The sequence below is a fragment of the Heptranchias perlo genome, chromosome 1, assembly GCF_035084215.1.
Source record: "Heptranchias perlo isolate sHepPer1 chromosome 1, sHepPer1.hap1, whole genome shotgun sequence".
In the NCBI taxonomy this organism is placed as follows: Eukaryota; Metazoa; Chordata; class Chondrichthyes; order Hexanchiformes; family Hexanchidae; genus Heptranchias; species Heptranchias perlo.
In genome coordinates, this window is record NC_090325.1 from 186779942 (window position 1) to 186852030 (window position 72089).

The 72089-nt window shown below is 46.8% G+C and overlaps 1 protein-coding gene across 2 annotated transcripts; it reads right to left on the reverse strand.

The window, feature by feature from the left end:
* Positions 1–315: 315 nt before the first annotated feature.
* On the reverse strand, positions 316–24895 carry rpl34 (ribosomal protein L34). 2 transcript variants are annotated; one of them, XM_067994431.1, is made up of 5 exons: positions 24886–24895; positions 4976–5052; positions 4323–4422; positions 1630–1733; positions 316–445 (listed from the first exon to the last, which is right to left on the reverse strand). In XM_067994431.1, the coding sequence occupies exons 2-5, from the start codon at positions 5038–5040 to the stop codon at positions 361–363; spliced, it is 354 nt and encodes a 117-aa protein (XP_067850532.1). In that variant the 5' UTR covers positions 5041–5052; positions 24886–24895; the 3' UTR covers positions 316–360. The 2 variants fall into 2 exon arrangements, with proteins under 2 accessions (XP_067850532.1, XP_067850531.1); XM_067994430.1 differs by lacking the exon at positions 24886–24895 and adding an exon at positions 7652–7684 and having other exon boundaries at positions 4976–5049.
* Positions 24896–72089: the final 47194 nt, after the last annotated feature.

Here is a 72089-nt window from a genome sequence, read left to right on the forward strand (position 1 = left end):
ACCACCTCACACTTATCTGTATGGCAATTCATTTGCCATTTACACGCCTATTCTGCAAGCTTGACTCTAGTTATCGGATCTCGGTGCAGGCGTTTAAGCACAGCTTAAGTTTGCACTCAGAATCCTGTAATACACCAACCTTCAAACTGGCACGGCATTTAACATATCAAACGTACAGCTTACAGGTGATATGGATTCTTTAATCACTCAACGGTGGTGTCGATTTGGCAAACTCTTTTCTATACAAGCAGCCCATTCTGCTCGTGACCCCAACTACCTACATTTTGTAGAAGAAAATATTCTCAAACAAACACGTTCCAATTAGTATTTTACTTCCATGTGTGTACAAAATTAGATGATTCACTTCGACTTCTGGCTTTGTGCTTGTGCCTTCAGCACCTTCACGACTATCTTCTGTTCCTCAATAAGGAAAGCACGCTTAATTCTGAAAAGGAAAAGGTTTACAACAGTGAGGGCAGCTCAACAGCTGGGCGCCAGCGGGGAGAAAACTCTCAATTAGTTACAAAGTCACATATCCCACAAACCTACGTGTGAACTCCAGTATCACAGAAGACAAATCCTCGGCTGTGCTGATGCACTCCTGGAGTTATGGCACGAGTGTAGCAGAAAGACCGCACTCTAGGCTGGGTGCCAATTGTTTGGCCAAAATCTTTCAACTTATGGCAATTGACTATTCTCCCCTCCCGAAAGCATTCACTTATTACGGAGGCACTGGACACCTCCCAGAATCTCACCCAGCTGACCCTTCATAGAGAAAGAACTTGTATTCATATGGCCCTTTTCACCACCTCAGGATGTCCCAAAGTGCTTTACAGCCAATGGAATACTTTTGAAGTGTAGACACTGATGTAATATAGGAAATGTGGCAGCCATCTTGCAACTAGCAAGCTCCCACAAACAGCAATGAGATAATGACTAGATAGGGTGTTGGTTGAAGGATAAAATATTGGCTAGGACACAAGGGAGAATTCCTCGTTCTTCTTTGAATAGTGCCGTGGGATCTTTTATGTCCACCTGAGAGGACAGACAGGACCTTGGTTTAACGTCTCATCCAAAAGTGCAGCCCTCAGTACTGCACCTAACCGTCAGCCTAGATTTTGTGCTCAAGTCTCTGGAGTGGGACTTGAACCCACGACCTTCTGACTCAGAGGCGAGAGTGCTACCAACGGAGGCAAAGCTGACACTTAATATGCAAGCCTCGATAGCGAAAGCCAGCGGGCTCTTCATCCACAGGGGGTACCAAGGCAGAGACCGACCCAGTCCTCACCCAGACCCGATCGGTAGATGTAACTCCAGTTAATTTTACCCTCCCTACCCCAGGACGCTGAAGCCAACTGCAGCAACCCGACCACCAACCAGCAGATATCCAGTCAACACCGACCAGGGATCGATGTTGGAACTTTCCTCGTCTGTAAGGGTTAGCCAACCAACGGATAAACCCCCTGGAGCTTCAATAGGCTACTTGAAGGTCTCTGTGAATCCCACTCTCAGTCCCGAACATACTCGGGCACCAGACACTCCACAATTGGGTTGTCTTGTGGCAGGCAGGAATGTTCAATAAATTGGCTAATCAAAGAATTAATAGGAACAAGTTATTTTGAAGGTTACCTGTCACGTACACACTTGGCGCACATGGACCCACCATAAGCTCTACTGACGTGCTTCTTGGTCTTTGACAATCTCATTAGGACCTTGGGTCTAACAGCCCGAATCTACACAAGTTCAAGAGGAATCGGTTAATATCTATTTTTGGTCAACAGTTCAAACACAAATTCAGCACCAAAATGAACACTTCCCTATTAGATCAACTTGTAAAAAGTTAAAAATCAACCTGGCCTACTTAAGACATTTGGCCAAATTTCAGAGTAGACTCTCCTAAATACATCCAGCGGGTCAAACAGTGCCTTTCATCTATGTTCAAAACAATGCAGGTCTCCTGCGCCTGCAGGCATCCCATGTGAAATATCCAGCTCCTCGTCAGCATGGGTCTAAAGCAAAACAAGTACCCTTAATTTAAAATTTCAGCCGGCCGAATTACGGATGTTGTAGGAAATGAAAAAGTTGACACATTGGCGCAGTTTGAGGTTGAGACAGAGTGAAGGGAGCTTCGATTGGCCTCAAGCCCTGCTGTACTTGACCTGGGAGTACGCAGCGTCAAGACAGGGTGCCTGAAATGGACAGCATTCCATTGCCCAGCATTGATCTCACTCACTTTGGGCACAAGAAAAAAAATCTGAACTAATGTAATGAGATAAAAAAACTTCAATGCCAAAACTCAATACCCCTCTTTTTATTTGTTCTTGAGATATGGACATTATTGGCAAGGTAACATTTACTGCCCACTGCAGTTGCCCTGAGGGCACCAAGAGTCAACCACATAGTGTGAGATGGAGTTACATGTTAGCCAGACCAGGTAAGAATGGCAGGTTCCCTTCTTCTGAGGACATTAGTGAACCAGTTGGGTTTTTACAACAATCCCGCAACTTTCGTGGTCATTTTTTTAAAAAACAAAAAGTGGAACGACGTCAACAAATGAAATTCTACAATGTAAAATTTTAGTGCAATTAAAAGATGCAACCAAATTAGTTCTCAGTGCCGATCTCAGCATTGCTGAATGATCTTAACCAAAGCATAGGATCTACTAGAACAGCATCCAAAAGTAGCCAAAACTTTTGGATTTTTCATCTTAAAATTTTAGTTGTTTTTTCTTGTGTTCAACGTAACACAGGACATTCTGCATTTTATTTTACTTGTTAGGCCAAGTATTGGAGCCAGTGGCACATTAGGGGATTCCACGTCAGATACAGCATGGGTTAGTTGCAGAGTAAAGGTCCTTTTATTCTGCTACCGTTTTCTATAATGAGATGAGGCTCAATACCAAATCTGTGCTTCCATCAGACTCTGTTCCTCTGTTAAGTGCATGACCTCAAACTACAAGCTGACCAGGAGGGAAGGAATGAAAGTCTTAGAGGCTAAGATTTAATTTGCGATGGATCTTTAATGAGATAGGTGCCTGTACAAACGCAAGCTATTTAAGTGGCAAATTCGAACATCTGGATTACCTGTAAAAGACATACTTGTACGTACTATTCACGTCTAAATGATCATTAATTCAAGTCACCAAAAACAAGTAGTTTTATTCACAGCTTGACATGTAATAAAGAAATGGAGACTAGTCAGAAGTTGATAGAATGTTCACACAATTCATCCCAAACAAAATTTAACAAGCTCACCACCATATACTGCTCTTGCAATAAGTGCTGGAGCTTTCTCACTTTCCAAATCACCCCAGACGAATCCGATAAGAGTTGAGGTTAGAAATGTCCAATTCACTCAAATAAAAAGCCAGGACCTTGGTTGCACTATTTCAACTCTTGCATAGAGAGGCATCCTTCGTTTGAACTTCAGCTTCAGTCTCAATTCTATTCACTTTGGCACTGATCTAATTTTCTCAGCCCACTTCTCCAATGCCAAATGTAGAGGCATTCAGGATTTAAAAGCCACCCTTCCAAATAACTTAAGTCCTGTTATACCACTGTCAGACATTAAATGCAAATAGCAGGAAACGCTATGGGGGTGCTACTGTAAAGATTGATACTCTTTAATGCAGTCAAAAGAAACAGGATTGGCTTACAGCTTCTAAACCCGCAACACAGAGCGAAGGAGTGCTTTCTCCTTTCAGTACATAGACCCGTAGAACTTAATGGCCTATCTGCCCTATAATGTCTGTGCTAGTTCTTTGCTGGAGCAGTCCAGAACTATTCCACTCTCTTCCCATAGCCTCTTTTGCTTCAGATATTTATCCAATTTTCACTCGAGGTGCACTTGTGTCTGCCTCAACCATGTGGCAAAGCATTCCATGCTCCAAGAAATTTTTCTGAACCTCTTATCCCCAAGAGCGAGAATTTAAAATTGATGGGCCTCATCATCGGCTCCCCAACCAGAGGAAAAACAATCTTTCCCTATTCACTATCAAAACTCTTCACAATTAAAAAAAATATTAAATCTCCTCTTGCCCTTTGCTGCTCCTGTAGGAATAGTCCCAGCATCTCAAGTCTCTCGTCGTAATTATAGTCAGGAAACCCATCAGATCAGAACATTGCGGGAACAAATTCATGCTCTGCTACAGTTTTAAAGTCAAGGCAGGACAATAAAACAGCTGCCACCCCAGACCACAGGTGCAGAGCAGACACACTGCCGCATCTCAATGTCCTACAAGGGTTCTACTAATATTAGAAATCAGAAGCTGTTCTAAACCCAAAAAAAAAACCAACCCCGCACGCATTAAAGTGACTACTTACACCGCGGAGTCTTCCGGGACAGATACCACATGCGGACTTGGGTGCTTTGCCGACCTTCTTGGTGTACAGGAACACAATGCGGTTACCGGGTGTGCGAGACCTTCACAAGTAAGGAATAGGTTAGCGTTTTTTCAGAAAATTAAGCAGCAAAACCATCTTTGGGAACAAGACCAACAACGGCTAAAAGGGTTAAATTACAAGGACAGGCTGCATAAACTAGGCTTGTATTCCCTTGAGCAGAGAAGATTGAGAGGTGATCCAATTGAGGTGTTTAAAGGAGTTGATAGGGTAGAGAGAAACGATTTCCTCTGGTGGGGGAGTCCAGAACAAGGGGGCATAACCTTAAAATTAGAACTAGGCCATTCAGGGGTGATGTCAGGAAGCACTTCAACACACAAAGGGTAGTAGAAATCTGGAACTCTCTTCCCCCCAAAAAGCTGTTAAGGCTGGGGGTCAATTGAAAATATCAAAACTGAGATTGATAGTTTATTGTTAGGCAAGGATATTAAGGGTTACGGAGCCAAGGCGGGTAGATGGAGTTACGGTAGAGATCAGCCATGATCTAACTGAATGGGGGGGGGGGGGGGGGGGGGGGGGAGAGGCAGGCACGAGGGGCTGAATGGCTTACTCCTGTTCCTATATCCAGTACTTACAATCTCTTCTTGTTGGAGGTTGTGTTGTAGGACAACCTACGACGGTACGTGAGGCGTTGAACCATCTTTTAAAGCTGAAATAAAAGTAGAGGAAACAGTCAATCAAAAATACCATTCCACCAGTTTTATGATAAAGCCTTACAGTTCACAAATTCCATCAACAGATGTAACCCACTGTTTAGCTCTGTGGACATGTCGGATTTCATTGCCTGGGTTTTAACAAGTAACCCTGGTTTAGAAATCCTGGCGAAGAATAAAGGCAAATATCAGATTCACATCAACATGACTCCTCTAACCAATAGTGCACGCATGACAGCAATGTTAAAAACACAACAGAAACTCTGATCCTACACTGCCCAAACTGTATCATCACTGGAGGCAGTGCAGAGAAGGGCAAGGAGGCTGATCCCGAGTGTGAAAGGATTGGAGAAACCTGGGCTTCTCAGCCTTGAAAGGAGGCATTTGAGCAGTGATCTTACAGAAATATACAAGATGGTTAACAGTATGGGAAAGATAAATCCAGAATATTTTGGGTACTTTAAATTATGTTGCAACATTAGGACAAGGAGACGGGGGCAAACTAGTAAAAGATAGAGACAGGCATTAGGAAGTTTTTAGTCACACAAAGTGAAGACTTGGAATGGACGCCCAGATAGAGCAGTGGAGGCAAAACCCCCAGAATCAGATTCTGCCGTAGAGGACTTTAGGCTCTTTCTGGTTGGATAAATTAAGATGGGCTAAACGGCCTCCCCATCCTGTGATTATCTGGTGACCTCAGCCCTTATTCCATTTTTCCCCAACCTCCCAAAAAAGCTTCAAGTATCACCACGATCTGCTGCTCCTTTCCTCTGCCAGTTCACCACACACCACACCCTATCAGATCTGTGGGTACAGTAGCATAGTGGTTATGTTACTAGATTAGTAATCCAGAGGCCAGGACTAATAATCCGGAGACATGAGTTCAAATCCCGCCACAGCAGCTGGGGATTAAATCTAGTTAATTAAAATAAAAAAATCTGTAATAAAAAGCTAGTAACGGTGACCATGAAACTACCGGATTGTCATAACAAACCCATCTGGTTCACTAATGTCCTTTAGGAAAGGAAACCAGCCATCCTTACCCGCTCTGGCCTATATGTGACTCCAGACGACAGCAATGTGGTTGATCCTTAACTGCCCTCTGAAATAGCCTAGCAAGCCACACAGTTGTCAAGGCGGCGGCTCACCACCACCATCTCAAGTGCAATTAGGGATGGGTAATAAATGCTGGCCTTGCCAGCGACGCCCACATCTCATGAATTTAAAAAAAAAATCAGAAACCAGTGAATCACAGTGTGATTCCAAAATTGAAAACAATATGAGATCCAATTCCCAACAAAGAACGATACACCAACAAACTAACGTTCCAAATTACTTTAAGCATTTCAGTTCCCATTCTTGCGAGCTATCTTCGTGACCCATGTAAAATTCCAACATGCAGTCAAAACTCGGCTCAAAAAGTGCTGTGGCCTATTAACTTAAATAAAGAACTTGCATCTCCACAGCACCTTTCCCACCCTCAGGACTCCCCAAAGCGTTTACAGCCGATTTGTGCACAGCAAGATCTTACAAGCCACAATGTGATAACGATCAGGTAATTTTTAAAAAAAGTGCTGTTGGTTGATGTATAAATATTGGCCAGGACACCATGGCTATCTCCCCTGCTCTCCTTCAAAATGGGATCTTTTAACATCTCAGCCAAAAGACGGCACCTTCGGCAGTGCAGCACTCCCTTAGTGCTGCAGCGAAGTGTCAGCCTAGATTACGGGCTCAAGTCTCTGGAGTAGGGCTCGAACCAACGACCTTCCAACTCAGAGGAGTGTGCACTACCACGGAGACACCCTCAGTACTGCACTGACACATCACTGAGGGAGTGCTACACTGTCGGAGGTGCCGTCTTTCAGATGAGACGTTAAACCGAGGCCCTGTCTGCCCCCTCAGGTCGACGTAAAAGATCCCATGGCACTATTTTGAAGAAGAGCAGGAGATCTCTCCCCGGTGTCCTGGCCGATATTTATCCCTCGACCGCACTAAAGAAAAACAGATTATCTGGTCATTATCACATAGCTGTGTGTGGGACTTTGATGTGTGCAATTGGCTGCCATATTTCCTACATTACAAGTGACTACACTTTAAAAGTACATAATTGGCTGTCAAGCACTTTGAGACATAGTGAGGATGTGGAAGACGCTATTTAAATGCAAGTCTTTCTTTTAAAAGACCTGAACCGATTTCCCCTCCACCCAATCTCAGGGAGAATTCCCAGGACGCCGGGCATTAGTCCCAGCCGCTCGGTAATCATTCAGCCCCGGGCCGGAGGATATTAGTGGTCTCCCTCTAACAGGCGGGACCGAGGCCAGAGGGTGTTGACTCTCTTCCCCCCCTCCCCTCGCCCCACACCAGCGGCCTCGGAGATTCAGGCCTCCCTCAGACCGGGAGCGATCACTCGCAGGCCCGCCTCATCCTCCTCTCCCCCCGGCCCCGCTCACAAACATCCCGCAATATCCGCACCAGAGAGGCCCTCGGACCCAGGGAGATGACAACCGGCGGGGCACCGGCGGATCTCATGCGCACAGGCCGCGGATGGCACCCGATTGTCTGTAAAACCCCAAACCATCAGCAGCCTCATCGCCATACCTGCACCCGGCGTCACCGGAAAAGGAAGGAGGAAGTGGAGGAGGGGCAAAGTTCAAGTAGTGCCAATAACGGACGTGTGGAATGACGTGACGTAGTCAAGCGCTATGGGCGCCGCCATGTTGTTGTACGGCCAGTGGCCTGGGCTGGGTGTACGGTAATACACAGAGCAATGGCAGCCTTTGTCGTCTTAAATTACAATTTATTTTTATGGGTTAAACATAAACAGCTCATTCCTAAATCAAACTCTTCTTCAAACAAAAACAAAATGAAGGAAGAGAGAAAGTCTCTGTTGCCACAGTCGGAGGTTCCATCTTTCAGATGAGACGTTAAACCAAGGCCCCGTTTGCCCTCTCAGGTGGACGTAAAAGATCCTATGGCACTATTCCAAAGAAGAGCAGGGGAGTTCTCCTTGGTGTCCTGGCCAATATTTATCCCTCAAACCAACATCAATAAAGCAGATAATCTGGTCACATTTCTATTGTTGGGACACTGCTGTGTGCAAATTGGCTGCCGTGTTTCCTACATTACAACAGTAACTACACTTCAAAAAAAGAACTTCATTCCATCTGAAGCGCTTTGGGATGTCCTGAGGTCATGAAAGATGCTTTATAAATGCAAGTCTGCAAAGCCCATTGCTGCTGATAATGGATTTAAATGTTCTTGCAACAAGAAACATTAAATACAGTTTTAAGATCTGCAATTGGTTATTCCGGTCTCAGGTGTGTTACACAGCAGTCATCCAACATGCTAAATGGTCACTTTACAGATTAATTTCAAAGAGAATTGGCACAATCTGGTTTAATGTTATGAATGAAAATAGCTTTCTAAAATCAGTAATCTATAGCAGAATTGTAGTTCACATTTTTTGGGGGTGGGGGGATGGGAAATTATTTCCTTGTCTTCATTTTCAATCTGCTCATAAAACCAGTTGTGACCTGGCGCCAGAAACCACAAATCAACTTAAACTTGCCTAGTGCGATTCTCGGCCCTAAAACTCTACCGTCTGTTGTACTCAGCCTCAAGAAGATGGGCTTTAAACGTCATTTATGGTCTTGTTGAAAAACGGATCGGAGACCACCTTGGTGGATTCTGCACCACATCTCACTAACGATGGTTGCCGACAATCAGCACCACCAAATAATAAATAAAACCTATGCCCCAAAGCACATGATTGAACATCAATCCCCAGGTTCGGTATTCAGGAGTGTGAGCCTCTTCTCAGAATGATGGTCAATAAGTGGGACCTTTTCAGTGTCGCTCGCATCATGTGAGCAAATAATAGAGGGTAACAGCTTCAGATCACAAAGAGAAGGAATATGCCAGTCTTGGATGTTGTTATTCTGCTTTGTGAATCAATCTTTTAAATCATGATGGACCTGGCTCTGCTACATTGAGGGGGAATTTTAACTGAGAGCAGGTTTCAGGCTGGCAGGGGCAGAGCGAGCGTCAATCTCTCACCTCCCCCGATGGCATCAATTTGAGGTCCAGGCTATTTTAACTCCCGGGCCTCAATTACATCCCTGCCAGCCTGAAATGGGTAGAAAGAGGCAGCTGGCCAGCTACCGGCAGTGGAAGATCAGACAGCCTGGCGACCGCCCGCCAGCTCTCAGTAAGTCGCGGGGTGGGGGCAGATTTGGCGGATGGGAATGGGGGAGAGCCCAGGGCAGCAGAGATCCAGACATTCCTTGTAGGGTCCAGAGAAGCACTCCTGCTCCTCCTGGCCCCACAAAGGAAAGTTTAACACTTACTTTACAGGGTCTGTTCTTCCTGCAGAGCAGGGTGGCCTTGTCTAAAGTGCCATTGGGGTCCTAATGACACCATTGGACCGCGAGTTTCATGAGTCAGGTGGGTGCCTCGGCCGCCTTATAAAAAAGGGCCCAGTTAAGATGGCAGCAGGAGGGAATCAAGGGGGAACAGGGCGGTAAGTCATTGTGCAGCTTTTTTTTAACTGCACGCCCATCCTGTTCCCGCCAGGCGGGGTGGGTTAAAATGCATCACAACATCAACACAGGTAGATTGTGTCTACACCAAACGACTTAGGCAGTGAGAAGGCAACGAGCCCAAGAAAAGAAAGGACAGTCCATCAGGCCCATCAACACTCGCCCAGTCCATTAGAGACTGTAATCTCATGTACCACCCTCCCCAACTGCTGGTAGAGCTAACTCCTGTCTGGGGGGGCGGGGGGAAGAGGAAGGTGTTAAAAATAAAACAAGAAAAATTTCACAGGAACCATTTTGGAAAATTCCTCCCCGACTCCTGGACCTGAAGTTTCCTCCTTATGTGCAACCCGAAAGTTAGCCCCGAAAGTACATCCAATATCGAGCCCATTTTGCTAATGTTAAGTTACACCCAAGCATCCTCCCAATCTCTTTAGAATATGTCCAAACTTAAAATGGGCATACATTAGCAGAAATCAGCGTAAACAATATATTGTATATATTATTTCGCCGTTCTTTCATCGTCGCTGGGTCAAAATCCTGGAACTCCCTACCTAACAGCACTGTGGGAGAACCTTCACCACACGGACTGCAGCGGTTCAAGAAGGCGGCTCACCACCACCTTCTCAAGGGCAATTAGGGATGGGCAATAAATGCTGGCCTCGCCAGCGACGCCCACATCCCATGAACGAATAAAAAGAAATCAGAGCCCAAGGACACGCTGAATGCACCCCACTATATTTCTTCTTTAAGTCTTAAAATTTAAGTTATTGAACTCATTCAGGCACAGTGAGGGTTATATTGGATGACCCCCGAAACCGGGCGCAAATGCCGTGGTGCGTGATTAACCCACGCCTGGTTGTTGAGATGCAGGCAGCATGTAACATCCATGCTGTCTGGTGATTTCTATGATTGCTGTGTGCTACCAGGCCTACCTGTGCTGTTGAGTGGCTGCTCACCAGCAGTGGTCCCCAATATCGCAAGTGGCTAGCACCACTTAAAGGCAGCCTGTGCCTTTTGTTTGCAAAATATAAGATATGGGTCCGCAGGGAGTCTGAACGTAGATCAGACATCGCACACGTAAAATACAGATGCAGGTCCCGTCTCTATGTTTACAAACTGTTGAGTTATGTTAAAACATTGAATAAAGGTTGCGCACTACTAAATCCCACATCCTCCAATCTGCACGCCAGACCTCACCAATCTGCCTATCTGAGTTTGTACCAGGCCTGCGAGAGAGCGTGCAACAAGGTTCTCTGATAACATAAGAACATAAGAACATAAGAAATAGGAGCAGGAGTAGGCCATACGACCCCTCGAGCCTGCTCCGCCTTTCAATAAGATCATGGATGATCTTCGACCTCAACTCCACTTTCCAATCACCATATCCCGAGATTCCCTTAGAATTCAAATATCTATCCATCTCAGTCTTGAATATACTCAACGACTGAGCATCCACAGCCCTCTGGGGTACAGAATTCCAAAGATTCACAACCCTCTGAGTGAAGAAATTTCTCCTCATCTCAGTCCTAAATGGCTGACCCCATATCCTGAAACTATGCCCCCTAGTTCTAGACTCTCCAGGCAGGGGAAACAGCCTCTCAGCATCTACCCTGTCAAGCCCTCTCAGAATCTTATATGTTTCAATGAGATCACCTCTCATTCTTCTAAACTCCAGACAGTACAGGCCCATTCTACTCAATCTCTCCTCTTCGGACAACCCTCTCATCCCAGAATCAATCTAGTGAACCTTCATTGCACTGCCTCTAAGGCAAGTATATCCTTCCTTAGGTAAGGAGACCAAAACTGTACACAGTACTCCAGGTATGATCTCACCAAAGCCCTGTACAATTACAGCAAGACTTCCTTACTCTTGTACTCTAACTCCCTTGCAATAAAGGCCAACATATCGTTTGCCTTCATAATTGCTTGCTGTACCTGCATGTTAACTTCCTGTGTTTTGTGTACAAGGACACCCAAATCCCTCTGAACACCGACATTTAATAGTTTCTCACCATTTAAAAAATATTCTGTTTTTCTATTCTTCCTACCAAAGTGAATAACCTCACATTTCCCCACATTATACACCATCTGCCTCCTTGCCCACTCACTTAACCTGTCTTTATCCCTTTGCAGACTCTTTGTGTCCTCCTCACAGCTTACTTTCCCACCTAGCTTTGTATCATCAGCAAACATGGATACATTACACTCGGTCCCTTCATCTACGTCATTAATATAGATTGTAAATAGCTGAGGCCCAAGCACCGATCCTTGCGGCACTCCACTAGTTACAGCCTGCCAGCCTGAAAATGACCCGTTTATTCCTACTCTGTTTTCTGTCCATTAACCAATCCTCAATCCATGCTAATATATTACCCCCAACCCTTATCTTGTGTAACAACTTTTTGTGTGGCACCTTATCGAATGCTTTTTGAAAATCCAAATATACTACATCCACTGATTCCCTTTATCTACTCTGCTAGTTACATCCTTAAATAACTGTAATAGATTTAGAGTCATAGAGTCATACAGCACGGATAGAGGCCCTTCGGCCCATCGTGTCCGTGCCGGCCATCAGCCCTGTCTACTCTAATCCCATATTCCAGCATTTGGTCCGTAGCCTTGTATGCTATGGCATTTCAAGTGCTCATCCAAATGCTTCTTGAATGTTGTGAGGGTTCCTGCCTCCACAACCCTTTCAGGCAGTGAGTTCCAGACTCCAACCACCCTCTGGGTGAAAAAGTTCTTTCTCAAATCCCCTCTAAACCTCCCGCCTTTTACCTTGAATCTATGTCCCCTTGTTATAGAACCCTCAACGAAGGGAAAAAGCTCCTTAGTATCCATCCTATCTGTGCCCCTCATAATTTTGTACACCTCAATCATGTCCCCCCTCAGCCTCCTCTGCTCCAAGGAAAACAAACCCAATCTTCCCAGTCTCTCTTCATAGCTGAAGCGCTCCAGCCCTGGTAACATCCTGGTGAATCTCCTCTGCACCCTCTCCAAAGCGATCACATCCTTCCTGTAGTGTGGCGACCAGAACTGCACACAGTACTCCAGCTGTGGTCTAACCAGTGTTTTATACAGCTCCATCATAACCTCCTTGCTCTTATATTCTATGCCTCGGCTAAAAAAGGCAAGTATCCCATATGCCTTCTTTACCACCTTATCTACCTGTTCCGCCGCCTTCAGGGATCTGTGAACTTGCACACCAAGATCCCTCTGACCCTCTGTCTTGCCTAGGGTCCTCCCATTCATTGTGTATTCCCTTGCCTTGTTAGTCCCTCCAAAGTGCATCACCTCGCACTTTTCCGGGTTAAATTCCATTTGCCACTGTTCCGCCCATCTGACCAACCCATCTATTTCCCTTTCATAAAACCATGTTGACTCTGCCTAATCATATTATGATTTTCTAAATGCCCTGTTACCACATCCTTAAAAATGGATTCCAGCATTTTCCCGATGACTGATGTCAGGCTAATTGACCTGTAGTTCGCTGTTTTCCCTCTCCCTCCATTCTTGAATATCGGTGTTACATTTGCTGATGATGCACTGGAGGCCTTGGTGCAAGAGGTGGACAGAAGGAGGGGCATCCTGTATCTGCATTGGGGAGCAAGAGGCCCTCCAGACATATGCTCCCGAGGTAGTGGGAGGCAGTAGGGGCCGAAGTCAATGCTAGGCGCATAGCACCAAGAGCATGAATGCAGTGCAGGAAGAAGTTCAATGCTTTGACACGAGTGGTTAAGGTGAGTGAGGTCAACTGTCAAGTGGTATCTCCTACCAACTGCACCACTAGCTGCATCCACTGCTCCACGCACTGCACCCCCCATCACCCACATACCAACAAACTCTTTCAATCAGTACTCAACTCTTCCAAACAGATGCTTCCTCTCACCCTCACACATTACCACTGTTGCAAACTGCACACCCACGACTCACAGGTCACACACACTGGCGGCTATTCAACCACGACAGGCACATCACCCAAATATCTTGCAGGACACTCACCGACACACGTCCCGTTTTCTTGCAGGAGAAGGTGGCGCATAACAGGAAGCAGCAAGTGGCAGAGGCTCCATGGAACATGAACCTGCTGTCCTCTCTCAGGATGACAGCATTCCTCTCCCACCCCTGCCACTCTGCCAGTACCCTTGCTGTTGCCTGTCAGCTAGCCAGCCCACTCCCTGTAGAGTAATTGAAACTTTATTATAGGAACATAGGAAGATAGGAACAGGAGTAGGCCATTTAGCCCCTCGAGCAAATCTATCAATCTCAGATTTAAAATTAACAATTGACCTAGCATCAAATGTCATTTGCAGATCATCGTACCAAACTTCTCCCACCCTTTGTGTATAGAAGCTAACTTCACTCCTGCAAGTCCTGGCTCTAATTTTTAGGCCATGTCCCCTAGCCTTAATATTCAAGTGTAGGAAATCTCCAAAAACAGGTACAAATGCATCAAAAACCTGAAGCAATAATCCAACAACTAACCTGTAAACCCTGCATGATCCCTTTAAACCGCACTGGTGGGAGGGTCTTCCATGCCGCTTACGACTTATTCAGCTGTGAGCGGTTAAGGCAGTGCCTTGGCTGGAGTGTTGAGTTCCAAAATCGCATCTGTCCCTTTAAATCAGCGTTACACACTGATCTACCGCATATTCTCCCTACTTTACACGCTGCCGGCATTCGTTATCTGCGCGTGCGCAAATGCCTTTACCAAGATGGCGTCTGGAACGCGTGGACATATTTCTAGCGTGATGCGCGCGCATCACGCTGGAAGTATGTCCGTGCATTCCGGACGCCATCTTGGGTCCTTAGGAGGCCATGTAGCGCCTACACAACGGGCGCTACGCTGCCCAATTTATAGCCCAGTGTGTTTAAGAACCTGTAATCGGGGAAGCTTTTAAATTTTAAATGTGACTTATACTTATGCCATTCAAAGAAATAGATAATACAGTGCAGGTCTCAGCGAGGATTAACTTTGAATAAACTCTCAAGAAATTGGAATTTAAAGACCAGAAAAATGTCCTTGTTTCCTGCTACGCCTGAAAACCTGGTCGCAATATTGAGAGATTCCCCCAAACAAGCCCAATTGGAGGATGCACGTGTTTGATAGTCGAGGGCGTGGCCAGTTTTGTGGGCGGAGATTTGTTCTGACGGAGGGTTTGATGGACGGACGTAAAAGATCGAAGAAACTTGGGCGTATTGTAGTTACGCCCGAAAACCTCATCATCTTTTGAGACGCGTAATTGGTTTGTGCCCAGATTCTGTTGCATCTGGGCGCAAATGCAGAGGAAACTCCAGGCCCAGAGGCCAATCGAGCGACATCAGGAGACCATTGTTACCAATGATGCATCACGAGGGTGACCTTAACTGACCCTTCCCCACTCCCACCCCCCAACGGCTGACAATGTCTTTCTCCTTCTGGAAGTTGTCAAGTCTCTTTTTAAATAAACTGTAGCGTAGCTGCACTTACCATGAGTATGTTAAAAAAAAAATAGCCCCACGCGGGGTCAAGTAAACAAGGGGTTCTTTTCAACTTAAAAAAAAGAGGGAGCGTAGTAAAGGTTTCTATTCCTCATCTTAAAAAGCAACGGTATTAAAATATTAAAATATTAACCCAACACTTCACACACGACGTACAGGCTGCACCAGAGCATAACCCAAAGTTAACCATTTTTTAATGTTTGGGCATCTATTCTTCCTTTGAGAATTCAATTTTCCAACCTTCATAAAAAGAGTAAACCACAATATAGAAGAATCTTCAAAGCATTTTCATTCTTAATTTAAGCATTGCGGAATAATAAATTAATTGGCCCTCTCATTGCCTCCGGCTGACAGAAATGATTTTCTTACATGCATGTCAAAATTAAATCATGCTTTTCTTTACATAACCACTTATATATGATACTAGTCAGTCCCTTCTGGCATCGCATATGGGTTGTCAAGAACAACTGTTGTCTTCAGATGAAGCAGGGGTTAGAGGGCAAGAGAGGTTTGTGGCGAGGAATTTAAAAACCCTTTGTGCAAAGGAATTTCTTCCCTCCCCTCGCCCCTTTAATTCTTTATGGTTTTAGGTTTGTGCCCTCTCTAACTAGTGAAAACAATCTATCATTATTTACTCGGTCGTAACCATTTAAAATCTTGAAGACCTCGATTGAGGTTTATGGTGACTTTGATCGAGGTTTATAAAATAATGAAGGGACTACATTGTGTCTATGTGGACCAATTATTTTGACGGAATAGTCATGATGTGGAGATGCCGGTGATGGACTGGGGTTGACAATTGTAAACAATTTTACAACACCAAGTTATAGTCCAGCAATTTTATTTTAAATTCACAAGCTTTCGGAGGCTACCTCCTTCCTCAGGTGAACGATGTGGAAAATTGCTGGACTATAACTTGGTGTTGTAAAATTGTTTACAATTGACGGAATAGGTTAGGGAGGACCAGGGGGTCGTGCTTACAAGTTATGTAAGGGCAGAACTTGGTTGGATTTTAGGCAGTTTTTCTTTCCCCAGAGAATAGTGGACCCGTGGAACATATTGCTGGCTCGTGTGGTGAACAAACGAGCGGGGTGTACAATAGGCGGGGCGTTTGAGGGACGGGGCATATAACAGGTGGGTGTATAACGGGAGGGTATTTAACGGGTGGGGTGTATAATGGGCAAGGTGTATAATGGGCTGGTGTATAACGGGTGGGTATATAACAGACAGGACGCATAATGGGTGGGCGTATAACCGGTGGGTGTATAATGGGTGCGGTGTATAATGGGCAGGCATATAACGGGTGGGTATATAACGGGTGGGTATATAACGGGTGGGGTGTATAACGGGTGGGCTTATAACGGGTGGGTATATAATGGGCTGGCGTATAATGGGTGGGTATATAATGGGTGGGTATATAATGGGCTGGCGTATAACGGGTGGGTATATAACGGGTGGGTATATAACGGGTGGGTATATAACGGGTGGGGTGTATAACCGGTGGGTGTATAATGGGTGGGGTGTATAATGGGCTGGCGTATAACGGGTGGGTATATAACGGGTGGGTATATAATGGGCTGGCGTATAACGGGTGGGTATATAACGGGTGGGTATATAATGGGCTGGCGTATAACGGGTGGGTATATAACGGGTGGGTATATAATGGGCTGGCATATAACGGGTGGGTATATAACGGGTGGGTATATAATGGGCTGGCGTATAACGGGTGGGTATATAACGGGTGGGTATATAACGGGTGGGTATATAACGGGTGGGGTGTATAACCGGTGGGTGTATAATGGGTGGGGTGTATAATGGGCTGGCGTATAACGGGTGGGTATATAACAGGTGGGTATATAACGGGTGGGGTGTATAACGGGTGGGCTTATAACGGGTGGGTATATAATGGGCTGGCATATAACGGGTGGGTATATAACGGGTGGGGCGTATAACGGGCGGGACATATAATGGGCGGGGTGTATAATGGGCAGGGCGTATAATGGGCAGGCATATGACGGGTGGGTATATAACGGGTGGGGTGGATAATGGGCTGGCATATAACGGGTGGGTATATAACGGGTGGGTATATAACGGGTGGGTATATAACGGGTGGGGTGTATAACCGGTGGGTGTATAATGGGTGGGGTGTATAATGGGCTGGCGTATAACGGGTGGGTATATAACAGGTGGGTATATAACGGGTGGGTATATAACGGGTGGGGTGTATAACGGGTGGGCTTATAACGGGTGGGTATATAATGGGCTGGCGTATAACGGGTGGGTATATAACGGGTGGGGCGTATAACGGGCGGGACATATAATGGGCGGGGTGTATAATGGGCAGGGCGTATAATGGGCAGGCATATGACGGGTGGGTATATAACAGGTGGGGTGGATAATGGGCTGGCATATAACGGGTGGGTATATAACGGGTGGGTATATAACGGATGGGGTGTATAATGGGCGGGTATATAATGGGCTGGCGTATAACGGGTGGGTATATAATGGGTGGGTATATAACGGGTGGGTATATAACGGATGGGGTGTATAATGGGCGGGTATATAATGGGCTGGCGTATAACGGGTGGGTATATAATGGGTGGGTATATAATGGGTGGGGTGTATAATGGGCGGGTGTATAATGGATGGGTATATAATGGGTGGGTATATAACGGGTGGGTATATAACGGATGGGGTGTATAATGGGCGGGTATATAATGGGCTGGCGTATAACGGGTGGGTATATAATGGGTGGGTATATAATGGGTGGGGTGTATAATGGGCAGGGCGTATAATGGGCAGGCATATGACGGGTGGGTATATAACGGGTGGGGTGGATAATGGGCTGGCGTATAACGGGTGGGTATATAACGGGTGGGTATATAACGGGTGGGTATATAACGGGTAGGGTGTATAATGGGCGGGTATATAATGGGCTGGCGTATAACGGGTGGGTATATAATGGGTGGGTATATAATGGGTGGGGTGTATAATGGGCGGGTGTATAATGGATGGGTATATAATGGGCTGGCGTATAACGGGTGGGTATATAACGGGTGGGTATATAACGGGTGGGCTGTATAATGGGCGGGTGTATAATGGGTGGGTATATAATGGGTGGGTGTATAACAGGCGGGATGTATAACGGGTGGGTATATAATGGGCGAGGTGTATAATGGGCAGGGCATGGGGGCGTATAACGGCGGGGCGTATAACAGGCAGGACGTATAACGGGCGGGACATATAATGGGCGGGGTGTATAATGGGCTGGCGTATAATGGGTGGGTATATAACGGGTGGGTATATAACGGTTGGGGTGTATAATGGGCTGGCATATAACGGGTGGGTATATAACGGGTGGGTATATAACGGTTGGGGTGTATAATGGGCTGGTGTATAATGGGTGGGTATATAACGGGTGGGTATATACCAGGTGGGTATATAACAGGTGGGTATATAATGGGCTGGCGTATAACGGGTGGGTATATAACGGGTGGGTATATAACGGTTGGGGTGTATAATGGACGGGTGTATAATGGGTGGGTATATAATGGGTGGGCGTATAACAGGTGGGACGTATAACGGGCGGGACATATAATGGGCGGGGTGTATAATGAGCAGGGCATGGGGGCGTATAATGGCGGGGCGTATAACGGGCGGGACATATAATGGGCGGGGTGTATAATGGGCGAGGCATGGGACGTATAACGGCGGGGCGTATAACGGCGGGGCGTATAATGGGCGGGTGTATAATGGGCGGGACGTGGGGTTTATAATGGGCAGGTGTATTACAGGCGGGGCATGTAATGGGCAGGGTGTAAAATGGGCGAGTTGTCAAATGGGCGGCCGATCTGCTACCGACCATTTTGCACCCCCTTTCAAAGTTGAATTACATCCCCTATGCCTCCAGATACAAAACCAAGGATTCTGTTTTCCATTCTTTCCCCCTATCTACTTGCACTGCGACCTTTAATGACCTGTGTAATCTTCTGACCAGAAGTCCCTCTCCTTCTCTTACCATTTAAGGTGCTTCTCCTTACTTGGATGCAATGATACACTCTGCCGTGCAATGTTGCTGATCCAGAATGGACCATCTGGGGAGGAGGGCTGAGTGAAATGAGGGAGGGGAGGACGGTGAATTGTCGGAGAAGTGAAACCACAAACCTTTAGTCAGGCTCCTAGCTGCTGGTTGAGATGCCCTGAAGAACAGGCTGCAGCTCCAATTGAAATCCGTTATGTGAAGCGGGTGACAAGAACGACAAAGAAATCATTTACCAAATTGATGGAAGAATAAACAGAGAAGGAGCGAGCTGATAAAGAGTGTGTATCAAAGACCAGTCGCTTGATAAGAAGCCTTACAGAGGACTCACATTAATTAGCCTATAAGCAACAAAATTTTTTTTATCTCAGAGTAATCAAGCAGGGGTAGCCAAAAGAAACAAGCAGATGAAAAAAAAATTATGTGCTTTGAAGCTAGGCACTAAGATGGCAACAGAGCTCATTTTGCCTGACTGGATAAAGTAATGAAACAGCTCCCAGTCACAGCCCTAGATTGATGGAGGAATCCAATAACTATGATTGCCAACCCCCTCCTGTTAGAGGTGAAGGAAGAGTTATTTAATTGACCCCTCTATCTCCCATGAGCATTTCACACCCTGTAGGAGCAGGAATGCTGTTGCTAAATTATTGAAGTTGTGTTGGATCTTGTATGTTTGATGAAATGAAGGAGACTTTTTGTAACAGTGCGGGTAAGATTCACTTGAGAAGTACTGAATATCCACCGGAAAAACAAAATAGAAATAACATTCAAACTTGCATAAAATAACATATCAGTGGGTAAGTGGTCTGCACACTGTGGTACTGAGGCCAACGGACCAGTAAAGCTCCAGGTTTGATCACTAATGTGTGCTCAATTATCTGATCTCAGCCAGGATGGAGTTGTTCGGGGGGGGGTGGGGGGTTGCGAGTCAATATTGGCCTCACTGCCTCCCATGCTAAAGATTGGGGGAGGGGGAAGAAATCAGCCAGGGTTTCTGCTGCTGTTTATTATCCAGTCAGCTGGAATGTTCACTTGTGTGGACTTTGGTTGAGGTCAGGCTTGGGCTCGGCTGGGAAGGCCTGAATGGCCTAGTAGCCTGTCAATACTCCCTGAGGAATGGTCTCCTGAGAGAGGTACTGGCTGGAAAATGAATTCCTTCTCTGAGAATCTTCCCCCCCCCAACTCAGTACTTCCATGTATCCTGGGCAGGAAGACAGCTGTTTAACTTTCTCCAAGGCCTCTGTAATTAGCACTGGGCCTCACAATCCTGACCTACCTTGGGGAGAATTGTCTCCTGATATTTCCAACCTCCTTAAGGGGAGTTGTCCAGGACAGAAGCCACTTTACTCGAGTTCCAGACACATTCATCAAGTGCGGGACCTTCCGAGACTGTATAGGGGGTGATTTTAACCCACCCTGCCCGTGCAGAAACAGGGCCGCCACCCAGTTAAAATCGCCTCTGAAAATTAACCGCCCTACTCCCTCTCCATTCTCCTGCCCACTGCCACCTTAACCGGGCCCTTTTTTTATGCGGCTGAGGCGCCTGCCTGACTCAAACAGGACCCTCATTAATACAGGCAAATTGGGGTCCTAGGATGTCATTAGGAAGGGGGGATGGGGAGGAGGGAAGGGGGAAGGGGGATGGTGAGGAGGGAAGGGGGAAGGGGGGTGGGCTGGGGAGGAGGAAGGGGGAAGGGGGAAGGGGGAGGGCTGGAGAGGAGGAAGGGGAAGGGGAGGGGGAGGGCTGAGGAGGAGGGGAGGGGAGTGGAGGGGGAGGAAGGGGGAAGGGGAAGGAGGAAGGGGAGGGGAGGAGGTAAGGGAAGGGGGGGGGTGGATGACTGAAACCCGCTCCCAGTTAAAAATTTAAAGTTAAAATCCCCTCCCAGCGGTTCAGATCTGCACTTACCAACTGAGCTACTGGGAGAACGTGAATTTTAAAAGCATATTTTAGACAGTAATTTGAAATGATAAATCATCTTTAAGCATTCGAGAAGGAAATGCATTTGGTGCTTGATGGAATTGCAGAGTCTGTCCTCTAGAGGGCGATGCTTTGCAGCTACAGAAGCTGAGTTAATAATCGGAGGCGAATAATCAGTCGGAAAAAACAATTTCTCTGAAACTCTTGAAGTCCGTTGAGGGTACCTTGATGATGTTAGAATCGGTTGAAATAGTCCACTGTTTGGTGCTAATGTAAACAGCTTGGTGTTTGTTCAACTGCAATGTCCAACTTTTCCTCTAATGGAACTGAGAGTCTCTTCCCGCAAATTACATCGAATGTACAGCACAGAAACAGGCCATTCGGCCCAACTGGTCTTTGCCGGTGTTTACGCTCCACCCGAGCCTCCTCCGACCCTACTTCATCTCACTCTATCAGCATAACCTTCTATTCCTTTCTCACTCATGTATTCATCCAGCTTCCCCTTAAATGCATCTATGCCATTCGCCTCAACTATTCCTTGTGGTACCGAGTTCCACATTCTCACCGCTCTCTGAGTGAAGAAGTTTCTCCTGAATTCCAAATTGGATTTGGTGACTGTCTGGCTTGTCTGTTGTTACAAGAAGCACAACGTATTTGCCCCGTCGATTCATGGATACAGATTTCTTGTGAAAGGTCTCTGTGGGGCACTTGTTCTCTCAAGAATTTTCTGCAGTTGTAATGTGTTGTAAATGAGTGGGATACAGTTGTAGCATGCAAAGCATATCTGCTTCTCCATGTTACACATTAACAGGCCCACCCTGGTGCTCTACAGGTATGATTTATTTATTCTTAAGAATTGTTTTCAATTCTGTGAGATATTGCATAGAATTGCAAAAACAGGCCATTCGGCCCAACTAGTCTATGCTGGCGTTTATGCTCCCGACGAACCTCCTCCCACTCTTCTTCATCTAACCCTATCAGCATATCTTTCTATTCCTTTCTCCCTCATGTGCTTATCTGACTTCCCCTTAAATGCATCTAGGCTATTCGCCTCAGCTACTCCTTGTGGTAACGAGTTCCACATTCTTACCACTCTTTGGATAAAGAAGTTTCTCCTGAATTCCCTATTGAATTTATTGATGACTATCTTATATTTATGGCCCCTAGTTCTGGTCTCTCCCGCAAGTGGAAACATCTTTTCTACGTCAAATCTATCAAACCCCTTCATTATTTTAACTACCTTTATCAGGTCACCTCTCAGCCTTCTCTTTTCTAAGAGAAAAGAGCCCCAGCCTGTTCAGCCTTTCCTGATAAGTACATCCTCTAAGTTCTGATATCATCCTTGTGAATCTTTTTGCACCTTCTCCAATGCCTCTATATCCCTTTTATAATATGGAGACCAGAACTGTGCACAGTAGTCCAAGTGTGGTCTAACCAAGGTTCGATACAAGTTTAACTTCTCTGGTATTTACTCTAATTTTAAATGGTGGGGGCCTTTAGTCTTATCATATGAGGCACCAAATTTGGACAGACGCACGCATGACATGACAGGATAAGCTAGCAAATAATGAAAGTGCAACGTGTGCGAAGGGAGCTAATACCTGTCCTGCCACAAATTCTAACAATTCTAGATTATAACTTTTCATTTAAATTGTAACTAGGCCTGGGATCTGGGATTGTTTAAAATGAAAACTGTGGCTGATTTTTTGGGGTGAAGTTTTCCTTTGTCCCTTTGGCTTGTCGGCAACGCAAATATACAAATCTGTGTATCTCTTGAGCATCCCCGATTTTCATCGCTCCGCCATTGGCGGCCGAGCCTTCAGCTGTCTAGGCCCTAATCTCTGGAATTCCCTCCGTAAACTTCCCTGCCTCTCTACCTCTCTCTCCACCTTGAAGATGTCCCTACCTCTTTGACCAAGCTTTTAGTCACCTGTCCTAGTATCTCCTTATGTGGCTTGGTGTAAAACTTTGTTTGATAACGCTCCTGTGAAGTGCCTTGGGATGTTTTATAGTACTACGTTAAAGGCGCTATATAAATGCAAGTTGTTGTTGTTGTTGTTGTTGTCGTCGTCGTCGTCGTCGTCTGCAGGCATTACCTACCAGTGGCTCTGAAACTTTGCATGCCCCAGTGTTGTAGGATCCTTTGTAGAACCACAGTGTTCTTATTTAAGAAGGTAAGCTTACAGATATTGTCATTAACCCTAATGATTGGGACATCAAAAACTTTTGTTTTACAATAAGCTGTCTGAGTTCAGATTTCCCAGTTCTTGGATTAGGCTGACTTTTGTTGGGGGGGTGGGGGGGTGGTGATTTTAAAGATGAGCAGGATTTGTGTGGCCTGCGGGGCCGAGGCGGACAAGAACCAATCCAGCCCTCCGAAGTGTGATGCCCGGGAGATTTTAACTCCAGGGTTTCGTCCGCATGATCAGAGACGGTCTCCTGTCTAAGCCCGCAGGACCCGCTATATGGCTGGCGGGCAAGAGCACGATTTTGGACGGCAGGAGGCCAAATTCCTGGAACTAAGGTTAGTGTTTGAGGGTGGCATTTAGAGGGGGTGGGGGGGTGGTGGGGTGGGGGAAAGCCTATGGCAGACGAAGGCCAAGGTTTCCTTGTGGGGCCCAGAGGAGTACGCATGCTCTTACATCTGTATAAATTTACAACTGACTATAAATAGGAATATACGGTTTAGCCTTAATATATGAGGGACGATTTTCCTCGCATGCTTTCGGTCACTTCACCTGTAAGTTTAATTTTTGGTTCGCAGGGGACGCAGGCATTTGTGTGGAAGCTGACTTTCACAGTCATCACAAGCAAAGAGTGTTGGGAGAGGATTACTAACCGGTAGGCTGAGTCACCGTGAATAGGAACCCTCAACATCCATTCAAAGCAGACAATTGAAATTGTTGGCTCCTTGCTGGACGTCACTTACTGTGACTGCAGGGGCTATTTTGATGGGTTAACTCAGCTTTCCTGCTCATTGGCAGGAGTCTGGTTGTTTGGGTGCCAAATTTTCAGCGACGCTAGTTAAAGGTAAACAATTATTGGACTTTAAGCATTTTCTGCAGGCTGTTATATCAACATAAAGAGAGGAAACAGTCCTGTAAAAATCGTAGCTGAATAATCCAGTGCATGTTAGGAGTCTGTAGTCAGGTGAACTTTCATATAATGCATGTCAGCAGATGGCAGTAGAAGAATTGCATAACATAGGCAAAGCCCTCTTGATCTGCGCTGAATGGGTTGTAGACTTGTCTGTATTCAATGTAGTCTGTGTGCAATGCTACCCATCACATCGGGTTGTTCCGATGCTGCAAGCGATTTACTGATGGCCGTCCCCTACCCTCATCATCACATCTTGGATCCCATCGAATTCAGTTGCCACACTTGGTGACAAATGGTTTCATCAGTTCTCAGACACGTGCCCACCTACAGTGACCATATTGACCTGCCTGAGTGTGTGAACGCTGTTCTGTGTTCATCTGTACCAATAAAATTAATTGAAAATTCAACAGTTACAGAAAAAAAAGAAAGAACTTGCATTTATATAGCGCCTTTCATGTCCCAAAGCGCTTTACAGCCAATGACGTACATTTGAAGAGTAGTCACTGTTGTAATGTCAGGAAACGTGGCAGCCAATTTGCACTTCGCTTTATCATTTTCAACACCTCGATTAGATCACTCCTCAACCTTCTAAACTCAAGGGAGATACAAAACAAGTTTATGCAACCTGTCCTCGTGATTTAACCCTTTAAGCCCTGATAGCATTCTGGCAAATCTGCGATTAGCTGCAAAGTCAAGAGCCTAGAAATTGGATGGCACCTCGCTCATTCTGCCTGCTGAATGGTTATCGGAAGTGCTCCACCCGGCTCCAGATTAAAACTGTGGGTCGCAGCCGGCCATTTCATGACCCCCCCCTCCCGATCGCATCCCCCTTCCCCTTTAACGACCTACCCGAGGGCCGTTGTTGGCGAAGCCTCTTCGCTGGCGAACTGCCTGGGGAGGCCCAGCAGGTGTCCGCAGCTTGCCAGGTTTCAATTAAATGAGGCCCGAGGCCCAATTTCGGGTGCACCTCGGGCCTATCCATTTGGTTCGAATTTCTAGGCCCATATATCCTGAGGTTCGGTGCCCAAAACAAAACAATTGAATCCTATTGCTGCAGAAATAAACTTACATGTAAATAAATCTGTGTGTAACCAGATGAAGCACGGTCACCCCATTAAAGGCCTGACACGTAAAAATGAAACAGTTATAAAGATCTCTGTCTGTTGAATGGTTATCAGTCTCTGATAATCGTATCACAGTTAAAGAACATTCTTGATTCCGTGATTCTGGTTGTCAGAACCATGGTACAACATTCACTGCTTGTAATCTTATTTCATAGAACTTTGGAAAGTGCCAGTGTGAGTCTAATCAACAACAGAAACTTGCATTTATATGTAACTATATGCCTTTAATGTAAAAAAAACCCCAAGGTGCTTCACAGAGGTGTAATCAAAAAGGGAGGAGATTTTAGAAGGGTCAAAGAGGTGGGATTTAAGAAGGGTCTTAAAGGAGGAGAGGGAGGTGGAGAGGCGGAGGGATTTAGGGAGGGAATTTCAGAGCGTGGGGCCTAGGCAGCTGAAGGGACAGCTACCAATTGTGGGGTGAAGGTAGGGGGATGCACAAGAGGCCAGAGTGAGCAGAACATAGAGCGGGGTTGGTGGGCTGAAGGAGGTTGCTGAGATAGGGATCGGCGAGGCCATGGATGGATTTAAACACGAGGAACAGAATTTTAAATTGGAGGCTTTGGGGGGACCGAGAGCCAATGTAAATCAGTGAGGACAGGGGTGATGGGTGAGTGGGATTGAGTGCGAGATAGGATACAGGCAGCAGAGTTTTGGGGATCGGGGATGGGAGGCTGGCCAGGAGATCATTGGAAAAGTCGAGTCTGGAGGTAACAAAGACATGGATTAGGGTTTCAGCGGGTGTTTTTTTTCTGATGGAGACGATATGAGGTTGGAAGCTCAGCTCAGGATCAAACGGGACAGCGAGATTGCGAACAGTCTGGTTCAGCCTGAAACAGTGGCCGAGGAATGGGAGGTAGAATTGTTCGAGGGCACGGAGTTTTTGGTGGGAGCCAAAGACGATGGCTTCGGTCATCCCAATGTTTAACTGGAGGCAATGGCGGCTCATTCAACACTGAATGTTGGACAAGTAGTCTGACAACACAGAGGCAGCGGAAGAGTTGAGAAAGGTGGTCGAGAGGTAGAGCTGGGTGTCATTAGCGTATATGTGGAAGGTGACCCTCATGTCTGCAGATAATGTTGCCAAGAGGCAGCATGTAGATGAGGAAGAGGATTAAACCAACTGAGACACTGACAGTCTACTTTTCAGCCTACATGGTAATACATGTGCTGTAATTGGATACAGTATCCCTCCATTAGGGAAGTGGGAAATAATAAATTAATCGGGGTTCCCCAATCACATCTGCCTCAAGTGCATGTGTGCAGATGTTGAGTGAGGACAGAATTGGGTTCATCTGTGAGGCCCACCCCTTTTGCTGACACCTGCACAAATGGTATAAAGGGACACGGAAGCAAAGATGAGAAAACGGAGCTGAGGTACAGATCAACCATGATCTGATTGAATGGCGGAACAGGCTCGAGGGGCTGAATGGTCCACTCCAGTTCCTATGTTCCCGTTAGATTTTTGAACAGTGGCTACTTGGGTGAGGTACCGGAGGCCAGCAATTCTTGTGGAGCCGTACCTGAGCTGGGGCACAAAGCCTTGAGGAGGGGAAAGGGGAAAATTGGTGAGCAAAAAATTGGATAAGCTCCTGGACAGAAGTTTCTCCATAAGTGCAAATAAATAAATGGAATATCAGAAAAAATGTGTTCAATGTCCTTTCCCTAATACCAAAGGCGTTCCATTCCTCGATGCTAACTTAAAACCTCACCAAAGGGAAGGGGGTATCACCCAGAATCAAGCCTTTTCTTTCGTCCTCATATAAACCTAATATTTTGCCTGTAGAGTATGAGTTTTAACCGATTTAAATGACCGGGGAAAGAATGGGACTTTCTTGAAAAATGAAATTGTGGGTGGATCTGAAACTCACACAAATAAAATTTGCATCCAAGTGGTTTGGGGTGTAGATTCGTCAGCCTGAGTAAGGGAAAGAGTAACAGAGAATATATACTTTATATATCAGGCACTGCAGTTATGTGCTCCACTGGAAGTTTATACTGTTCCCACCATTTGTGGCGGACACGTGGGAGAACATATCTGAGTAAGCGCTGCGGGTCTCTGTTATAAGACTTTGAGCTAATCGATTCAAAAGCATTTAAAAGGGCAAATTAAATAATATTGTTAAAACTGGTACCATTATTCATTGTGTTTAATGCAGTCTCTGAAATGTGCTGGAGGAGGACAAACGTTAATAGCATCATCCGGTGGCAACTTGTGTACATTAACACGACAAAGCTTCCACCTCCCATATCTTGTCTCTGGCCACGTACTCCAATGTCACTTCAAAGCTGACCAGCCTTAGATCCGCAGCAGCCAGAAATAGTAGTAGAGATAGCGATAGGGTAAACGATGGTTGGCAGTGCATTGCAATGCATAGGAATGTTTCTGAAGAGATCATAATCAACGAGAAGTCAAAACGATATCTTTTGTTGGCGGCTTCTGCTTAAGTCTAGGGTTGCCAACCCTCCCCGATTGCCCGGGAGTGTTCCGGCATGGCGATGGGACATCACGTGATCAGATGTCACTTGGTCTGATGTCACATGATCAGACATCATTTGGTTAGAACGTCATGTGATAAAACCTCCAAGAATGCCTCCAATCAGAGTTGGTGACCCTAGCTTAGGCTGCAGCGGCCACTTAAGAATCCCAAATTTCTGAAAGGGGACCTAAAGCAGACTCCTCACTTACATCTCAAAAGGACCTAACGCCTGTTTTAGGCGGCTGCCAGGGACACCTGAAAAGTGGCAGGTTGGATATTTTTCTGGCGTCCTTGGGGTGCGGAAAGTTGGCCCCTGAAATTGGGCCTTGTTGGTCTATTTTACGCCTGTAAAACGAGTGCAACGAGGTCCGATTTCTACCCCCCTCAGTTTCTGGTTTACAGTTCAGAAACTCGCAGACAGCTTGTTCAAAAACAAGACTACAGCCCATGTGGCACTGCCATGTCTTCGAATCAGTGCCACCCCTGGGGATGGCCTGGTTTGCATAAGCATGATTCAAGGCACAAGTGCCATCCCGAATATACCGTGTTTCAAGGGGGTGGGGGGTCAGATTACCACTGATTCTTAGTTTGACCTGAACTTTGAAATGTAGCAATAGCCGCAGCAGTAAATTGAAGGTCACTTAGTTGGAACAAGAGTTAGTAAAATATCCAAGCATTACTCATGGCTGCACAAAACCCCAAGGACACTCAATGACATACAATTTCCTGATGACCCAGCAGACCTCCCCTTTAATTATAGTCAGGTAGTAGCAGGACGTGAGTGCTTGCCCTAATGACACATCTTCTCAGACGAGAACATTGATTCTACTTCAGGTGTACTGCCTTTTGTGCACAACTGTTTAGCATACCTTTTGTTGCTTGGATGTGTCAGTCATGGTTCAGATGGTAACACTCTCGCTTCTGAGTCAGAATGTTCACGGGTTCAAGTCTCGCTCCAGAGACATTGAGCACAAAATCCAGGCTGACACTTCAGCGCAGTACTGAGGGAGTGCTACACTGTCAGAGGTGTTGTCTTTCAGGTGGGGTGTTAAACCGAGGCCCCATCTGCCCTCTCAGGTGGACGTAAAAGATCCCATGGCACTATTCGAAGAAGAGCAGGCGAGTTCTCCCCGGGTGTCCTGGCCAATATTTATCCCTCAACCAACATCATTAAACACAGATTAACTGGTTATTATCTCATTGCTGTTTGTGGGACCTTGCTATGTGCAAAATAGCTGCCGCATTTCCTGCATTACAACAGTGACTACACTTCAAAAGTACTTCATTGGACTTAAATGCTTTGGGACATCCTAAGGTGCTGTATAAATGCAAGGTATTTCTTAACGATTCTGTGATCTCCTGCCATCTCAGCATATAAATCATCTCACTCGTAGCTCCAAATATTGTTTTGAAAACATAAAAATGTCAATTATTTGTATTTAAGAGGCACATCACAGCAGTTCACCGTCTCCAACCAGCTATCGTCGCTGCTCTGTCATGTTTAATCACTAGAGGGTGATGTGGGAAAGCTCAGATGCAAACACCAACAGAGGACACTGACTGAACCACGGTTCATCCTAAGTTGCCAGTTAGTGGAAGGTTGTTTAGCCGGTATGACTAATGGTAATGGAATTCCTTTCAAAGGTTCTATGAAGAGTTGCTGGGGCATGCCGGTAAATATCACCGAAGCAAGTTTACAGTCAATCACTTCAACAGATCATCTCCTTTGGAAAGAGAGAACGCACGTTAGACTTTCCTCCGTTTTAGTGCCTGTTTCCAAGTGGATTCTGGGTGGTAAGCTAAGAAAGAAGAACAAACTTGCATTCATATAACATCTCTCACGACCTCAGGACGTCCCAAAGCGCTTTACAACCAATGAAGTACAAATACAGCGGAGCGGCCTCGCATTAAATCTGCTCCAGTCCTGCCATTTTCTTCCTCCCTCTCCCCCATCTTGGAGCCCTTCAACACCTAATGAAATAGGGTTGCCAAACTTCCAGGGTTGTCCTGGAGTCTCCAGGAATTGAAGATTAATCTCCAGGACACTGCTGCGAGAAATCCGGGAGAAAAAGTCATAGTGGGGGGGGGGGGCATTAAAAACAAATTGTGTTTTTTTTTTCATTTTCTTTGAACACTTTCATTTAAGAGTTATAAAAATATCAAGAGGTGGGAAAAAATTTGGCTGTTTGACTGTGCGGAACGGTTGGAGGTGGGAGGTCATGTGACGAAACCTCCAGGAATATGTCCAACCAGAGTTGGCAACACTATACTGAAACCTCCGCCCCTAGCATGGAAATGGGGGTGTAATGACTAAGCAACATGCAATACTCAATTTTCCTCCCCAAATGACTGGGTCTCTCCAAAAAGTTAGACCACTATAAAAGTGACATTGTTAGTGATTCGAGCAATCTGAGACTGCTGAATAGTGGCCGTTTTCTTTGGTTTTTGCCATCAGAGAACTGCTTACTTTCAAAGTTTGTCACCTGCAGCTTTGCGAACCTCACAGTAGGGAAGAGCTGGACTCATGCTCGAAGGTTTGGGACTTTGATTTTTGAAGTTCTTGGAAAGCAGCACTCATTGTTCCGTCCCCAGTAATACCGTTTTTCCCTGTGGCGTTCTCCTCTACCCCTGTTTTGAGGAGAAGGATTAGGACCAAGCATTGAGAGGTGCCAGACTATTAAGGCACCATATGCGCTGGTTGGCACCCTCCCACTCTGGTTGGTTCTGCTGACCCAGAACGTGCCAAGACATCAATGCATCAAGGGGGTGATTTCCACTTTTGGCAGTGGCGGATAAAAGGGCGGTAGTGGATGAGCCGCCATTATACGTAGCTGAGTGGTGCCAGACCTGAATCCTGCATCGAACTGCTAGTGCGAATGAAAGTGACCGAGACACTCAATTTTTTACTCTACAGGTTATTTTCAGGCAACATCGGGAGAATGACTCAATCAGCAGCTCATCGCTGCATAAAGCAGGTTACTGTGCCCTGTAAAAGATAGTTTCCCACTTTATCATTTTCCCAATGGACATGAGCTATCAGTGGCGATGGGCGATACAGTTTTACCGAGTGGCGGGATTTTTCCATGCCCAAGAGGCCGCTGATGGCACACACTTACACACTTTGCCATATGTGTGCCATTGCACAATGCCATCAACTATGTCAACAGAAATGGTTTTGCTCCCTTTAATGCGCAGCTGACATGTGACGCCAAGCACATCACCATGCGTGTCAATGCCCGTTCCCCAGATAAAGCGGGAAGCTACCCTAAACAGGGCATGATTCCTTCGACTTAGGACAACCAACAATCTCAGCACTCTTCACATGTCCAGGTCCAGGACAGAGGTTGCACAACTGCTTGGGGACAAGGGCTACTCTCTACCAGCTCACGACCCTGCAACAGAAACCAAGAGCCCCAGAACTTCACCAATATAATGAGGTGCATTGTGCCCCAAGGATTGCTGTTGAACAGGCCAATGCCATTCAAAAGTCTCACTTGAGATGCCTTGACAGATTAGGAGTTGCTGTCCAGTATCATCCGACCAGGGTCTCCAGGATCACTGTGGCCCATTGCATGCTCCACAATTTCAACATCAGGAAATGGCTGAATGTTACGGACCCAGAGGGAGACAGAAAAGGTGAGGCTGGGCAGCCTGACAAGGCCATGCTCAAGGAAGATCCCACCCATGAGGAAAAGCCTCATATCCAGCTGCAAGATAGATCTGTGACCAACTCGTTAAGGGGCAACTTTGGATATAATGGAATCATGCCCACTGCATCAGGGCCTCGCATGACAACTGCCTCCTCTCAATAAAGTTATCATGTGAAGCTCTCCTACACATCTTCCATGTGCCAAAATTCCAGATAAGCACAGCCAAGCCATCCCACCCAACAAATCATTTCAAACCAGTGGGGGTGAAATTGGTCTTGTGCCAATTTCATTGAAGTCAATGAAAAAGAAAAAACGGGCAGCGGGTAAAACGGGCGGAGTGTAAAATGGGCATCTTGTAAAACGGGCCGAGTGTAAAACGGGCAATGGATAAAACGGGCCAAGTATAAAACGGGCGGAGTGTAAAACGGGCAATGGATAAAACGGGCAATGGATAAAACGGGCAGGGTGTAAAACGGGCGGAGTGTAAAATGGGCAGGGTGTAAAATGGGCAGGGTGTAAAACGGGCCGAGTGTAAAATGGGCGGGGTGTAAAACGGACCGAGTGTAAAATGGGCAGGGTGTAAAACGGGCCGAGTGTAAAATGGGCAGGGTGTAAAACGGGCCGAGTGTAAAATGGGCAGGGTGTAAAACGGGCAACAGGTAAAACGGGTGGAGTGTAAAATGGGTGGGGTGTAAAACGGGCGGGGTGCAAAATGGGCGGGGTGTAAAACGGGCAATGGGTAAAACGGGCGAAGTGTAAAATGGGCGGGGTGTAAAACGGGCAATGGGTAAAACGGGCGAAGTGTAAAATGGGTGGGGTGTAAAACGGGCGGGGTGTAAAATGGGTGGGGTGTAAAACGGGCCGAGTGTAAAATGGGTGGGGTGTAAAACGGGCGGGGTGTAAAATGGGTGGGGTGTAAAACGGGCGGGGTGTAAAATGGGTGGGGTGTAAAACGGGCAACGGGTAAAACGGGCGGGGTGTAAAATGGGCGGGGTGTAAAACGGGCAATGGGTAAAACGGGCGGGGTGTAAAATGGGCGGGGTGTAAAACGGGCAACGGGTAAAACGGGCGGGGTGTAAAATGGGCGGGGTGTAAAACGGGCAATGGGTAAAACGGGCGAAGTGTAAAATGGGCGGGGTGTAAAACGGGCAGAGTGTAAAACGGGCGGAGTGTAAAATGGGCGGAGTGTAAAATGGGCGGAGTGTAAAATAGGCAGAGTGTAAAACGGGTGGGGTGTAAAACGGGTGGAGTGTAAAATGGGCGGAGTGTAAAATGGGCGGAGTGTAAAATGGGCGGAGTGTAAAGCGGGGGGCAGTTTCTTTCTATCATCGTGTCCTCTCTCGGGGCCTATATTTGTGTCAAGGCAAGCTTCATACATCTAGGCTGATACTCCAGTGCAGTACTGATGGAGTACTGCACTGTCGGAGGAGCCGTCTTTCGGATGAGACGTTAAACTGAGGCCCTGTCTGCCCTCTCAGGTGGATGTAAAAGTTCCCACTGCACTATTTCGAAGAAGAGTAGGGGAGCTTTTCCTGATGTCCTGGCCAACATTTATCTCTCAACCAGCATCACTAAAAAAAGATAATTTTGTCGTTATCACATTGATGTTTGTGGGAGCTTGCTGTGTGCAAATTGGCTGCCCAGTTTCCTGCATTACAACAGTGACTACATTTCAAAAGCACTTCATTGGCCGTAAAGCGCTTTGGGACATCCTGAGGTCGTGAAAGACGCTATATAAATGCAATTTTTTTTTCTCCTTGTTGCAGCCTCATTGGTGGGAAGGTCACAGGTTGATGTCTAGTTCCTGTCAGCAGGAGCTTTGAGAGCCTGAGGTGGCCATCGCCTCAGAGCAACTGAGACCCCTAACCTGCTAACGGCTGCAAGGTCACCCACGCCCGTGACATGTGCAGGTATCTGAGAGGGATGACAGGATGAGCAGACGCATCACACTATTCCTGAGGAAGAGCATCTTCGTATCAGCACACACCTGCCAGGCCACTAGTGTTGGGCTGTGGTTCTGTCCAGCCCCCTCATTAGTGAGAAAGTGGACTGAATCAGATCTTGAAAGACCTCAGAGAGACTTGCCTGAAATGCAGCTCCAATCATTAGTCCAGAAGATGTTTCCACTTGTGGTGGAGACCAGAATTAGGGGCCATAAATATAATATAGTCATTAATAAATCCAATAGGGAATTCAGGAGAAACCTCTTTACCCAGAGAGTGGTTCAAATGTGGAACTCGCTACCAGAAGGAGTGATTGAGGCGACTAGCATAGATGCATTTAAGGGGAAGCTAGATAAACACATGAGGGAGAAAGGAATAGATGGATATGCTGATAGAGTTAGGTGAAGTAGGGAGGGAGGAGGCTCACGTGGAGCATGGACCTGTTGGGCCGAATGGCCTGTTTCTGTGCTGTATATTCTATGTAATTCTGAGGGTGGAAGAGATCACCCTCTTGACTCTGGTACCCAAGGCGTCGATGGCAGCAGTTGCACCTGCCAGACCACCAGGTAGGACTGCCTTTAGATCTTCTGTTGGTGGTTGGGGTGGGTAGTGGTGGGGAGGGAGTCCTCTAACCCAGATCTTGCTGGAGCTGTTACCTGAGTCAGTGTCCCAATACAAGGAGGAAAATAACGCTGGGCATCAGCCCACAATCGTGCAAGGGATTGGAGTCAGGAAAATTCAGCAGGGTCACTAGAAGTGCAGGCCCGGTGTACTTTCCATTGTTGAGGAATATCAAACCCGGCGTTTCCTAACACCAAACTGTTCAATGGTAGCCAAAAGAGAGATTGCAAAGCCAACCTTTTTTTGGTGGGAATGGGGCATTGAAATGTTGCCCTCGTTGGATTTCAGTTCCTGCACCATCAACATTGATGCCCAGAGTCTGAGCCAAGCACACACCTATATTGAGTGTAGCATTACCAGTTGTAGAGTAAAACTCCTGCTGCTCTGCAGAAACAGCCTCCTGTGAAAAAGGGGATTTTCTGTATCTTGTAGAATCATAGAATCATACAGCACTGAAGGAGGCCATTTGGCCCATCGTGCCTGTGCCGGTTCTTTGAAAGAGCTATCCAATTAGTCCCAACCCTCCTGCTCCTTCCCTACAGCCCTGCAAATTTTTTTCCTTTTCAAGTATATATCCAATTACCTTTTAAAAGTTATTATTGAATCTACTTCCACCTCCCTTTCAGGCAGTGCATTCCAGTTCATAACAACTCGCAGTGTTAAAAAAAAAAATCTCCTCATCTCCCCTCTGGTTCTTTCGCCAATTATCTTAAATCTGCGCCCTCTGGTGACCAACTCTCCTGCCAGTGGAAACAGTTTCTCCCTATCTACTCTATCAAAACCCCATATAATTTAAACACCAACGACTAAATATCCCCTCAGCCTTCTCTGCTCTAATGAGAGCAATCCCAGCTTCTCCAGTCTCTCCATATAACTGAAGTCCCTTGCCCCTGGTACCATTCTAATAAATCTCCTCTGCACCCTCTCCAAGGCCTTGACATCCTCTCGAAAGTGTGGCTCCCTGAATTGGATAATATTTATAATTACAATTTAATATATAATAATATAACACTATTTCAGACAGTTCTGAAATATCTACAGTTAAAATAGAAGGCTGGAGATGAAAGCCCAAGGTTATTTTAAAGGGGCTAACGTCAATGCTAAAATAACACACTTGAACATATTTATTGCTCCTCAGATAGATGCCTTGGAGATCCTAGAAATATAATCAGCTTCGTTCATTAAGCAAATCAACACCTAGACACCTGGAAAAGTGCAACTAATCCTTAACTACAGAATTATCAAATGTGTTGGTGCCCAGTGATCTAATGCAAACCTCCTTATTACCTCAGTGTGGAACTATATGGTCTCAAAGGTGATAAAATAAAGACTTGACTTGCATTTATATAGCGCCTTTCACAACCTCAGGACGTCCCAAAGTGCTTTACAGCCATTGAAATACTTTTGAAGCGTGGGAACTGTTGTAATGTAAGAAATGAGGCAGCCAATTTGGGCACAATAAGGTCCCACAAACAGCAATGAGATAAATCAACAACTCTACTGTTTTTAGGTGTTGGTTGAGAGATAAATATTGGCTAGGATACCTGGAGAACTCCCCTGCTCTTCTTCGAATAGTGCCACAGGATCTTTTACATCCATCTGAGGAGGCAGACCGGGCCTCGGTGTAACACCTCACCCGAAAGATGGCACCTCTGACAGTGCAGCACTCCCTCAGTACTGCACTGGAGTGTCAGCCTGGATTATATGCTGGAGACTCTGGAATGGGCCCATGGCCTTTCTGACCCAGAGGCGACAGTGCTACCACTGAGCCAAGGCTGACAACCCCAGCGCCACTGTTACAAAGACCAACATCTTGTATTTGGCCTTGTTGGCCGAAGGAGTTGCACTGGGGCATCGATGGCAACGAGCATAACACATGTTATTACTATTATTAACACTAATGGGATCACTCCACATGCGGAAATTGTAACATCAAACCCATGCCATTCCTCTCTGTATTGCCAGTGCCGAAATAAATCGACACTCTGCATTACCGGCCTGTTTATAATTGTTGTTTGTAAGCAAATAATGATCATCTGTGACCACAATAAAAAGAAGCAGTTATTAGGGAGTTTTGAAGTTGTTTTATCAGGTTGGTCCAATTGGTATGCAATTAAAATCCACTGAACATCCTTGCTACACTATAAAAAATTAATATGTGATTTTCTCTTATCCGTAATGTGAGATGAGGAAAATCCCTTTGGACTGAAGCTTTTGATTAGATTTGAGAGGAGAAAAAGTATTCCTGAACCGCGTATGACGAATAAAAGGAAGACACATATAGGGAATCATTAACGATTGCATTAATGGAAGTTATGTGCATAGGAGCGTAGGAACAAGAGTAGGCCATTCAGCCCTTCAAGCCTGTTCTGCCATTGAAACAGATTATGGCTGATCTGTACCTCAGCTCCATTTACCCATCTTTGCTCCATATCCCTTGATACCCTTCACCAACATTTTAAGCACATTGATTAGATCACCCTTCAACTTTCTAAATTCAAGGGAATACAAAACAGGCAATCTGTCCTCATAATTTAACCCTTTAAGTCTCTGTGTAATTCTGGTGAATCTGTGCCGTGCCATGAGGTGTGGTGCCTAGAACCGAACGCAATACTTCAGATGGGGTCTGACCAAGACTGTGCACAACTGAAGCATCACTATCTCACCTCTGTACAGGCGGTCGGTAGACGAAGCCTCCAGCCAACAGCTCGGCTGAGATAATCGGCCCGAAAGACGATCAAACCAGTGATAATTACAATGTGACAAGTTTACACAGGCAGTTTCCATTATAAATGTGGACGTAAGAATTTACAATGGAAAAAGTTGACAGGAAGTGCATGCAGATGTACGATTTTTAATATATAGATATAGATTAAAATATTGTTAAAATTATATTTAACTATATTTAAAGAAAGTCAAAATCCTGCATCACCATTTAAATAAAATTGCTAGAAAAATGTTGCTAACTTCCTTCAAATGAGCTTTTCTGTGGAATGATGTCATGAAGAGGACAGATAAAGCTGGGAATATGGCAGTGACTCTATTAAATTTTTAACAGGGGACTGTTGGCTGTCAGAACTGTAAGAATTTACTGTTAATAATTTAGTTTGAGCATCAACTTGAAGATTGGAGTCCCAGCTATGCTGTCGCCTCTATCGTGTGTAGGGGGAGCTTCACTTCTTCAGCTGCACTTGTAGATAGCCAGTTGCGGAGTTAAAGTGATCTCATGTCCGCTGGCAGTGCTGAGTGAGGGGTCAGGTGGGAGTACATCTCCCTATCATCCCTTGAGATAATCAAGCACTCCCAAGTCATGTACAACATAGGTTAGACGCAGAATAACGCTAGCTGTACAGTCCCTACTGAGCACTCCCAAGTCAGGTATAGCACGGGTTAGCTGCAGAATAAAGCTTCCTCTACAATCCCCACTGAGCACTCCCAGTCAGTTATAGCATGGATTAGACACAGAATAATGCTAGCTCTCCAATCCCCTCTGAGCACTTCCAGGTCAGGTATAGCATGGGCTAGCTGCAGAATAAAGCTCCTTCTACACTGTCCCCTCTCATATTACCATTGGTTTCAATGGCCCTGAATTTCCTCGGACTTTCTGCCATTGGGCCGCTGTAACTTCACCGAAAGTGCGGAGGAAACGCACATAAACTGGGTTTCCACCGCATTTACGACGAAGTTATGATGGCCCAGCGGCAGAAAGTCCGAGGGAGTTCAGGGCCGTTGTGTACTGAAACACAACTGGCCAAGCTCCCAATTGGCATTTTGTCTCTTCGACTGAATTTAAACCATTTTAAAATGTGACTTAAAACACAGATTGAACTTAAAACCTCCACAGAATGTTGTAACAACTTGCATTTATATAGCACCTTTAAAGGTAAACTGAGGCCCTGTCTGCCGACTCAGGTGGATGCAAAGCATCGAAGAGCAAAGCAGTTCTCACAGAACCCTGGCTAACATTTATACTTCAACCAACACCTAAAAAAAACAGGTTATCCGACCATTATTGCTTTCGAGGCAGTACAAAGAAGGTTCACTCGGTTAATCCTGGGGATGAGGGGGCGGACATATGAGGAGAGGTTGAGTAGATTGGGACTCTACTCAATGGAATTCAGAAGAATGAGAGGCGATCTTATTGAAACATATAAGATTGTGAAGGGGCTTGATCGGGTGGATGCGGTAAGGATGTTCCCAAGGATGGGTGAAACTAGAACTAGGGGGCATAATCTTAGAATAAGGGGCTGCTCTTTCAAAACTGAGATGAGGAGAAACTTCTTCACTCAGAGGGTAGTAGGTCTGTGGAATTTGCTGCCCCAGGAAGCTGTGGAAGCTACATCATTAAATAAATTTAAAACAGAAACAGACAGTTTCCTAGAAGTAAAGGGAATTAGGGGTTACGGGGAGCGGGCAGGAAATTGGACATGAATTTAGATTTGAGGTTAGGATCAGATCAGCCATGATCTTATTGAATGGCGGAGCAGGCTCGAGGGGCCGATTGGCCTACTCCTGCTCCTATTTCTTATGTTCTTATGTTCTTATTATTAATTTCCATTTGTGGGAACTTGCTGTGCGCAAATTGGTTGCTGTATTTGTCTACATTACAACAGTGACTATAGTTCAAAATAATTAATTGGATGTGCAGGGCTTTGGGGCATCCTGAGGATGTAAAATGTGCTATATACATGCAAGTTCTTTCCTTTCTATGTATTTAGAGCAATATGAATGGTAAAATGTTACGCAAATGTTAAGTGTTAGATTTATGATCAAAGGGAGCCTAACATATTGGAAATCTGTTTAAAAATTGGAGGTATGTTTCTTTTACAGAGTCAGTTACATCAAATAGGTTCTGCTTTGAAACCAAAATGAGTGAGACTTGACAAATCCGTTGAATGGAAAGTTTTACTCTTGTGGGTGTTGTCAATGTAACTCTGCCATTTTTGCTCGGCACTAAGATCAGATCCCAATTCAGATCAAAAAAAAAAAATTTCTTTTCTACAAACCACTTCTGTTCATTGCATTATAGAGTGTTATGGTCAGGATCAAGTCTATCAGATCTGGTACCACTTTAACATAAGCAATTTCATATGAAGTTCCCCAATAGCTTAACTGGTGAAAGCCCTAAAGTTCTTTGATTCTCGGGAAGGGGGGTAAATGTTCTCAAAGCCTCTCCCATTCCGCCGATGTAACTTTGACAGAAACCCTCGTTTCGGTATGTAAACGTGGTTCCCGTCGAGGTTCTGGCAGCAGAGCAGGAAGAGTTTCAGGCAAAATTCAACCCTCCTTGAGGTCTGCTGAATTGGCTGATCTGAGCCGGGTTAACAGAAAGGATGAGACAGAAGGCCTTGATGCTCCTTAGGCTAAGGATGAAATAATTCAGCCCACATTGCCACTATTGAATGCGATCCAGTGACCCACTGGAAGTTTGATTGATTGAGGCCCCTGCCACTGGGCTCAATATCCAGCACCTGTTTGGAAATTGCAGGCACACAGCCCACGATTATTCGAGATCCTCCATCCATGAAATGCATCCTACGATTTCCTGAGTGCACCAGATTGTGGATTCGCCCTTTAGTTTCTTGCTGTGCTTCTGTGTATAATATCACTTATAAATAAACTTGACTCATAGTTTTAGCCTTGCGAATTGGAACATAGGAACAGGCCCATCGAGCCTAAATTAGACCATGGCTGATCAGTACCTCAACTCCATTGATGTGTCTTTTCTCCATTTCCCTTGATACCTGTGCGGGCTGCGGTCAGTTTTCTCCGGCACATGGCACCCAAACCGACAGCCCTTAAAGGGACCGCTGGAGGCCATCACCCAAAGGGTAAGTTAAATGTTTTTTTTTACTTATCTGAAGGTGGGGCCAGGAGGAGCTGGCGTGCTCCTCCCGGCCCCACGTTAAAACTGCGTACCTCTTGGGACCATGCTCGCGCAAACCCCCCTCCTCCCAATTGCCCTCCCCCACCCTCCTGGACTCACCTTTGGCCCTCGGCCGGCAGCTGAGCTGCCCAATGTCAATGGATATCAATGGAAATGAAAACCGGACAGCTTTGTATAACAGGCGGCCGACCCACGAGACTAGTTTAACACCTGGGCGGCACGTTCAAGATCTACCCCAGTCTGTTGAGAAATAAGAGGAGAAAAAAAATTATTCAAAGGTGGCAAATCAGTTTCCACTTAAAAAAAAAGACCCAATTCAACACAACTTGAACACGTGTATGCAAGTCTCAGGCAATTTATCATCGTGCCACGCCCACATCATTCCGATTATATCAATTATATCCTTTCTAGATTTTTTTTTCCTATCCTGTTTTTGTTTTAAATGTACCGCTCTCTTTTATATAATTTTAACCATAACAGCTAATGGAGGTAGTTAGCCTGAAATAATTGGCATCGGTTGATCCCAGATAGTCTGATCTTAGCCTCTGTCACCGTTCCAAAAGCGATGCATTTATTCAATTTGCCTGAGGTTTACCGAAATGGAAAGTACCCTTTTAGTTAACTCAGATTCGAGTTGTTTCTTGTGGGTTGATTGAATTAAAAGATGCTGTAGGTGTAACTTGTTTGTGATAGCGTCTGCCAAAAAGCATTCAGGCAAGTTGTCACGCGCCAATAAATTAATTCGGGAGCGCACTTGGAGGCCGACTGGCCTCTCCTTTTTCTGAACTGTTATTTAGAGTGTCAAAATCACCAACATGTTTTTTTAAAAATTAATTTGGATTTTTTTTTCTCCCCTTTATGGCAGAGGGGTTGTCCCCTGAGTTATCCTTTAGCGCAGACATTCTGTCTACGAAGCTTCCAGAAGTGGCCTTCAGCTTCCGGAACTTACCGGCTTTTCTGCAGGGTGTAAATAGTGGAGATTCCTTGGTCAATCAATCAGATCTCACCCGGTAACTTTTCATTTCCTTTTGGTCTTGCTGGAACATCCAAGGCGCTACATTTGAAGTGAGTCTAGCCAAGCAAATGATGCCATTTTGTTAACAGCATCCGATCCAATGTAAACTTAATGACAGAAAAAATTAGCGCCCAGGGTAGCCTTTTCTGAAGTGTGCCAGTCCTGATTATAGAAAGTGCCAAAAATCTCATGCAAACAGCACCAAAAAGACACGATTAAAATGAATTCTCTTCATGTGGCCAACATCATGATTAGTAGAGACCTGGGTACAATCTCTAACATTGGGGTTGCCAACCCTCCAGGATTGCTCTAGAGTCTCCAGGAATTAAAGATTAAACTCCAGGACACAGCTGCGAGCAACCTGGGAGAAAAATCATAGGGGGCAATAAAAAAAATGGTGTGCTCTTTTTCATTTTCTTTGAACACTTTCGTTTATTAGTTATAAAAATATTGGAGACCGGGGGGGGGGAAAAGGCTGTTTGACGGGTGGGGCTGTTGGAACTCAGAGGTCATGTGATGAAACCTCCAGGAATACGTCCAACCAGAGTTGGCAACCCTACTGTGACACCAAAGTGCAAGACTGGAGTCATAGTGCATGGCACAACGCAAATTGTAACCATCCAATTTGCAAGTGTACATGGCGCATAATCTGAATATTCTACATATCTGTGCAGTGCCATCATGTTCTGTCTGGTGGGAGCTGGGACATGATCCCTGATCACAATCACAGTGCTGGCAAATCCAAGGCCCAACCCTTAATTTGGTAATGCGGCTAAATTAAAAATGAACATCAGATGTGCCAAACAGCGTGTGAACATTTTGAGACTTGTGTCCATTAAGGGACACCAAGGCTGGGTATTATCAGATAGCGGCCAAAAGATCAGTGTGTCTGGAAGATGTTCTTCTGTCCGCTACTTTAAACGGGATCGTACCTCTGTCAAAACAGAGGAATTCCGTGCGAATGTGTTAAGCGTTATTCTGTTCGCATCAGCAATTCTCAAACGATAGGCCCCAATTTTAACCCCCAGTGGCTGGGTGAGTGACAAGGTGAGCTAGACACTCACCCACTGCTGGAGAAATTGGGCCCGGGCTATTTTAAGTCATGTCGCCAGCCTGCTTCCCGCCTGGAATGAGTGGGAAGTTGAGAGGACGAGGCGGAAAATCGCACGGCCTGGAGACTGCCCGCCGACACAACGTAGGTGGCAGCATCGTGTTACGGGGGGGGGGGGGTAGATATATTTTGCGTTTGGGAAGTGGGGGGGTGGAGTCTGTGGTAAGGGAGGCCTGAGCTTTCCATGTGGGTCCCGAGGAGCACTCCAGCTGCTCCTGGCCTCACAAAGGAAAGAAAAACACTTACCTGTTTCCTGCCTCTTCTGGAGCTGATCCACCTTCTGTCCTGCTCAGGCCTGAGTTAAAATTGCAGTCAGGACAAGATGATGTCATCAGGACCCGACCTGCATATGTGAAGAAGGACTCCATGCCGGCTTTGGGTGGGTGGTCCTTGCCTTTGCTCAGGAGAGTAGGTTAAAATCGTGGACATGGGGTCCTGGCAGCTCCAGGGTGGGTAGGCATTTTAACTGCCCACTCGCCCATTTTCCGTTGAGTGGGTAGAGTTAAAATCGCCCCCACAGTCTTTTTAATCAAGAAAAAAATCATTCCAGTGGAAAAAGCCACCTACAACAGCCTAACCATAAATTCTAAAGATTAAAATTTTTAAAATTCATTCTCAGGATTTGGGAGTCGCTGGCACTTTTATTGCCCATCCCTAGTTGCCCTTGAGAAGGTGGTGATGGGCCTTCTTCCTGAACCGCTGAAGTCCATGTGGTGAAGGTGCTCCCACAGTGCTGTTAGGTAGGGAGTTCCAGGATTTTGACCCAGCGACGATGAAGAAATGGGCGGATATATGTCCAAGTCGGGATGGCGTGTGTCTTAGAGGGGAGCTTGGAGGCGATGGCGTTCCCATGACGTTGCTGCTCTCTTTGATCTCGGTAGTGGAGCTCGCAGGGGAGGGAGGCGCTCTTGAAGACACTCCAGCCACAGCGCGCCAGTGGTGAAGGGGGTGGATATTGAGTCCAGTGACAGGGGGGCACTGATCAAGCGAACTGCTGTGTCCTGGAATGTGTCGAGCTTTGTGAGTATTGTTGCGGCTGCACCCATCCAGGCGAGTGGTGAGTATTCCATCATCTATTGTCCTCAACCCACCCTCCAGCTGGAAACTGACAAAAGTTCATCCAACTGTGTTTGAGAGACAGTCAGTACTGGGGATGAAACACACATTCAGCTGTTTATGAGGCGAGCGTTCAATCGCCTGAGCTCCACAGCTGTTGCTGGTCTGTTGAGCCTGGTTGCTTTGCTGATATGATCGAGGTAGAAATTGCTGTTTCCAATAGATACTGTTCTTATATTTAAAAAGAAAGAAAAAAGCAGCCACTTGCAAAGACAAGTCAAAAGACAATTCTGAGTGTTTAATACCAGTGGGGAACCCGGTCACTGACATCTCCACACTCCTCAAAGCAAAACTTGTTCAACATCAGATAGGGAAGCCTGGGGGTGGGGGGAGGGGGTTAAGAGGGGGTTAAAATTCGACCTCGTCAAGGGTGGTAACGGTTTGGCCGTCCGTGACACACCCCGGCCTGGAATTTCCTGCGTAATTTGCACCCAGAGGCACGCTCAATCTGGCCGCAAATCGAATGCGCGGCCTAAAAGATGGCGGAATTTTGGGCCTAAGTGAGTTGCGCGCCTGAGTACAATAATCTCCTCGGATCGTCTATCGATCCCTCCGCCCGAAAGCATCCCCGTTCATAATAACGGCCCAGGCCCCTCCCCACCATGTTGCGGAGCCTCGGATACGGGTTTCCTGCGATCGCGTTCGGAGGCCCTCTTCAAATTACGACCAGATTTTCAGGCGCGGCTGGAAACAAAGTCATTTTCCTGGTGTTTTATTGCAATTTCTTAAGCGTTTTTTAAAAAAAAATGCATCCTCTTGGAGACCGGCTCTCTATTCTCTGCTTATTTGAATGCATTTTTATGGCATCAGTATAAGTCACATTAAAAATTGAAATGCTTCTCCAATTGCAGCTTTCTAAACTTGCCGTGCCTGCTGCGCATGAATGTTGGTTGAGTGAGTTGAAGCTTAAATTTTCATGCTTAAGAGAAATATATGGTGTAAGGTTTCATCGGGCCCCGATTGTTTGCGCTGATTTAAGCCCATTTTACGTTTGGGCGTAATCTAATGAGATTCGCAGGAAATTTGAGCGTAACCTGATAGGCGCTGGAATGCGGGAACTCCAGGCCCTCGTCCGAATTTCCTTTCCATTGAAGAGGAAAAGGCGACAGGGTGAATAACGGGCAGTTGATACACTACCGCTCATATTGCACCCCCACCGAAGTAAAATTTAGCCCCCAAGTTCTTGACCGTGATTCATTTGGTTGGTGGTGAGTGCACAGGTCAGGAAAGTACCAGGTTCAATCCTTGTTTTGCCAAGTCATCTGATTACCTGTGGGTCAGTGGCAGAAACACTGTAGTTAGTCTCAGTGGCCCCCGGGGTGGGGTGGGGGAAATCAGTCAGGGTTTTGGCTCTTGATCCCTGTTTATTGATCCCTGACGGAACAGCAGGAGTGAAAACATCTGGCAAGGAAAGGAATGGGCTGAGGTGCCAGAGGGCGTTAGTACCTATATACCCCAGCATGAGACAGTTAGTGCTTTAAGGAGAAAAGATAAAGAATGGGGATAAATGGATATGTGAACAGGAATGCAGGAACAGGAGTAGGCCATTCAGCCCCTCGAGCCTGTTCCACCATTCAATCACATCATGGCTGATCTGTACCTCATCACCATTTACCCACCTTTGCTCCATATCCTTTGATACCCTTAATCAAAAAAAACTATCGATCTCAGTCTTGAAAATTTCAATTGACCCCAGCATCCACAGCCTTTTGGAGGAGAGAGTTCCAGATTTCTACTACCCTTTGTGTGAAAAAAGTACTTCCTGATTTCACTCCTGGATGGCCTGGCTCTAATTTTAAGATTGCGCCTCCTTGTTCGGAATTCCCCCCACCAGAGGAAATAGTTTCTCCGTGTCCACCCTATCGAATCCCTTTATCATTTTAAACAAACACCCTCTCAACCTTCTACACTCAAGGGAACATAAGCCAAGTTTATGCAACCTGACCTCATAATTTAACCCTTCAAACCCCAGTATCATTCTGGTGCATCTGCGCTGTACTCCCTTCAAGGCCAATATATCCTTCCTGAGCTTCGGTGCCCAAAACTGAACAATCGAATCCTCTTGCTGCAGAAATAAACTGCTTCCATTTCATAATGAATATGGAAGAAAAGAGGGGGGAATAGTAGTTCATCTCTGTACCGAGTTTTAAATCAATGACGGTTGTAACAGTTGAAGGGGGAATTCCTTACAGCAACTGTGTTGGTCAACAGCAAATTTCTTTCTTGGAAATCAATCAACCTGTTGTGTTTTCTCATTGAAGGTTTGCCCCAGATCCAATTGATTTTTAATTTTACTCCAGTATTTCAGTATAAGGTTATGTAAAGTTGGAAGAACTCTTTTTCAAATGAAACCCAACTTTAAAGTCTTTTAGTTTTCTTTCGTTTCTCTTGAAGTGAGAATTTTTTCGTTTTAACGAGCTCTCAATGTGGCCCTCATCCAGTTGAAACGATCTACAGGGTCGGGTGTATGGGGGTCCTGCAGAGTGGAGAATCCACCACTCAGACTTGCTTTTCCGGAACGCCATGCAGTTTAGAAACTTCTTCACCCAGAGAGTGGTTAGAATGTGGAACTTGCGACCACATGGAGTAGCTGAGGCGAATAGCACAGATGCACTTAAGGGGAAGCTGGATAAGTACATGAGAGAGAAAGGAATAGAAGGTTATGCTGATAGAGTTAGATGAAGTAAGGTGGGAGGAAGCTCGAGTGGAGCATAAACACAGGCTCAGACCAGTTGGGTCGAATGGCCTCTTTCTGTGCTGTAAGTACCATGTAATACCATGTAATGTAATACCATGTAATGTAATACTATATAATGTAATACTAGGTAAAGTAATATTATTTAATACATTAAACCAAACTGTACGATCCTATTTGGTGCATGTTAATGTCTCTTACTCCTCAAGATTACTTGGTACCTCACATCTGAAGTGTTGTTCCGATTTATAGGATCATAAGATAATTACCGATGAGGAAGGACATTTGCCCATCGACTGTCCAGGGAGATCCGACAATCTCCCTGTTACATAAGAACGTAAGAAATAGGAGCAGCAGTAGGCCATACGGCCCCCCGAGCCTGCTCCGCCATTCAATAAGATCATGGCCGATCTTCTACCTCAACTCCACTTTCCCGCCCGATCCCCATATCCTTTAATTCCCTTAGAGTCCAAAAATCTATCTATCTCAGCCTTGAATATATTCAAAGACTGAGCATCTACAGCTCTCTGGAATAGAGAATTCCAAAGATTCACAACTCTCTGAGTGAAGAAATTCCTCCTCATCTCAGTCCTAAATGGCCGACCCCATATCCTGAGAATATGAGCGCCTAGTTCTAGACTCTCCAACTGGGGGAATCAGCCTCTCAGCATCTACCCTGTCAAGCCCTCTGAGAATTTTATATACTTCAATGAGATTTCCTCTCATTCTTCTAAACTCCAGAGAGTATCGGCCCATTCTACTCAATCTCTCCTCATATTGTAGCATTCAATTATTTCTTAAAAGATCCCATGGCTTTTTTTTGCTTCCACTGCTTGGGGGTAGATTTTGACCATTGGGTGGCCGGTCCTCGGAGAGCTCTGGCCAGACCGCCTGTTCCGCCAGACTGGAGGCCCCCATCATGGGCGAGCTGCGGGGCTCCAAACAGATGTCCCGACGCTGCCCACTGGATTGAAGCCTGAAAATCGGGTCGGACCTGCTGCCAGCAATGTAAGTTATGAAGGGAGGGGAGGTAAGGTGGGGGGGCGGTGGTTGGTCGCGATTGTGGAGGATGGGGGTCCCAGAGAACTAGAGGCACACACCTGCGTGTCTTTTCTCTGCACTATCTCCAGCACTTGTCTCCCTTGTTTCTCAGCGAACAGAGCGGGACTCAGTAACTCAAGGTGCGGTCTGACCAGAGCATTGTACGGTTTGATCATTACCTATGTAAGGAGTCGTACAACACCAGGTTATAGTCCAACAGCTTTATTTGAAATCACAAGCTTTCGGAGCTTTGCTCCTTCGTCAGGTCACCTGGACTATAACCTGGTGTTGTACGACTCCTTACATTTGTCCACCCCAGTCCATCACCGGCATCTCCACATCATGATCATTACCTGACTTACATGCTACTGTTTTGACTGGATATCCAACGTCATATTGGCTTTCTTGACTGCTGCTCTGCATCGGTTGGACATGTTTAGCGTCGAGTCTACTGAGACCCTTCGGTCTCTTCCAACAACATCCTTAGCTACTTAAACACCTTTCATGGAGTAGGCGTGCTGACTATTTTTCCTTCCTATGTGTGCTACTTCACACTTCTCTGCATTAAATTCCATCTGCTATTGTTCAGCCTGTTATACTTATCTTGTCCAACTCATTCAGTAATTTTCAAGCTGCCTCCTCCGATTCCACTGCCCCTTCCTAGCTTGGTTTCATCTGTAAATTTGACCGCTTTGTGTTCACTGAGATCTGATTTCAAATAACACACCTCACTGCTCGTTCCCCCTGTGCAGGCTTTTTAAAAAACGGTTTTGTTTCCTGCGTGTTTGTTTTTGAATTCAATTTCCAAAACTTTCTTTTTTAAAAAAATAATTGAGATACCAGGCTGAGACCGAACTGTCCACCATGGTTGGATCAAACGTCTTGGGATGGTGGGTGTGTGTTGTTGGTCTCGGAGACTCTATGTAATGCGAGTGATGGGAATTCCGTCGGAATGCAAACATTGGAGCACCCGATTATTTGCATACAATCCAACGAATCATCAGTATCGGTCAATTCCCCGAGACAATAACTGGCCCTGATAAACCGATACTTGATAACCCGATACTTGGGTGAGGAAAGATGGCTAGAAGAGTAAGAAAGGAAGTTATGACAGAAAGAAGGAGTCAGTCGGTGGGTGAGTCATGCCAGGTGTGTGATCTCTGAGGGTGAGCGAGGCAGTCAGGAATGTACCCTGGAAGGAGGATAAAAACAAACAACTGAGAGAAGACTGTGCTTCCTCTGATAGGTTTATGAACGAGGTAGGTAACACTACAGGTGGCTGGAAATTTGCCAGAACAGATACAGAACCAAGTCTTTTCAAAGTGACACACTTCTGGTGAGAGTGTACACAAAAGAGAATATCACTCCTGCCACCACATGAAAGGACCAGACATTAGGCAACGGGCCAAGGGACTACTGCAAGGAGACAAGGATGTCACACACACACACAGCTTTAGGTTTGAAGTTAGCTTAATTCCCAAATGCTGATTCTTTGAGGTGGGGAAAGGTTTCATGTAATACTTTGTGCCATCTTTAACTTCCAGTCTGTAATTAATCTCTGCGGTACAAACAGAACTACAATGAAAGCCACAAACAGATAACTGTCCCTGGAGGCTAAAGCTTTTAACAAGCACGTGGTAGGAATATACTGACACAGCACGGGTGACTGTTGCTCATCCTGCCGCCGTAACTGGGCGCTGTTGCCTCGTCTTTGTCAAATGCAGTCACCGTCCTAATACCACAAGCCGAGAATTTCCTTGGAGCTCGCCCCGCTCTGCCACTGTAACCTCGCTGGAAGTAAACGGGGTTTTCCCGGCACTTCCAGATGTTCAGCTGTGGCATCTCCTGGTTCGGACGAGAGGTCGTCAACCTGAACCCTTAACCTGATCTTCCTCTCTCCACAGATGCTGTGCCTGATCCCGTCGAGTGTTTGCAGCATTTTCTGTTACATACGAAAATGACGGGCAGGAGAGGATCAGCCGGTCCATCAAGCCTGCCCCATGCTCATGGTGGTTGGAGCATCCTGACTGGACTCTTTCTACTCTCCTCCCCCCCCCCCCCCAGCGGAACGGCCATATAATCTCCTGGGAGATGCAAAAAGCAGGAAAAGAAACCCCAGGGCCAATAAAGGAAAAAAAAATTCAACATTCCTCTCCGACCTCCTCAGGCGATTGAAACCAGTGCAGGAGATCACACGGACCATGCGACGTCAACAATTCCAGCATCCGCAGGGATTTTACTTTTAGCTTTACCCTGTCCGTTTCTTGGAACAGCTTCCATATGAGGTCAAGGGAGATATTGGCAGTAATTTTGGCGGGGGTGGGACTCTATTGCTAAATTGTATTTCCAGCCCAATTTATCTTTCTATTGACTTCAAAATTGGAAATTACCACCATTGAGACCAAGGCCTAAATTTTAACTAGGAGGCGGGGTCTCAGCGGGGTGGGGGGGGGGGTTAATAATCGGGTGGGAAACCCGGAGAAAAAAATCATGCAGTTTCCCGAGCGATCGCGACTCAATTGAAGCCACTTAACTCAACTTCCGGGTCTTGTGTCCTCAAACTGCGCTGCGGGCGGACTGCGCACCTGCATGACGCGTATAAAGCTCACTATTTAAAGGGCCACTCTAATAAAGCATTTTGAAGGAGAAAAACGGTTACAATGACTATGCAATGTTGCAGAGCCAAGCCTGCACCTCGGTTCTCCGACACCATCCTGGGGACACTGCTGGGCGCAGTGAGAAGCAGGAGGGAGGTGCTTTATCCACCAGACAGGAGGAAGGAACCTGGCTCTGTCACAAAGAAGGCGTGGCTGGAGATGGCAGACCAGGTCAGCAGCAGGAGCACGATGCCCCGGTCGTGGCTGCAATGCAGAAAGAAATTTAATGACCTAACCAGGTCAGGAAAAGTGAGTACAGTTACTGATTGACCTGCATTCTGTGGTGAACATTACCCACCCCTCACACTGTCCTGTGAGGCCTACTCTATCACATCACTCCTCACACCCACTTAAGGCTCAGTGTCAAGTTACCTTCACTTTCTGCGCACTTCTTCACCCCCCCCTTCATTTGTGCACCCACCTCTCCCACTCACCCCAATCCTGATCCAATGTGATCAATCTGTCTGATCATCACCCTCTGATGCATTTGCTTCATTGTCATCCTGACTCAAAGCAATGCATCCATCGGGTGACCATGTCACTCTCACTCACTCACACGTCTGTACTTTCTCCCCTTGTAGGAGAAGAGAGTGCAAAATGCAAGGGAGAGGGCGAGGACTGGAGGGGGGCCTCTACAAATAGTGGCCCTCACAGAGGCGAAGGAGGAGACCTTAGAGATAAGTCCTCCAGTGGAGCGCCTGGCCGTCGGGGATGTCGAGACTGGCATCCTGCAAACGTCTGGTGTCAGAACTTTAACATCCCTCACAACGTGGATTGATGTTATCAACGATTGACCTGTTGCACACCTCAGTATGCTCATCGCAACATTACTTCTGCCATGATTATTAATATTGCTGTGTGTTTTCTTTCAGGGGTGTCACGGACTGAGGACGTGGTCAAGGGCGATTCCTCAGAGGAGCTCCCGGCCTCTGAGGGCGCACCGTCACATCTTAGCGAGCCATCCACCAGCGCAGATCCTTGGTGGGTCCTATTAGAGAGATAGTTGGGTTGTCACCTAGTGAGCACGATCAGACACTGGTGGCAGGGGCAGCAGTGGAGAGTCCGCGTCGATGGGTGCTCTCCTCTCCAAGCTCTGCTCAGCTTGGCACAGATGCTGAACCCCAGGGGCCATCCTTGAGAAGGAGAATGATCGAGATACGGGAGCAACTCTGCGAGGGAGTGGAAAACATGCCGTGCATACTCTCCACGATAGCGGAGAAGATGGAGGAGTCCAACTCCATCATTACTGGATTGGTGGCGCTGGTAAGTGCGGGAATGTCTGTGATGGAGAGGATGGCAGCCTCCATTGAGCTTCAGGCACGGCTCACAAATGAGTCCATTCAGGCCCTGGCAACAGCTGTGCAGACTCAGTGCAAACTACATTCTGCTGCCTTAAACAGGCAGACAGATACACTAGCACTGGCCTTACAAGGCATCACACGTGTCCTCCAAACTGTTGTCCAGCAGGGTGGTAGGAATGATGTGGGCCTGGCCCAGGAGAGGGATGATGGCGAAAGGGGACATGGAAGTGGGGACGCCACTCAAAGCATTCCCACGTCTCACCTGTTGCCTCCTCCTCAACCAATACCCGCTATGCTGCCTCCTCTCCAGATGACCAAGTCTGCCCCTGCACAGGTGCAGGTGGAGCAGTCTTTGGAGCAGCGTTCACGGGCTTCAAAACCCAGAAGTCGTAGGCCGAAAACATCTAAGCAATCCGGGCATGAATCTGAACAACCTGCCAGTACCTCTGCAGCAGCCACAGGGGATGCACCACGTGGAAGCTGTAGGAAGAGGAAGTTGAAGGTTTTGTCATCACTAAGGGTTGTGGATACAAGGGTGTCTGACAGACTGTCACGTTTTTCATTTACATTTGGTTTATGTTAACTTCACATTAAATGTTACGGTTTTCATCACCACTGCCATGTCTTGCCCATTCTTGAGTGCCTTTTATGAAAGCACCCTTACACATGGTTGTTCACGAAAGGCGAGACTTGATGCCACCCATTGGGTGCGTTTGCAATGGGTGTGTGTGTCATTATATGACTGTTTTGTGCAACTTGGGCGGGCGGAGGGGGGGAGCGGGTGGAGGTTGTGGTTGTAGTGGTCCTTACAGGTGGTCTGAGTACTTGGCTGTAGTCACTTTGCAGATCTCCGTAAGAGAATCTATCAAATATGAGTGACTCCCTGGCATGATGAGCAGCCAGGTGAGACGCAGCTCTACAGATGGTTCACCCAGCATCGTCCTCCTCCTCCTCTTCCTCATCGTCCTCGTTTTTTTCTTCAATGTTGATGGCAGGTGCGGCTACCTCTGGAGCACATGGGACCTCGTCCACCGGTAACCCTCTCTGCTGAGCGATGTTATGCAGGATGCAACACACGAGTATTATTCTGCCCTCGCCGATGAGTACTGAAGGGCTCCCCCAGGCAACGGAAGCACATCTTCAGCATTCCTATGGCTTCCTCTATGACAGACCTGGTGGTGCTGTGACTGTCGTTGTAACTCTTCTGTGCCTCGCTGGTGGGGTTCCTCACAGGTGTCATGAGCCACGTCTGCAGGAGGTATCCCTTGTCTTCAAGGAGCCTTCACTTAAGTCTGTCCTGTGTGTGGAAGAGGGCCGGGATGTTGGATTCGCGCAGAATGAAGGAATCATGGCAGCTGCTCCGGAATTTAGCACACACCTGCAGAAACCTCTTCCGGTGGTCGTAAACCAGCTGCGCATTGATAAAGTGACATCCCTTTCTGTTGCTGAACAGTCCTGGCTCATGCGCAGATCCTCGGATCACAACGTGTGTGCACTGTACCTGTGGGAAGCCAGTCAGAGGGTGGAAACCCACTGCCCTCTCACTCTGGCTGATGTCGTCGATGGGGAAGTTGACGTAGTCAGACGTCCTGGCAAACATGTCATCTGTGACCTGTCGTATACACTTATGGGCAGACGACTGAGAGATCCTGGTGATGTCCCCGGTGGCGCCCTGGAAGGATCTGGAGGCGAAGAAGTTGAGGGCAGTGGTGACTTTAACTGCGACGGGCAATGCATGGCCACCAGGCCCAGTCGGGAGTAGCTCTGCATGAAGGAGCCTGCAGATGTCTGCGATCACCTGGCCACTCAATCATAGCCTTTGTAGGCGCTGCTCCTCAGAGAGTTCCAGGAAGCTTAACCTCCGCCTGTAGACCCTCTCACGAGGGTAGTGCCTCCTGCGACGTCAGGCCCCCCGTTGTTCCCCTCTCTGCTCTCGTGCAGGTCCCTGTGGCGCACCTCTGTCTTGTGGAGCTGCAACTCCCAGAACTGCATGCCGTGCTGATGTGCCTCCTCCTCAGATGTACTGCTGAATACATCCGTTGTGCACCCTCGTCCTGATGGTGTCAGTTTGAGGGGGTCCAAAGTGCAGGCAAATATGTCTGAACAGAAGAATTCTGAATGTGAACAAAGAAATCTGAGTCGAAACATTAAGGACTCCCAGCCAAAGGTTTGTGTGAGAGAACTGCCTGCCCTGCAGCAAAAAACTCACCTTTTATCCCCATTTGTCATGGTTTGAAATGTCCAAACGGCTGCCAGCTGCAACTCGCCTCCGTTTGCACGGCATGTTTCAGAGGCCATGGGAGACACGTTCAGGCAGAGATAACATCGTTTGCCTGCATCAATCGCCACAAATTTAATTGATTTAAGTACTTCAGTGATGCTAATTCCCCCTTTAAATGTCATCCTGCCGGTTTTAATTGCCGGTGGGACTTCCGGGTTTCTGAAGGGCGCACGCACCCAGATGTGTCTGGGTGAAACTCATTTTTCGGCGTGTTGGAGCCGGGACTCCTTCCCGCTCCCAACTTTTAAAATTTCTACTGTCTCCAACCCACCCATCCTTCGGGGTTAAAATCATGCCCCAAGGCTGGGGGGAGGGGGGGGTGGAATTTTGACTTTGGGTGATAGTGTAAAGCAGGGGATTTCGGATCAGGCCCCTGTTACACATCTCTCCTGGTTTTCATTTCCATTGACTTCAATGGATCTGATATCGCTCGCTTCACACTATTGCAATGGTGTAAGTGCATTGGAGCGGAACCCATGCTTGTCCTAGCTCCAGGCTACTGTTCCCCGTCCATGCCCTGGGGATGGGGTCATTTGCAGGGCTGGACTGGGCTGCCAGTGCCTGCAAGAGAACATTATTATCACCTGCCCTGATCCGGCCTTGTAAGGCAGTGCGGCCAACAGCTAGGTCTCATTCTCATGTTTAACTCCCTCCATGGCCTCACCCCTCCCTATCTCTGTAACTGCCTCCAGCCCTCCAACCCCCGAAGAACACTGCTTTGCACCACCTCTGGCCTCTTACGCATGCTCCATTCCCTTCACCCCACCATTGGCAGCTGTGCCTTCAGCCGTCTAGGCCCTAAGCTCTGGAGTTCCCTCCCTAAATTCCCTACGCCTTCTTGGGTGGACGTAATAGATCCCATGGCATTATTTCGAAGAAGAGCAGGGGAGTTCTCCCAAGTGTCCTGGCCAATATCCCTCAACCAACATGTGATCATTATCACATTTCTGTTTGTGGGACCTTGCTGTGTGCAAATTGGCTGCCACGTTTCCTGCATTACAACAGTGACTACACTTCAAAAGTACTTCATTGGCTGTAAAGCGCTTTGGGACATCCTGAGGTCGTGAAAGGCGCTATATAAATGCAAGTTTTTAAAAAAAAAACTCTCTGCTTCTCCGTCCTCCTTTAAGACCATCTTTAAAACCTACCTCTTTGACCAAGCTTTTAATCATCTGTTCTAATATCTCCTTCTTTGGCTCGGTGTTAATTTTTGTCTTATTACGCTCCTGTGAAGTGCCTTGGGATGTTTTCCTATGTTATAAGGTGCTATATAAATGCAAGTTGTTGTTGAGGTTGATGAATGCAGAGTGGAATCCCAGCAAAAAGGAACCTGCATTTATATAGCTCCTTTTACATCCTCACGCTATCCCAAAGCGCTTCATAGCCAATAAATTACTTTTGAAGCGAAGTCACTTGTTACACAAGCAAATGTGGTGCACAATGTGGCACAGCAAGATTCCACAAACAGCAATGAGATAAATGATTGGATAATGTGTTGCTGGCGGTATTGATTGTGAGGGATAAATGTTGGCCAGGACACCGGGAGAACTTCCTGCTTCATCCTGGTGAGGGGTGGGAGAGGAAAATAGCTCAGGAGGTAGAATGTGGAGGTAGGCCATGCCCTCAATTTTTCCCATGTTCTCCACCACTATCCCGCCCAGTTTGGAGAATTCAGGCCATAATTGCCCGCCTGGATTCATTCATCGCTGGGACATATGCTAACTAACACCACTGCAGGAGCATCGCCATCACACGGACTGCAGCTGTTCAAGGAGAAGGTCCAACTCCACCTTCTCAGGGCAATGAGGGATGGGCAATAAATGCCGGCCTTGCCATCGACACCCACATCCTGAGAAGAAATAACAGAAAAAAATCTCTACACTCATACTGAAACTGATTGTCTTGTGGTGAACAGAGAGTCTGAACACATCATTGCAAAACTCCTACCCATTTTTCCTGTTAACAATGGGTGAATCATTTGGACTTTTTAGAAATAAAACAGTGTAACGTTTGTAGATTCCACTGAGGTGTTGACTAAAATCCCTCTGTATTCCTGTGTGACATAGCACTACTGACTCTCACCTCAGCCTCTGTAAAGATCTCGCAGCATTTTCTGAAGTATTCATTAAAAGGAGAGGACAGTTGGACCGTACGTTGCTGAAGCTTTGTGTGTGTAACTAAGGTGTTTCTGTCTTTGCCACTCTATTATTCCAGATAGCTTGTGTAATGAAACTCTTTAAGGTGGACAAGCATTCTCCAAAACAAAAGGATTGGGGGGGTTGGGGGGGGAAGAGAGTTTACTTAAAGGTTTTCTTGAGAAAACACTGGGGAGAAATTGGACCTCATTACAAAAGGATGAATTTCGGGGCGATCTGCGCCTACATTATGGGCACCGCCATATTGGTAAGGGCAGCTATCCAGGCATTGAGCCCCTTGCTTATGTTAATGAGGGGTCTGACACCTGTTTAAAGACCCCGCTGGCAAACTGGGCAGCGCTGAGCGCGACTTGTAGCCTAATCAGCAGAGGCCGCCGCCATAAAGTAAGTCCTCCTGGCTTCGCAGCACTGCTGCAGGCCGTTGCTGGCCTCTCTCTTGTTCTCTCGCCGCTCCCCAGGACGTAACCAAGGGTCACTGCCGGCGAGGCCCAGATTGGTCGGCGAGCTGGAGGGATAGGCAGCGGCAGCTCACCGTGATTAATAAAATGAGTCCCGAGGCCTGATTTCAGGCGAGCCTCGAACCTCCCACTCCCGTGCACCCCAACCCGTTCTTTGCTCCAAAAACAGGTCGAGACCAATTTCTTTCCCTCTACAGGACACGGCTGTTTTCATTCTCCTCCCTGGTTTGCTCATTTTCTGAAAGTCGACTCCATTTGAGTTTCTTCCATCGATGGACTTTTCCCCTCACCCTCTATGCTGCCTTAAGGCCAGACCACAGGAGGGCCCCGATTTGTCGTGAGGTGAAGCAGCCCAAAGATCACGTGGGGTGGGCGGGGGGCTGGGAATTTCCTCGAGAGTTCTCCCGGTCCGCTGTGGGGTTTCCGGGGCCGAGGAGATTTACCCCAATGTCAGTTCTTCACCCATTTTGTGGCCTCGCTGTGCCATTGTGACAATTGTAGCCTCATCTATTGCAACAAGAAACCTCCTGTTATTTCATACCTGTAAAGTTTTGGTTCCTTTCATCTCGTTTATCACTTCAATTGCTTCATACCATGGCTGCAATAAACCCTGCATTCATATAAGTTTGTTAGGCTACGCCAATGGCTCAGAAGGTAATGGCACCATTGAGCTTGCTGAAAGACAGTGCAGCACTTCCTCTGTACTGCACTGAAGTGTCAGCTTAGATCATCTGCTCAAGTCTCTGGTGTGGGACTTGAACCCATGACTTTCTGACTCAGAGGCAAGAGTCTGACCAACTGAGCCACGGCTGACGCAAGCTCTACACAAAATGGTTACTTCAGCTTACCAATTGCCAGCAGTTTCTGATCATTAAACTGAACAAGACGAGCGTACTCCCTTTACAACATTAAGGATTGGGAGGAGGGAATCAGTGGAATGTGTTTCCCCTTTAAGATCCAATTTGGTAAGTGCTTCACAAGTAATTGTATTGTAGATCAAAAGAAGCAGAAATAAACTCCAGTGTAATATAAAATGTACAGGCTCAGGTATAGACGAATCCTGCCATAAATGTAGAACCACCTATCTGAGAAATTTTAAGCATGAAGTGAGATTATGCTCCGACAATGATTTCTATGAACTGTGTGCAGGAAAATGGACGGTTTATAAATCTTCGTTCTGCCGCCCAATTAATAATTCATTCAGCAACTCGCCCTGCGCGAAACCCCTGCGAAGGACTGAACAAAAATAACTTTCTGCACCAAAGTAACTCGTTTTTTAAAATTAGTGGCTTTCTTAGCCCAGCTTGACTATATTTAGTGCTTGGGACATCCAAAACCAGTGAAATGGGACAAGTTTGTGCTTGGATCAAGGAGCACTATTCAAAGATTAAGAGCTCTATTCAACAGGAGTAATGGGATGTGATTTGCTCCATGAGGATTCAAATCAGAACTAATCTTGGATTAGCTATCTGGACTCAACTGGAAATGTTGATTCTTGTCATCTGAATTTAAATAAAATGCACATGTGTGTTTTCACGTGTATGTTCTCATATGTGTATGTATGCACATGCGTATATGTGTTTGTATATGTAGGTGTTTTTGGATACATGTGTGTGTTTATATATGTGTGTGTATGCGTGTTTGTGTATGTGTGTGCATGTATGTGTATATGTGTGCAGATGTGTATATGTGCGTATACGTGTGTGTATGCATATAGCCATATGCATACACACACGTATATATCTGTGTGTATATATCTGAATGTATGTATATGTGTGTGTATGTGTGTATTTGTGTATATGTGGGTGTATGTGTATGTGTGTGTATATGTATGTATACATGTGTGTGAGTATATGTGTGTATGTGTGTATACATGTGCGTGTATACATGTGAGTATGTGTGTATACGTGTGTGTGTGTTTACATGTGTGTGTGTGTATGTGTGTATACGTGTGTGTGTGTGTATACCTGTGTGTGTGTATATGAAGGTTGGGATCAGTGAGGTAGGTAGGAATTTTTCGGGGGTTGTTTGGACGTGAGTTTGCCAGACTACTACTAAAGGTCTATTTTTCAAATAGGAATTTCACAGTAAGGTTCGAATAGAAACATTATTATTTCCATTCATCTAACAATTCAAGTAAAGCAAATGAAAAGAAAGAAAACAGTCTTATTCAGACAAATACTCTAAAGCGCAAAGTCCAAGCACAGGTTATGTGTCGCTAGTCTGTCGATAACATCCTTACTCTTCAGTCCAATATCCCGGTGAACATTTAGAAGTGCAAAGACCAACTGATTGGTTTTCACTGGTCGAATTGTGGAACTGACCAGCTCTGGAAGAACATTCCTGGTTTCTGTGCTTCTATCAAATGATCTAAGGCACGTTCTTTCGAAGGAAGGAGTGGTCCAATAAAAAAAGTCATAGGCATTTTGGGAGGTTACTTGAACCCCCTGAACACCCCCCATTCCCCCCCACTGATACCTCTTGTTCAGACTGTGAGGCTTACATTACTGACCAATAACACCGTCGTTTAATTTTTAAAAATTTGATCTCAGGATGTGGGCGACGCTGGCAAGGCTGGCATTTATTGCCCATCCCGAGTTGCCTTGAGAAGGTGGCGGTGGGCCTTCTTCTTGAACCGCTGCAGTTCTGGTGGTAATGGTGTTCCCACAATGGTGTTAGGTAGGGAATTCCACGCGATTGACCCAGGCCTCACTCCTAAAAGGCAACTGCAACAGGCCAGAGGGGAAAAGGAGATTGTAAACAAAAACTTTTATAAGAGAAAAACAGATCTCAGGGCTCTTATGGGAATGGAGGTGGCAGTCAAATTGCTGAATGTTAGTAATGAAACTCCAACTTTGTAGCAGAAAGTAAATGAATTAAAGGAAAAGTCAACCAGAACATACATCAACAACAACTTGCATTTATACGGTACCTTTAACGAAGTAAAACATCACAAGGCGCTTTACAGGTGTGTTATCAGACAAGATTTGACATTGAGGTTTTAAGTAGCTTCTTAAACATGGTAAGAGCGGTAGAGAAATGGAGGGGTTTACAGAGGGAATTCCAGAGCTTAGGGTCTAGACAGCTGAAGGCACGGCCGCCAATGGTGGAGCAATGAAAATCGGGGATGCACAAGAGGCCAGAATTGGAGGAGTGCAAAGTTCTCGGAGGGTTTAGTGCTGGAGGAGTTTACAGCGATAGGGAGGGGCGAGGCCATGGAGAGATTTGAACGCAAGGATGAGAATTTTAGTGCAGGAATATATACTTTGCAGATGGCACATTGTGTTTTTATTTTGCTGTAATTATCTCTCTTTTCATGTCTAAATCAAAGCGTCAAGTGATTTTTCTTTTTTCTTTTCTTCTCCTTATTCGTGTCTGTACAGTTTGTAATTGTTGATTTCACATAAAACGCATTTGCCTGCAGGGATCCAGAAGGTGGGCGATACTGCAGGCTGAGGTGGGACAGGCGTGGCCTTAACAGAAAGAATCTCTTAATGGCGTTTAATTAGATAGTTACTGTACGCTGGGAGACTAATAGACACGAGAGAAAAGTGAGCACAAAAAGAAGAATGGATTAAATAATTGAAGTGTGTAGGGGATCAACTTGTCAGCAAGAGACACACACCACTGAAAGGAATTCCAGTCACAGGCCACGGGGCAAGCACAGTAACCCATTGAACTGCAAATCCTCATCCCCTTCTGCGACTGAATGGTTTACATTAAATTACTGACAGGGGACTTTCTCCCGCCTGTAATAATTCAACGACTGCAACGTACCTTTAATACATTTAAAAGGTCTTGGCCCCTGAAAATCCATGGGCCTCAATCCTGGCAGTTACCCCCGGGGATTGTATCTGCGGACATCCCTCCAGCACTGACCCCCGACCCCCCGCCAGAGTTAGGAGGGCGCCTGATCTGTATGGGACAATGGGCACATCCCAGGCACCCGCCTGCCCCATGCAACCAAAGGCCCGCTCCCTTTGGCGGGGGGGAGCTGCCCAGGCCCCCTCCCCTTCACCAAGTTCCATCGAATATTCCCTCGGCCGCATGGGGTGGGGCAATCCGTATTTTCTTGTTTAAGAATGACCAATTCTTCAGGGGTCAACACCACTTCCCCTGCCTGGTCCCACCTCTGATGGAGCCCACCCCCCACATCTGGAGGCTGGTATACCTCAGCATACCGGCCCCCAGTAACACGCTGGGTACCCTGAGCTGGGGAGGTGTGAACTCCTGGTGTAAGGTGTCTCCATTTTCCCCCCCCAACCCTGGGATGAGCCTTGAAGTCATTTGCCTCTCACAAGGCTGCCTGCAAAATCCATGAAATGGCAAGGACTCACGGCAACCTGCCTTTTCCAGTGGTTTCCACCAGACCCCCTTGGAGTTACTGCGAGAGTCCAGCGGACACCCACCTCGAGGAAATTTGGGGGCCTTATATCTGCGCACACTTCCTGTCAACCTGATCCTTTAGAAATTCCTATGTCCACATTTATAATGGAAGCTCCCTATGTAAACTTCTACCAGCGGCATCACAGTAGTGTCTCCACTGGAGGGAGGGTGTAATTACAGCATGACAAGTTTACATAGGAAGGTTCCATTATAAATGTGGGAATATAAATCTTGAATGGAAACAGCTGACAGGAAGTGTGCACAGATAGAATCATAGAATCATAGAATCATAGAAGTTACAACATGGAAACAGGCCCTTCGGCCCAACATGTCCATGTCGCCCAGTTTATACCACTAAGCTAGTCCCAATTGCCTGCACTTGGCCCATATCCCTCGATACCCATCTTCCCCATGTAACTGTCCAAATGCTTTTTAAAAGACAAAATTGTACCCGCCTCTACCACTGCCTCTGGCAGCTCGTTCCAGACACTCACCACCCTTTGAGTGAAAAAATTGCCCCTCTGGATCCTTTTGTATCTCTCCCCTCTCACCTTAAATCTGTGCCCCCCCGTCATAGACTCCCCTACCTCTGGGAAAAGATTTTGACTATCGACCTTATCTATGCCCCTCATTATTTTATAGACTTCTATAAGATCACCCCTTAACCTCCTACTCTCCAGGGAATAAAGTCCCAGTCTGTCTAACCTCTCCCTGTAAGTCAAACCATCAAGTCCCGGTAGCATCCTAGTAAATCTCCTCTGCACTCCCTCCAGTTTAATAATATCCTTTCTATAATAGGGTGACCAGAACTGTACACAGCACTCCAAGTGCGGCCTCACCAATGCAAGATTTTAAGGCCTAGAAATTCTGCGTTAGGTCTTTTGCATGTGCAAATAAGGGGCCTAACGCCGGCTGCATGTGTGGGTAAAGGACACCTCTTGTTTATCCTTACCCAATATGGCAGACAGCGCACTTACGGTCAGAATTGTGTGTGCGCTTCCTGCCTGCCATTTCGGGCACTTTGGCGGCCGTGTAGTGCCTGAGAAACGGGCCCAATGTGACCCAATTTCTAGGCCTTAATATGTAATAGGTTGAATATCAGCCTGTCCTCTAGCAAATTCCTGTAGTTTAAAGGGGCGAGTCATCTTGGAAAGGAGTATTTGTGGATCTCATTCCAGGAAAAGGTTGAGCAGTGACGCTACCATAAGCCTTGTGGAAGGAAAGTAGATAGAACCTACAACATGGAAGTGTGTTGACTTTCTGTCAAAAATTTCGATTTACATTTACATAGTGCCTTTAACATAGAAAAATGTCCAAAGATGCTTCACAGAGCCAAAGAAGAAGATATTGGGCGGGGGGTGTGCGGGGGAACCAAAAGCTTGGACAAAGAGTTGGCTTTTGAGGAGCGTCTTAAAGGAGAGGCGGGAGGGGGTAGGGCTTAGGGAGGGAATTTCAGAGTGTAGGGTCTAGACAGTGGAAGGAACGACTGCCAATGGTGGGGTGAAAGGAAGGAGAGAGGGATGTACACAAGACATCAGTGTCTGAGGATTAGAGAGTTGAGGAGTTTAAAGAGGTGGGGAGGGGTGAGACCATGAGGGGACTTCACTAAATAACTACCACTTGAACTCCATTATAACGTTTCCAGCTGACACATTAATATAGTAACGCAGTGATGTCCAATATCTACAAATGATGGAGAGATGCCTTGGAAGGCTCTTTCACAAAATGCTACTGTTCTTTTAAACAAAATAGGGCCCAATATCATGTAGTAATAATTAGCAATTATAACCGTGGGAGAAAATACAGGCAAACGTATCAGAAAACGAAATGTTTCAGATTTATTTCCCTCTTTAACTTTGTTCCTGTGACTGAATGAAGACTACTCTGTTTCTGCTGGCTTACAGTTAGAATCAGTGCCCAAAGGGTTAATTTAACCACAGAGCAATTAATCTGAAAACAAAGTTATAATTTACGTTGAGAGAAAAATACCCTTTTATTTTAATTGAACAAATATTTTCAAAGCAACGCCGATCCTTTGGAGGGAGATTCCACATAACACAGCTGCACATTCTGCCCTGCAGTGTAAGTCTTGTGTCCCTACCTGCTCCACAGAATAGGAGCGTATCACAGGGGGCCTTCCCCACCACACCCCCGCGTCCCCCCCACCACCCCACTCCACCCCCCTCCCCCACCACCTGGCTTGTGAACGGAAATTCGATAAAAGATATAATGCCTTTCACGACCTCAGGACGTCCCAAAGTGCTTTACGGCCATTGAAGTACTTTTGAAATGTAGTCACTGTTGTAATGTAGGAAATGCGGCAGCCAATTTGCGCAAAGCAAGATCCCACAAACAGCAATGAGATAATGACCAGATAATCTGTTGCGTGATGTTGGTTGAGGGATAAATGTTGGCCACGACACTGGAGAGAACTCCCCTGCACTCCTGCCTCCACTACCCCCTTGGGCAGTGCATTCCAGATCCTAACCTGTGTAAATAGCACCATGGGGTCTTTTACGTCCACATGAGAGGGGCCTCACTTTAACATCTCATCTGGCACCTCCGGCAGTGCAGCACTCCCCCAGTACTGCACTGAAGTGTCAGCCTAGATTCTGTGCTCTGGAGTGGGACTTGAGCCGACAACCTTCTGACTCAGAGGCGAGAGTGCTACCACTGACGTGGCTCTATATATGCAAATATGGGATCTTTTACATCCACCTGAGAGGGCAGACAGGAGCTTGTTTGAGCGACTCATCTGAAAGGCAGCACCTCCGACACAGCACTCTCTCAGTACTGCAGCGAAGTGTTGGCCTAGATTATGTGCTCAAGTCTCTGGAGTGGGGCTTGAACCCACAACCTTGTGACTCAGAGGCAAGAGTTCTACCAACTGAGCCAAGGCTGACACCACTGAAGTTACTAAAAGTTACTTGTACAAAACGTACACCTGTGTGCCATGTTTATTTTTGATAGCATGCGTTAGTGACTCACCAGTAGTTGGAGGTTTGGAGAGTTGTCCTCCAATCATCCTAACCACAGCCTGTCTGAGTTAGTGCTGCAAATTGCTGGGACAGTGGTTTCACCCCTCATAGATCATAGAATCATAGAAAGGTCACAGCACGGAAGGAGGCCATTCGGTCCATCGAGTCTGCGCCGGCTCTATGCAACATCAATCCAGCTAGTCCCACTCTCCCGCCCTATCCCCGTAGCCCTGCAAATTTTTTCCTTTCAAGTACTTATCCAGTTCCCTTTTGAAGACCATGATTGAATCTGCCTCCACAACCCCCTCAGGCAGTGCATTCCAGATCCCAACCACTCGCTGTGTAAAAAAAGTTTTTCCTCATGTCGCCTTTGGTTCTTTTGCCAATCACCTTAGATCTATGTCCTCTGGTTCTTGACCCTTCCACCAATGGGAACAGTTTCTCTCTATTTACTCTGTCTAGACACTTCATGATTTTGAATCCCTCTATCAAATCTCCTCGCAACCGTCCCCGTCCCCAGCTTCTCCAGTCTATCCACGTAACTAAAGTCCCTCATCCCTGGAATCATTCTAGTAAATCTTTTCTGCACCCTCTCTAAGGCCTTCACATCTTTCCTGAAGTGCAGTGTCCAGAACTGGACACAATACACCAGTTGTGGCCGAACCAGTGTTTTATAAAGGTTCACCATGACTTCCATCACAAATACAATGGCTGGCCTGCAACCTAAGAGTTGGGTGTGTAATTACAAAAGGAGTCCTGCAGCATCAGGATTTGAGCGAACGCTCGTTGAACAGCTGCACTGTGCCTTTTAATTTTGCCTTTCTGCAGTTTGCGTTGAGTAAATAATTATTAGATTCCGGGCACGAATAAAGAAAGGATCAGGTTGGTTGTAAAAACCCACAACGAACGTGTGGTTCTGCTTTCCTCTCAGTGGTCTCCATTATTTCTCATTCACAGATTTGGGAGAGTCATAGACAACAAAAGAAAGATAAACAGCGGCACTTGCTTAAAGAGGCACCGTCCTCACCAAGAATTATATTTGATAAATATCTTTTGAATTTTCCAAACATTGGGTCATGATGGTCCAAATTATGTTGTAGCCCAATTATGCATGTGAAACCGTCACTGTAAGGAGCAATGATAGAGCAGTTTCACGTCCTCCCACTTCACTGTTTAAGACATAGTGGGCGCTAAATTGGGCTGTGTAGCGCCCATTGTTTTGGTGCTACGCGGCCTCTCTGACATCCAAGATGGTGTCTTGGATGAGCACGCATGTTTCCAGCGTGACGTGCGCCGGACACCATCTTGGTATAGGAGTTAGAGCATGCGCAAAGACCAAATGCTGGAAGCATGTAAAGTAGGGAGAAAATGCATGCAATCAGTGTGCAATGCTGATTTAAAGTGATAGACACCATTTTTGGACCTTATCGCTCAACTCAATGCACAGTCTTAACCCCGACCATCTGAAAGTGTCTTAGAGTGCCTGGAGGACCCCTCACCAGCACTATTTAAAGGGGCCATGCAGGAATTGAAGGCTAGTTGCTGGATTATTGCTTCTGGCTGCTGGTGGAGTAGGAAGTGTTTTTTGAAGCTCCCTATTCTTATTGAGAGTTCCTGGAGTACATTTGAGAGTGGTTTGGCAGGTACTGCCTTACGGGTCGGAAAGTTACAACCCTGGTGTATTAACATTCCTGGCAACCAAGGGCGTTCTGCTAGGGCTCCCACTGGGCATTAAGCACGACTGGGAGCATGTAGAGAGGCCACCACATAGCAGGAGGAGACGGAGGATGAGGAGGCGCAGGGCACTGAGCAGGAGGCCTATCCAATGAGGGCCTTCCGGGACCAATTCTCTTACCTCAACATGACTGAGGAGGATTGCATCTGACGCCTGAGGTTCACCAAGGAAGCCAAGGTCACTGAGATCTGTCAATTGGTGCGGCCACAACTGCAGCCTCAGAGCAGGACGAGGACAGCATTGCCTGTGGCTGTGAAAGTCACCGTGGCGCTGAATCTTTACGGCTCAGGAGCATTTCAGGCCTCTGCAGGCGACATGTGCAACATCTCACGGTATGCAGTGCACTGCTGCATAAGGGAGGTCACAGACTCACTGTACCAGATGAGGAACAGGTCCATCACCTTCCCCCTTGGCAGAGACAAGCAGAACGAGCGAGCACTGGGGGTTCACTCGCATTGCTGGCTTCCCCATGGTGCAGGGTGCCATTGACTGCACATATATTGCCCTGTGTGCCCCGCATATGAACTCAGCCGTCTTCGTCAACCGATAGGGCTTCCACTCCCTCAACGTACAGCTGGTGTGCGACCACACGCATCGAATCATGGAGGTCGATGCCCGCTACCCTGGGAGCAGTCACGACGCCTTCGTCACGCGGCAGTCCAATGTGCCAGATATCTTTCACCCGACTCGGCAAGTCAAAGGTTGGCTACTGGGCAACAAGGGCTATCCCCTCACGCCGTGGCCTCATGACACCAGTCAGGAACCCACGTGCACAGCAGGCCTACAATGAGAGCCATGCTGCCACACGCAACATCGTGGTGCACACCATAGGCCTCTTCAAATAACGCTTCCGCTGCCTGGACCTGTCTGGAGGAGCCCTGCACAACTCCCCTGAGCGGGTGGGCAGATTCGTGGTGGTCTGCTGCATGCTGCACAACCTCGCCATCATGAGGGACCAGTCTTTGCCACCAATGATTGGAGAAGACCCTGAGCCAGAGGTGGAGGAGGAAGAGGCTGAGGAGGAGGAGGAGGAGGAGGAAGAGGAGGAGGGGGTGGAACCGGAAGAGGAAGTGGAGGAAGACGCAAGGGTGCAACAGGAACCACACGCCTTGTCTGCAAGGGCTCTGCGTGCTCGCCTGATCCGTGCTCGCCTGATCAATAATGTCAACTACATCCCTCAACTCACCAACAGTCCTACAATCTCCACCTTTCTGCTCCCACAAGACAATCAAATCGCCCTCCATCTGATTACACATTGGTTTCCCCCTCAGCTCATTGCATAAATAAAAACCACCACCAAATGCAAATTCAAAGTCTCATTTATCAATGAATATAAATTAAATTATGGAAACATAACAGAACTATTCACCCTTGTGCATTCCCTTAGTGCCTCTTGTCCGTGTGCCTTTACCTATCCTGGTGCTCCTACGAGGTGCTTCCCCAGTGGCTGGAGCATGGGTGGTGGGAGGCTGCTGAACTTCAATGGAGGAGCGTGCAGATGGCCTTGGAGAACAACCTCGAGCAGCTCTGGGCCGGGTGGGCCCGGCTTCAGACTGCACCATCTCAGCATGGGCTGCAGCAGTCTGGCCTGGCCGATAGGCAACAACAGAGGCACTGGCGGAGTGGCAGGGGTGGGAACAGGAAGGCTGTCATCCTGAGAGAGGAGAGCAGGACCGACTGCCATGGCCCCACTGCCACTCGCACGAGGCTGTACCTCAGCAATCCTGGCGATCAGCTGGAGAACGGATTGCTGGAGTGCTGTGATGCCCTGGAAGCCCCGTTCCACAGTGGTCCCCAGACTCATGATAGCAGCAGTCTGAGCTTCCAATGCAGCAGTCTGAGCTCCAAATAAAGCAGTCAGACCTTGGATGGCAGATGTTTGTGCTGCAATGGAAGCTGTGACATCAGTTATCAGACGCTGCATCATGGTGGGTTCCACAGGTTCGCTGATGGAGGTGACCACCTGTTCCATGTTGGAAAGGATGGGCTCCAAGCTCTGTGCAAAGCCCTGTGCCAAGTTGGACCTGGACTCCTCCATGCCCCTTCTCATTGTGCACGGGCTTTCTGGCAGTCTTTCCAGTGCCCCAAGCATTTGCTGGTGTACGCCCGTCAGCCGTCTTCTGTAGCCTGGCCCATCGAAGTCCTCATCTGACTCCTCTGCAGCAGAACTAGTGAGCGACCTCGCCCTCCAGTGAGCTAGCACCTGTGGTATCCGTTCCCCCCGTCCCGGCTCCTGCGCACTTGTGCTCGGTGTCTCACCACGAGCAGATCCCTCCTCTAACCTAACCTCTAAAGGACGCGCAGTGTCAGTCTCTGAGCTGGTGGAAGCAAGTGTCAGATCGAGTGACGGTGTGGCTTCAGTGTCCCCTTCCTTCCCCGGACAGTGCCGCCATGTGTTTTTGGGTATCTGCAATGACAAAGGTTGAGTTGTGGAGTGGAGAGAGGAGCAAGTAAGAGGTGTGTGCCGACAGCATCTGCAACACGTGAGTCAGAAAAGATTATGGGAGGAGGGAGATGTGGAAAAGGAGAAGGATCATTAGATATGCAGAGACCCCCTTCATCGGGACCACCAGCGCGGCATGTCGTCATGGCTGCAGCGACGGCCCGCCCAATGATCCGAAGCACAGTCTCCTCTAGGGGGGGTGAGGACATGTAAGCGTTCCCATCCACCCTCAGGTCCCTCCTGCTGCCGGGTGTTATGCGCCACCTTCTCCTGCAAGACAGAGGACAGTGTGTCAGTGAGTATCCTGTAAAGTGTGTGGGTGATGTGCCTGTCGGTCGAATAGCTGCCAGTTTGTGTGACCTGTGAGTGGAGGTTGTGTGGCCTGCAAGTGTGGTACTACGTGTGGGTGAGATGCAGCATGCTGAGTGCAGCATTGCATATCGATGGGCAGTGTTTGTTGGTGGGTGGTTGATGGGGAGTGTGATGCGTGGAGCAGTGGTGCAGTTGGTAGGATCTGCCTCTTGACACTTGCATTCACTCACCTTGACCACTCGTGTCAAATCATTGAACTTCTTTCGGCACTGCACCCACGTGCTGCACCCCATTGACTTCCTGCGCCACAGCCTGCCAATGCCTGCGGAGCTGCAGTCTGGAGTGTCTCCTGCCACCCTGCGGGTACATGTTGGGCCTCCATTCGTCCACCCCTTCAACCAGGGCCTCCAGTGCATCATCGGAGAAATGTGGAGCCCTCTCTCGTTCCGGTCCTGCTATCCTCGTGGCCATCTTTCCCTTCTCTAAGTAAGCTGTGGACCTGCCATTTGAAATGTGCACCTGCACCTTTAAGAGGTGCAGGCTGCTGATGACGTGCGCTGTGCACGCCCCATTTCCAACTTCCTCAGACTCTGTGCAGCCTCTCAGCAGCGCGGGTTGCGCTGGCTGCACGGAGATATCATGGTAAGTAGCAGGCAGCACGAAGTTCACATGCTGCCTGCGTAGGGGCCATCGGGTGTGGGGCACTAGCGCATCACGCTACCCCTGCCCGAAAATAGTCCTTACCTAATTTTTCCCCCAGTCTCTTTAAGAAGGAAATAGGTCAACTCCCTAATCTAATAGCAACAAGAATTGCTGGGTGAATTTAGTTTTATTTCCCAATTCATTCTTGGGCTGTTTTTATTCATTCTCGCGCTGGCAAGGCCGTCATTTATTGCCCATCCCTTGAGAAGGTGGGCCTTCTTCTTGAACCGCTGCAGTCCGTGTGGTGAAGGTGCTCCCACAGGTGTTGTTAGGTCAGGAATTCCAGGACTTTGTCCCAGCGACGATGAAGGAACGGCGATATACGTCCAAGTCAGGATGGCGTGTGACTTGGAGGGGTACTTGGAGGTGATGATGTTCCCATGCACCTGCTGCCCTTGTCCTTCTAGGTGGTAGAGGTCGTGGGTTTGGGAGGTGTTGCCGAAGATGCCTTGGTGAGTTGCTGCAGTGCATCCTGTAGATAAGTACACACTGCAGCCACGGTGCGCCGGTGGTGGAGGGAATGGATGTTTAAGCCGATGGATGGGGTGCGGATCAAGCGGATTGCTTTGTCCTCAATCATTAGAAGTTGCCTCTTTGTCTTACATTAAACTGGCTCCTGCTTGGCATAGCTCCAAGTTCATTACATGTCATGTTAGCGCATCTTAATCGTCAGTATTCAGATCTCATTCACACCTTAGGGCAGCAGAAGCCTGAATTTGAATGTTGCAATGCACAGGTCAAAATGGTGTTAATTGTTTCTTTAATGAAGATGAATCTGCCCTATGAGAAGCTGCTGAGGTTCAAAGCTGACTCCTTGGTTCTACGATGCTTTGTAAGACGCTGCCTTTATAGTGTGGGGTAGTTCCAGCAACCAGAGTTCTTGCCTCCTGAACATACTCGCTTTTACAATTAAGCAGATTTATTTGGGTAATTTCTACTCCTGGTGCTGAAAATTTAAACTGAAAATTACCTGCGTGCTCCTCTAATGCGTGGGGCAAATGTGTCTTTATGGGACTGAGTGACAGAGACCAAGAAAGTCATAAGTTTGATCCCTGGCCTGTGCTGCGATAACTGATCTCAGCTAGGTTCATTATTTCTGGGTTAAGTACGGTAACCTAGTGGTTATGGTACTGGACTAACACCCCAGAGGTTGTCAGTTCAAATTCAACCAGGATCATTTGAAAAAAATTTAACTTAATAAATTTGGTCCCGGAAAAGTGACCATGAAAGCTGTTGGATTGTCAGAAAACCCAACTGGTTCACTAATGTCATTCAGGAAGGGGATCCTGCTATCCCTACCCGCTCTGGCTAAACATTACCTCAGTTCCACACTACATGGTTTATTCATAATGACCTCTGGGCAGCTGGGAATGGGCAATAAATAATGCTCTCCGTAGCTGAATAGCTGCTGATACTCATTGTCTTGATGCTCACATGTAAAATGGGCAGTTGAGTGAGGTACCAGTGGTCAGCCTTCATGGTCTTATGTGGCGTTGGTAGCACTGTATGTTTTTTTTTATTCATTCGGGATGTGGGTGTCGCTGCCAAGGCCGGCATTTATTGCCCATCCCTAGTTGAGAAGGTGGTGGTGAGCTGCCTTCTTGTACCGTTACAGTCCTTGTGGTGAAGGTACTCCCCCAATACTATTAGGTAGGGAATTCGCCTTTCCTGTCAAAGTATAGATTTGTGGTGACATTCCCTTTCAGTATTGTGCACTGCACCTCAGGAAGGATATATTGGCTTTGGAGGGGGTACAGTGCAAATTCACCAGAATTATACCAAGGCTTAAAGGGTTAAATTATGAGGTTAGGTTGCACAAACTTGGCTTGTGTTTCTTTGAGTTTAGATGGTTGAGGGGTGATCTAATCTAGGGGTTTAAAATGATAAAGGGATTCAATAGGGTAGACACAGAGAAACTAATTCCTTTGGTGGGGGAATCCAGAACAAAGGGGAATAATATGAAAATTAGAGCCAGGTCATTTAGGAGTGAAATCAGGAGACTCTTTTTCACACAAAGGGTATTGGAAATCTGGAAAACTCTCCCCCAAAAAAGCTGTGGATGCTGGGACAATTGATATTTTCAAGACTGAGATTGATAGACTTTTGTCAGGTAAGGGTATCAAGGGATATGGAGCACAGGTGGGTAAATGGAGTTGAGGTACAGATCAGCCATGATCTAATCGAATGGCGGAACAGGCTCGAGGGGCTGAATGGCCTACACTTGTTCCTATGTTCCTTGCACGAGATTCCAGTTTTCCTTCCCTTGCCTTAGATTCGGGGATCTGGAGACACATGGATGCATATTGAATTTAGCTCAATATCAGTGAGGGAGCGACGGAAAGCAACAGGGGAACAGACAGGCGTTTCTGTGGCCGTAAACGTGACTCCAGGATGGTTTGTTGCCTCCCTGGTGCCAGGGTCATGGAGGTCACTGAGCGGCTTCAGGGCATTCTCAAGGGGGAGGGTGAGCAGGCAGAGGTCGTGGTCCACATTGGGACCAACGACATAGGTAGGAAGGGAGATGAGGTCCTGCATCAAGAATTTAGGGAGCTAGGTAGCAGATTAAAGAGCAGGACCTCAAAGGTTGTAATCTCTGGATTACTCCCAGTGCCACGGGCTAGTGAGTATAGAAATAGGAGGATAGAACAGATGAATGCGTGGCTAAAGAGTTGGTGCAGGAGGGAGGGTTTCAGTTTCCTGGATCACTGGGCCTGCTTCTGGGGAAGGTGGGACTTGTACAAGTCGGACGGGTTGCATCTGAACCAGAGCGGGACAAATATCCTTGCGGGGAGGTTTGCTAGCACTGTTGGGGGGGGTTTAAACTAACTTGGCAGGGGGATGGGATACAGAGTGGAGCTACAATAGGGAGTGATGTGCAGCCAAATATTGAGAAAAAAACAAGTCAGCTTGGAAGACAGGGCAAATATGTAAGAGCAAGGCTGGATGGCATCTATTTTAATGCAAGGAGTCTTGCAAATAAGGTGGATGAATTGAAGGTGTTGATAAACACATGGGAGTATGATATTGTTGCTGTCACAGAGACTTGGTTGAGGGAGGGGCAAGACTGGCAGCTCAATATTCCGGGGTACAGAATCTTCAGGCGAGACAGAGGGGGAGGTATAAGAGGAGGGGGGGTCGCAATATTAATTAAAGAATCAATTACTGCCATAAGGAGGGATGATATATTAGCAGGTTCCTCAAATGAGGCCATATGGGGGGAGCTTAAAAACAAAAAGGGGGCAAGCACTTTGATGGGAGTGTACTATAGACCCCCAAACAGTCAGGGGGAGATAGAGGAACAGATATGTAGGCAAATCTCAGAAAATTGTGCAAATAATAGGGTAATAATAGTGGGGGATTTCAACTTCCCCAATATTAACTGGGATACTCAGAGTGTAAAAGGCTTAGAGGGTACAAAATTCTTAACGTGCATCCAGGAGAGCTTTTTGAGCCAGCATGTAGAAAGTCCTACAAGAGAGGGGGCGGTACTGGACCTAATTCTAGGGAATGTGGCCGGCCAAGTGGAAGAAGTGCTAGTAGGTGAGCACTTTGGTGACAGTGACCATAATTCAGTGAGATTTAAGGTGGTCATGGAAAAGGACAGGGAGGGGCCGGAAATAAAGGTTCTAAATTGGGGGAAGGCCGATTTTAATAGGATAAGGCAGGATCTGGCCAAAATGGACTGGGATCAGCTGCTTGTAGGAAAATCCGCATCGGAGCAATGGGAGTCTTTCAGAAGGGAGATTGAGACAATACAATGGCAACATGTTCCCGTAAAGGTCAAGGGTGGTTCCAAGAACTCCAGGGAACCTTGGATGTCAGGGGATATACGAGAATGGATTCGGAAAAAAAGGAGGGCTTTTGGCAGATAC

What these genes read in the sequence shown, in the direction of transcription:
- rpl34 (XM_067994431.1), bottom strand. Translation starts at nt 5,040, where the DNA reads ATGGTTCAACGCCTCACGTACCGTCGTAGGTTGTCCTACAACACAACC. An exon ending in GTCCCGGAAGACTCCGCGGT is followed by an intron (nt 1,734 to 4,322) that starts GTAAGTAGTCAC and finishes GAACTTGTGTAG; the next exon opens with ATTCGGGCTGTTAGACCCAA. An exon ending in GCCAAGTGTGTACGTGACAG is followed by an intron (nt 446 to 1,629) that starts GTAACCTTCAAA and finishes TTTCCTTTTCAG; the next exon opens with AATTAAGCGTGCTTTCCTTA.